The 61493-nt window shown below is 41.0% G+C and overlaps 1 protein-coding gene across 1 annotated transcript; it reads left to right on the top strand.

Moving 5' to 3' along the window:
• Window positions 1-22808: 22808 nt before the first annotated feature.
• On the top strand, window positions 22809-33019 carry GZMK (granzyme K). Its single transcript, XM_055555315.1, has 4 exons — window positions 22809-22948; window positions 29596-29746; window positions 30518-30787; window positions 32630-33019. Exons 1-4 carry the CDS (start codon window positions 22809-22811, stop codon window positions 32789-32791), a joined length of 723 nt encoding a protein of 240 aa, XP_055411290.1. The 3' UTR covers window positions 32792-33019.
• Window positions 33020-61493: the final 28474 nt, after the last annotated feature.

Genomic DNA, 61493 nt, shown 5'->3' with positions numbered 1-61493 from the left:
CCCTCCTCCAGGACAGGAATTGTTCTGACACTGGCACATCAGTTGAGGTGTTGCTTTGTCTCAGAGCCTCTGCAGTCAGGAGGAAAATTATATCGATGTGAATCATCGATGTGAACCGAAGAAGCTCCTTTTAAAATAAATAAATAAGCATTTGGTATTTCCCTTCAATAAACAGCTATGAGATCATTTGGAAGAAAGGGTTATAGTGTGCCTTTTCAATACTGAGAAGAAAGAAAATATTTTGAAAGGGATTTTTTTTTAAAGACACTCTCTTCCTTCCTCCCACCCCTCGTCAAATGTTTTTTCTAAAACAGCTCATATGACATATATCTAAGTTCATCATGGATGTAGTTGTATTTTCTAGTGAAACGTGGAACTGCCGCAGAGAATTTCCTTTCAGATCAATACAAAAACCACAAGAGGTAAGACACTGCTGGCACTGCTTCTGGTTTACTCAATTCTGGAAAAACTTACCAGCTGGACTTCTCCTGAGTCAAGACTCACTGGGGAGAAGGCTCATCCATCACCAAGTCTGCTTGTCCAATGATTGAGCCCACTCGGAGCCCTTCCCCTCACCTCCTGGCATTGATCAGAATCCTCACTAAAAACCACCAAACAAGGCAGCCAGCCCAAGGAAACAAATGAGCCAGCAGGCAAATCGGAATGTGGTCCAGGGAGGCAAGTCACAGAGAAGGGAAAACATAACCCATCAGGGAACAAGGTCTACATGCTATGGAGGGTCACAGTGCTTAGATCCCTCCAGGAAAGACCAAGTAGTCCTCTTAGTACATTAACTGGATCAAGGCCTCATTAAGCAAGGTTTGTGGGACAGGAAAAAACAAAGTGAAAGAGGAGAGAGGAGAGTTCTTGCACCAGCTATGTGTTGGATTCTAAGCTGCATCCACCTATCGAAATAGACAAAATCTCACTGTCGTCTAGTAAATATACCAATAAGGTTGACAGCTCTCGATTCGTCACAATGTAGTGATAGGCAAGCCACAGGGCTCCTCTCAGCCTCTGCCTCCCTTTTGAGAATTGACGGTATGAATCTAGCTGATCGCTTAAGCTTTTGTCCCTTGTAGAAGCTAAGGCTGAGTTCATTGGATGCAACTTGATGATCAGCCTTCGAAAGTGCAGCTTTAGAAGGATGTAGGAGAAGGCAATGGCACCCCACTCCAGTACTCTAGCCTGGAAAACCCCATGGATGGAGGAGCCTGGTGGGCTGCAATCCATGGGGTCGCTAAGAGTCGGACACGACTGAGTTACTTCACTTTCACTTTTCACTTTCATGCATTGGAGAAGGAAATGGCAACCCACTCCAGTGTTCTTGCCTGGAGAATCCCAGGAACGGGGGAGCCTGGTGGGCTGCCGTCTATGGGGTCGCACAGAGTTGGACACGACTGAAGCGACTTAGCAGCAGCAGCAGCAGCAGCAGGAGACAGAAGGTACAGGGAACTGAGAACACGGGAAATGAAAACACGTGACTCAGCTTCCAAATTTCCCAAATTTTTCATGACAATCCAGTTTCAAATATTCTACCTTAATCTCCTAGAACGAAACATAGACTTGGCAAATGGCACACTGATTAATTGTTTTCAATAGTGGGTAACATCCATTGAGTGCATGGTATGTGCCAAACACTGTTCTGAAGCATTTTACATGTATTAATTCACTTGATCCTCACCACAATGTTATGAACTAGGTACCATTTTCATGCCCATTTTATGAGTGAGGAATCTGAGTCAGAAAGACACTGAATAATTTGTCCAAGATCCCTGTAATGTCAGAGGTTGAACTTGAACCATGTCAGTCTAATATCAAACTCATATTGCCAATTACAACATGATCATGCTTCCATGGCCGATGGTCTGATGGCCTTGTTCACAATTGAGGCTGATCCTGAGAAAGGGTTCTTGTTCAAACTTTGCTGAGCTATTTTCAAGAAGAGTGGTTAATCAGGATAGTGGTTATTAATAACACCTAACTATTCTATTGATATAAAGCTTATGATGTATCAGACATCATGCTAAGCTCTTTATGGAAGTTACCACACTTAATTTTCAAAGAAACCTCAAGAGCTAAGTGCTATTCTTAGCACCATCTTAGAGATGTGAAAACTGAGGACTCACGGAGTTACGTAACTTGTCCAAGGTCACACAGTTAGCAAATCATAAAAACAGGACTCCAACCCTAAGGCAGACCATCTCCAGAAACTAGGACAAAGATTGTAAAGTCAAAGACACGTAGATTCCAAACAGGTGACCCAAGTGGGTGAGGTGGTAAGCTACACCAGGTGGCATGTGATACAAGGGAGGGGATTTGCCCACCTGAAAGCACATGCCTCCTCTAAGGGGAGCAGCCACTCCCTAGGGTTGGCTGACAGCTGCCATGTAAGAATATGCATTGTGCCCAATCTTCTGATTTCTTTAAAGAGAAGGTAGAATCCAGACTTTTGAATGTAATCCCCTAATTTTTAAATGTTAGCCAGTATTTCATTCAAATTAGAAAACATCATCTGTGCCTTCATTTCTTTTGGACTGGGTCCAGTCTGCACACTAATTTGGTCTAGCTATAAATTTTGGACTCTGTGAGAGCCGGATCCAAATCTCTACTCTGCCACTCACTCCCTAAATATAATTAGTTTACTGTCTCTAAGCCTCCATTTCTACATGGCACACAATGGGCTAATAATACCTTCTTAATAGGGTCAATGTCAAGACTGATGAGTGATGGAAAGTGTCAGTCAAGTAATATGCATTCAATAAACCATGGCTACTCTTCAATTTAAAAATACAGCCATCACAAAATTGGCACTGAGTTTTAAAAAAAAGTAAGAATCTTCTGATTTTTATAGGAATTTAAAGAAGAAACAATAAAGGCCTTGAATGTCCAAATCCCAAGAGTTGAGGGGAAGAAGAGGAGCTCACAGGAAACCAACCACCTTCTGCATTTCTCAAAATTGGTAATACCTTTAGTAAATGATAACAACACAGAAAGAACATATCAACTGAGGATACCAAATTCACAAATAATAGCAAACTGTAACACAATACACAGAAGAGTAAAGAAAATATGGTCAACAGAGCTCACAGATGGTAAAACCAACTCAACAAGTGGTACCTAACAGCTCATTTTGGGGCTCCTTCAACTCTTTTCAAGACCCCACAAAAACTGTTGGTCCCAGCACAGTCTCTAAGGGATTTTTGTCTAGCTACATTTTTGTCTCTCCCAACCCTGAGCTCAGATCAACCTGTCTTATTAGGAAACTAGCTATGACCATGAAGAGTTAGGAAATCAGAGCATGAGTTAACAAGAAGCCATCTTTAATCTGCAGGGGAGAAAAAAAAGATGAGGGCAAAGCTGGTGATGTTGAGGATAGAAGTCCACCTGGCAGGCTTCCTTTGAGGTACAGCCAGCAAATCTCTAACCTTATTGTGTACATCGGCTGTCAGTGAGGTCAGGAGGAATCACATAAGCTTTCACAGCTCTGAAAATGCAAGTTCAAGCCATGGTGGGTCAAACAGACCACTTCACGATCCAAAGGACAGCATGTGGCCTTCTGCAGTAGGGGCTGGAGACACAATAAAAACCATATAACTATTCAACTCAATACACTTTGTGCATTTAAAATACCATTGTGATTTTTTTCATTTTTTTCATTTAAATTTATTTTTAATTGGAATATAATTGCTTTACAATATTATGTTGGTTTCTGTCATATATCAGCATGAATCAGCCACAGTTATACATATGTTTCCTCCTTCTGGAACCTCCATCCTACCTCCCACCCCATCCCACCCCTCTAGGTTGTCATAGAGCACTGGATTGGAGCTCCCTGCATCATATGTGATATTATGCCAAGTAGAAAAATAGGCCTAGGTAATGTGTACTGGCATTTTGTGTTTGACATTGCACATTATAATTGCTTGTGATTATGTCAAGCATCTTTTCTGGATAGCTAAAGAGAGAAAGGCTCTGAGAATATTCCAAAGCTCATGGTCAATTCAAATTTTACCATGCTTATTATTGTACATGGCACAATAATAATTCCTCACAAACTTCTTTATCAGATAAATTTGATTTAAACTGAGTTACAGGGACTTTCTGGTGGTCCACTGGTTGAGAATCTGCCTTGTAATGCGGGGGACATGGGCTCGATCCCTGGTCGGGGAAGCAAGATCCCACATGCCACTGAGCAACTAAGCCCATGGGCCTCAACTACTGAGCCCACACACCATGACGAAAGAGCCTGCGTGCAGCAACCAAGACCCAAAGCAACCAAATAAATAAACATTTTTTTTCATCTAAATTGAGTTACAGAGATAAACTGGAAGATTAATATTGACATATACACACTACTATATGTAAAATGGGCTTCCCTGGTGGCTCAGTGGTAAAGAACCCACCTGTCAATGCAGGAGATGCAGGTTTGATCCCTGGATCAGGAAGATCCCCTGGAGAAGGAAATGGCAACCCACTCCAGTATTCTTGCCTGGAGAATCCCATGGACAGAGGAGCCTAGTGGGCTACAGTCCATGGGGTTACAAAAGAGTCAAATACAACAACTAAACAACAATATATCAAATAGATAACTAGTAAGGACCTACTGTGTAGCACAAGGAACTCTACTCAATACTCTATAATCGCCTATATGGGAAAAGAATTCAAAAATGAGTGACTATATGTATATGAATAAATGATTCATTTTGCTATACATATGAAACCACACAGCACTGTAAATCAACTATACTCCAATAAAAACTTTTAAATTAAAACAAAATTTTTTTAATAAAAATAGAGTGAATTGCAAAGGTGAAAATTTTGAAGGTGAAAATTTCCAAGGAGCAAGTGGAGGAATGTAAGTGTCTGAGGCTTTTTTCTAGTTTAGTTTTGGTTTTTGTTTTTGGTATCATCTGAAAGTTTTGCTGCTTTGACACCAGCTGATGGCAATTTTGCATGTGGCTGTGGTGAGATCTAGCATATGATTAGAGTTTATACTTAATAAATATGTGAACATAGACAGTTGTTTCCCAGAACCATTTTCAGAGAGCAGTAAGTTAAATATGGCCCCACCATGTTCCCCAGGGGAAGCAAAGTAAGGCCAGGTTCTTGGACAGGGTGGAATGAAGTAGAGATGGCAGAGCAGCTGAGGGTGGAATGGGATCTGAGGCGAGAGGTTGGTCCCATCACGTCAGCTCCAACATAGCTAACCAGCTTTGTCCTCCTGACCTGAAGCCTTGAGTCTGGGAGAACCACATTCTGGAGACAGCTCCATCACTACCAAACTATGTGACTTTAGGCAAGTCACCTTAAACCCTGCATCTCTCCTTTCTACCTCAGTAATGAATTAAGAAGACCAAAAGGAGCATTGTGACTATTATTAAGAAGAGTCTAAATTTCTAAAGATTTGTTTCATTCTTTTAAAACAATCTTATGTCTTGGAGCAAATATTTTCCCAAAAGAAATATCTCTCCAGTTCTCCAATTTTCAATTCTTACTAAAGACAATTTTAATAGCAAGGAGGGATTTGATGTTACAGGCAATTTTCAAAACCTACACCTGCTTAGGGGAGTAAAGAGAAGTGCACTTTTTAAATTTGGCTTCCTGCCTGCAAGGGGCCCTTGGATTGGCCTTAATGAGCAAGCAAGTCAAGGAAGTAGGCAGGTGGGGGACAATCATGGTTGCTCACAGCAAAAAGCCCTGCAGGATCAGCAAGTGTGGGGAAGTTTGAGAAGGTAAGCCCAGGACACCTACAGTTTCTACGGCAAACCTTGACCCTGAATCTTTGGGAACCCCTCAAAGAAACTTGAACACCATATCCAGAGCTCTGATTCCAACGGAGCCCCCTGAGGAAGCAGACACAGAATCAGGTCGTTTTTCTAACCCTGACCAAATCTAGAAACTTTCACTGTGGACTCAAACTGGCAGGATTTCTTTTAAAGTGAGAAAGTCTAGACTCAGGGGCATGTGAGGAGCTCTCACTGCCCAGCTGCCTATGTCTTTGCCCCCCAATTCTGGAAGGTGCTAATATGAGGAGTTGAACAACTAGCCCTTTCTCCAGTCAGGGTTCTGAGTCTATGATCCATCTGTAAGATGTCATACAGTGTCCGTCTGCCTCCAAATATGAACCCACAGCTAGAACCACTGGACACTTCCCAGATACCAGAAGAGAAGCAGTGTGAGTACCAAAAGCAACTCTCCACTTGGAGCCAGGAGATCCCAAGTTTGAGTCTAGCTCCACCATCAGTCCTGGTGCAAGACACCAACCAGCTTTTCCTGATGTCATTTTTTCTCAGCAAAATATAAGGGATAGAAACCCTGTTGTCTATTTCTTAAAGCAATGTGGTAAAAGATCAAAGATAATGTAGATGTGAAAACATATTGTCAACTCTAAGATATCAGTACTGGCATGAAACATTGTTACTTATTTATAAGATAAATCACATACCAGGAAAGAAAATAAGCCTGGGGCTGTCTACCTCAGACCTCACCCCTTCCTCCATTCTCCTCACCTTCTTCAAGGTGGTACCATTTTTCATTCTCTCAGTCTCACAGAATGATGGTTAAACACCCACTTTCTGGCTTAAAAGGAGCCCACCACTTCTCCCTACAGCCTCACCCCATCCGGAGTGGATGACTAAACAGCCCACAAACTGCTCTTTTAGACCTAAAGAAGTTTTTTTTTAATTGCTAGTTTCCTAAATGACTAAAGAAATAGTTTAGGCATTGGAGATCATTTACACATTAGAACTATCTGACATAAGAGAAAGTAGGTTTAAAAAGTCATGTTAGAAGTTATTGCTAAGACATTTGGAATCTTCAGTAGGAATTTTGGAAAGACTAGAATTTCTGATTAATACAAGAGTCATAGGAAATGATTCTGCTACTTTGCTTCTCTAACAGCATGGCACTTCCTTCTTCTGACCTTAAACTGATCCCTTCTATAGGTAATAAAATATTAATAGGACCAGCCTGGCCAGACTCATCAGAATTTATCTCGTGATGAAGAGCCCTAGCTGTTACATGATATATGGGTTGAATAAATAATTGCGTGTTTTATTAACATGTAAAGGTAAGTACTGGAAAGAGAGAAACAAGAAGCATAACTTCCACACCTTTTATTTAGAATTTTGTAAGGAATTAACAATTTCAGACTCTCTTATCTGGTATAGAAATATGTTGGCTCCTTTCTTCCTAGGATGTTCTCAAACCACACAGTGACCTTTTTTTTTAAGTGTCTTGCTTTCTTTTGGCCACTAAGGAGTTCATGAAGTTTTCAAGCCTACAGTCTGAGAGCTTAATGTACACTAAAGATACTTCAGATAGGAGCTGGTGCATCAAAGCACTGTTCCCCAGACCACCTGCATCAGAACATCCAGGTAGCTTGTCAAAATGTCACAGCCAGGGCTTCTAATTTCATTGGTCTGGGGTAAGCCTAGGCATAAAAATTTTTAACAAGTAGGCCATTTGTTTCTGACAAACTGAAAAATTTGAGAAACTTCTAAACTAATGGTTTCTCCTAAATTACATCCCTTCACATTAGCAGAATTAGTCCATAATATTTACTCTGGAGATATCTGACAGGAAAAACCTATCTTTGAGGGCTTGACCTATAATTTTTAACTCTATTATGCACGACAAATATTTTAGCATATTTTACTAAGATATATATCACATATTAACCTGACTGAAGTTGGGATATGGTCTTTTTAATGTAATTGGCATTGCTTACACACGTACATCAGAACTAGCAGAAGGAGTGCCAGTCACTTGGAAGAGATTCTCATAGACAAATAGTGAAGCTAGTTTTTAAGAAATGCTGCATTACTGATCATCTCTGTGACATGTAATTCAAAAGGACAAGATATAAATGTAGAGTCATTTAGGAATATTTTAACCAATTTATTGAATTTATTTTCCCTCTTATGAATGTTCAAAAGTTCTAAATGATAGAAATCTATGTCCACAATTTTACGGTTGTTGTCATGAGCGTGACAATGCTTCCCTCAGGGGCTCAAGAAATGACATAGGCTCTAAAAAGAAATATGCAAACTTTAGAGACAGTCTCACACACACCAACCCAGGGACAGTGACTGAGACAGCCATCCCCACCCCCCAGGTTCCACCCACCCTGCCGAGGTCTCAGGCAGCCGTGGCTGCAGGTATGCTGGTTCGCTTCACCCTCCTCTAAAGTTAAATACTAGAAACAGCTCTGGCATTGCATCATGAGCACACTAGTGGGAGAGAGTTTATAGGATCACTCTCTGCCCTGTGCCTTCTGCCACCTCCATTCCCTCCTGTGCCAAGCCTACTTCTCTGGTGACTCCTCGCTCCACTGTTAGGAATTAAAGGGAGGTGGAAGCAGTAGATTTATTTCACCATATAAAGCAGTGGCTAAAAACATACACTTTGGTGTCAAATCACTTGAATTTGGGCTTCCCTTATAGCTAAGTCAGTAAAGAATACCTATGGCTGATTCATGTTGAGGTTTGACAGAAAACAAAATTCTGTAAAGCAATTATCCTTAAATTAAAAAATATATATATTTTTTTTAAAAGAAAGAAAGAACCTGTCTGCAATGCAGGAGACCTGGGTTCAATCTCTGGGTCTGGAAGATCCCCTGGAGAAGAAAATGGCAAACCACTCCAGTATTCTGGCCTGGAGAATCTCATGGACAGAGGAGCCTGCAGGCTACAGTCCACAGGGTCGTAAGGACATGAGTTAGCGACTAAACCACCACCACTTGAATTTAAATCCTGAGCACACAACTTTTTCACAGTAAAAACTGGAGCATAGCATTTCAATCTCTAAGCCTTGACTTCCCCAGGTGCAAACACACATGAGAATAGCTACTTCCTAGGGTTAAACTGACACACCCAGCCAGCACACAGCAAGCAGGGAGCTCTCAAAATATGTTGAGGCCTTGGGCTGGGCCTCCCCCAGACGGCCCCTCCATGACCCCAAGATTTCTGGTCTCTCTGGAGTATGCAAGAGGATGTAAACAGCGGGAAAAGAAGGGGCAGAGAAGATCTCCAGCAAGTTACAGAAGCTCAGGTTCTGTCTCTACCTACTAAACCCTTTGATTCTCTTTACTTATGGGCGTGGGGGATATGGATGAAGCTTGATTTATACAATAAAAAGTCAATTTAAGCCCAAATTGTTAAAATGGTTTATTTTTATGGACACAATCTCATGCATGTGGAAGGAGTCTTCAGCATTGGTCCAGCGCTCTGGGGGATCTGCAAAATCCACCCTCGAGGCTGAAGGTCAAGACACCCAGGAGTGGGCCTTATTTATAACAGTCCAACAGTTTCCAGGGCAGTGAAACCACAACAAGACTTGGTATACGATGACTCACAGGGACTCACAGGATCAGAGAAGTCACAGAGGATCAAAGAATGGATGAGCCTTCCAGCTCACTGCCCCTCTGAAACCAAATGGTGCATTTTGCAAGGCTCACTATAATCTGTTCCAACTAATTTTCAGGGATTGAGTCTAGAGGAAGAGTTTGCAGGAGATTTTGTTGCTATAGCCACTTGGATCTCTGACAAAGTGGACTTCAGTGGAACAATAAAGAGCTGATTTCTCACAATACCCACCCCCAAACAAAATGAAAGGAAGTTGAAACTGTATTGATGCGGAAGGGATTAAAGACATAACTGAACAACTTGCAAAGTGATCAGAAATAAATATGGACATAACTGAGCAACTTGCAATGCACTGCAAATAAACATTATTAATTTATTCAAGGGCACTTAGGTAATTATTTTGTAAAGAACACATCTGTTTTGCTTTTCTGGTTGAATTCTTTGTCCCATGATGATGCCTGCCCACCAGCCACAGGCGAGGTGTCACAACGTCACACTTCCTAGATGTAGATGAAGTGCGCAACATTCAAGATGAGGCCCACTTTGCAAAACAACATAGATGAGTACTGTACCATCATCTTGGCCTCATGACACGACATGACATGACAAAATTAAAGGAAATTTTGGCTGGAGAGTTGGGGAACTGGGGGAACTCTCCAAATCTCCTGTGGGAATCTTGGTGCCAACCATACCACTCTATTGGTTCCTGCCTCAGTTTCTTGTAAACAAAGACAGCTGGCAAAGCTGTACACACACACCTGATCTGACAGAGCAGAGTTCACTGGGGAGGTGGGAACCGTCTCCCCATGACCCATCCTAGAGCCATGCATGGAGAGTAAAACAGAGTTAGACTTTGGGCCCCATGATTAGGAGGCCCCAGCTCTTTACCTGATGTAATCAGAGACCTGATGCAAGAGTGACATGGTATGTCAATACCTTAGCTCTGTCGCACCAGCTGGGCATTCACACTGGGGGAGAGGCCGGTCTTTTCTGGCATGATGGGGGCTTTGGGCTTTGAAATACCACAAGCTAGCTGCAGAACTCCCCTCCCAGCATTCGTGATTGAGGAAGAACTAGACCATCTCCTAGCACAATTAGCGGCTGACTGGGGCTGACTGACATAAGCACTGGGGCACCAGGTTTCCATGGAGAGAGGCCACCTCTTTCCTAGGGAGGCCAGGCTGCTCATCTCTAACAAATGATCTTTTACCTCTAGCAGGTATACACTACTTTATTCAGCACATGCCTACTATACATGCTACCCACCTGGGCCCTGTCTGTGGCCAAAGAAAGAATTCGGAGTTTCCTATAAGAGCTCAAAGGACTATGTGGCTTTTTCTTCTAAGGAGCAAATGTCTTTTAATTCCATGGCTGCAGTCACCATCTGCAGTGATTTTGGAGCCCCCCCAAAACAAAGTCTCTTACTCTTCCCATTGTTTCCCCATCTATTTGCCAGGAAGTGATGGGACCAGATGCCATGATCTTAGTTTTCTGAATGTTGAGTTTTAAGCCAGCTTTGTCACTCTCCTCTTTCACTTTCATCAAGAGTCTCTTTAGTTCCTCTTTGCTTTTTGCCAAAAGGGTGGTGTCATCTGCATATCTGAGGTTATTGATATTTCTCCAGGCAATCATGATTTCAGCTTGTGCTTCATCCAGCCCAGCATTTCGCATGATGTACTCTGCATAGAAGTTAAATAAGCAGGGTGACAATATACAGCCTTGAGGCACTTCTTTCCCGATTTGGAAACAGTCTGTTGTTCCATGTCTAGTTCAAACTGTTGCTTCTTGACCTGCATCCGGGAGGTTTTTCGGGAGGCAGGTAAGGTGGTCTGGTATTCCCATCTGTTTAAGAATTTTTCACAGTTTGTTGTGGTCCACATAGTCAAAGGCTTTAGCATAGTCAATGAAGCCGAAGTAGATGTTTTTCTGCTTAATGAAATTAAAAGATGCTTGCTCCTTGGAAGAAAAGCCATGACAAATCTAGACAGCCTATTAAAAAGCAGAGACATTACTTTGCTGACAAAGGTTCATCTAGTCAAAGCTATGGTTTTTTGAGCAGTCATGCGTGGATATGAGAGTTGACTGGTGAAGAAAGCTGAGCGCCAAAGAATTGATGCTTTTGAACTGTGGTGTTGGAGAAGACTCTTGAGAGTCCCTTGGACTGCAAGGAGATCAAACCAGTCCATCCTAAAGGAAATCAGTCTTGAATATTTGTTGGAAAGACTGATGCTGAAGCTGAAGCTCCAATTCTTTGGCCACCTGATACAAAAAGCTGACTCATTAGAAAAGACCCTGATGCTGGGAAAGATTGAAGGCAGGAGGAGAAAGGGATGACAGAGGATGAGATGGTTGGATGGCATCACCAACTCAATGGATATGAATTTGAGCAAGCTCTGGGAGTTGGTGATGGACAGAGAAGCCTGGTGTGTTACAGTCTATGGGGTCATAAAGAGTCAGACACAACTGAGTGACTGAACTGATGTGGTTTTTTGGGCATCCCAGGTGGTGCTAGTGGTAAAGAACCTGCTTGCCATTGCAGGAGATGTAAGAACTGTGGGTTCAATCCCTGGGTTGGGAAGATGCCCTGGAGGAGGGCATGGCAACCCAGTCCAGTATTCTTGCCTGGAAAATCCCATAGACAGAGGAGCCTGGTGGGCTACAGTCCATAGGATTGCACAGAATCAGACACAACTGAAGTGACTTAGCATGCACGCATGTGGTTTATTGCCACTTATCCCACCCATGCCAGATTCAATCTCTGCCTTTTTCCTGCTCTTTCCATCACCCTGGCTCCCTTGCCCTTTGACTTCTGGTTGGGTTTGGCCTCCGGGAGACACCTACAGAGGATCACAGCAGGAGAAAGAGGCCATGGCATTTCCTCCCTCTTCCTTTCCTGCTCTGGCCTGCATCTGTGGTGGGGGCATGATGCATCCCGCCGGCAACTGCCCGCATCCCGCCCGCACCCGCCCGCACCCGCCCCCGCATCCACGCCCGCAGTTTCTGTTAGGCCCCCTCTCCAGAGCTCAGCTCTTGTTGGGCTCTTAGGAGCAGCAGCAGCAGCCTGCATGTCCCTGGGGGCCACCAGTCCCTTGACCCTGCCCACGCTTCTGTGATTCATCCCTTCACTGAAGTCTCTTCATTCAATCACCTATGACAGTGTCAATAGTTCAGTCCCATCTGGCACTTTGTGACCCCAAGGACTGTAGCCTGCAAGGCTCCTCTGTCCCTGGAATTGTCCAGGCAAGAATACTGGAGTAGGTAGCCATTCCCTTCTCCCGGGGATCTTCCCCACCCAGGGATCAAACCCGGGTCTCCTGCACTGCAGCAGATTCTTTACCATCCGAGCCACCAGGGAAGACCCATTGAATCACCTGAGTCAGATTCTGTTTCCTGACAGGATGTGATTGAAACCGATATCTTTCAGCAATAACATCCTGTGATTCTAACACTTGTAGCCCAAGAACACACTTTGATGAAACGACATTCTGAAAGGAGTATATTATGGTACCAGAATTATGGCTTCTAACTCAGGTGGGTTTTCTTCTGCCCTGTGAGTAAGTAACCCTGCCTGGCTATCTCTTTACTTCAGGACTTTATAAAAGGATCTGTCTAATTATATCAAGTTTACTAAGCAGTTACCTTTAAACACACACACATATATAAGCATATATAAATACTGAAGTACTATTCCTGGTGACAGTTCAGGTAAAAACTTTGTATTCACTAATGAACTGGATAAAACAGAAAGTTCCCACAGTAGACGTGCCTGAATTGTCCCTTGCCTCTTACTTGCATTGTCCACATGCTGATGACCCTTCTGTGTACATTCTGTGTTGATCTTGTTTTGTGTCCAGGACTTGATTCATGGTCTATAAAGTGAATTTCAGCAGGGACTAATCCTTCATTGCTAAATTGCTATGGAGTCTTGGCTTTGCTCTGACACACTTGGCAAAATACAGGCTGCCTACTTCTCTTATTCCCTGTTTTCCCATTGGAAGAGTAACCTTTATTTAATAAGTTTAAAATATAGTTCAAGATGCCAACTGTTGCCAATGGTTATTATTACTACTTTAAAACTTGAGAATGAAGATATTTTCCCCCAGAAAATTATTATTAAATAAAATACAGGTTTCCCATATGTTGGTTTTTGACCCAGAGATTTTGCATCAATTTTCCTAACCCTTTCCCTCAAGAGGTTTGGCCATTTGGATGCACACAACCTTTCTCATCGCTAATCTCTTTTCTCTCTGAATCTCTTCTGATGCTTTCACAAAATAACATTGCAAGAAAAAACCTGAGGAATGAACAGTGAGGAGTGTTCTTGATGTCTGGGAGGGAAAGCTGACAAGTTCACTAGGAAGGTTTTCCTTCTTCCCTGAACTATAAATTATTGAAAGCTTCTCAGTTGGCACTAGAGGTAAACAATCCTCCCACCCGCCCATGCAGAAGATATAAGAGACACCGGTTCAATCCCTGGGTGGGGAAGATCCCCTGGAGAAAGGAATGGCAACCCACTCCAGATATTCTTGTCTGGAGAACCCCATGGACAGAGGAGCCTCAAGAGCTACAGTCCATGGGGTGGCAAAGAGTCAGACACGACTGAAGCAACTTAGCATGTATCATCTGGAACACCTTGCCCTTTGATTTAGATCCCACAACAAGCAGCCTTGGCTTTGATTTGAGTCTGTCTCCTTGCATGCAGTCCTGGGGCTGCAACTTGCTGGGTTGGATCCTGTCACATTTTTGAGATGTCTAATACCATGAGACTTTATTCCTACAGCAGTTAATGACACAAGGAAAGCATCACTCAGAGAAGGACCTTCTTCCCTAATAGCAGGCTACCCCACTGCCCAGCTTCCTATACCATTAGTCCACAGTACCTGGAAATGGCTTCTGTGTGTGTCTGTGTCTGTATCTGTGTGTGTGTTGCTGCAATCTGTAAACTGGAAGTCCACACTGTTCCTGCAGTCCTTGTCCTTTTTGTGTTCTTTGCTCCTTCATAGGGGTATTTAAGCGAGTAAATCACTCTCTGATTAAAGTCCAAAGTTTAAAATATTTCTCTGTCCACCTCCCACACAACCTAATCAAACACACTAGGCAGAGACACATACGCCCCAGCACCTGTAGTGTGACAGTTTTAAACATCCCCCTGGCAGCAGCAGTTCAGGAATGCCCAGCTTCTCAATTACCCAACAATATGCAAAACATAGCAACAAAAAGACATTCCTAGAGTAGGCAATGCCTATGTGATGTGACAAGGAATATTCTCTACCACCCCTATAGCTCATCATTAGAGATGCTTCCTCTGAATATTTAGAGATTTTTTTTAATTTAAGAAACATTAAAGAAAATGAGAATATACTATAAAGTAGCAACATCTTAAAATATTCTTGAGCTATCAGGTATTTGTGGATATTTGCTGACAATAAATCTTTGCAGATAAAGACTGTTAAGAGAAGTAGGAATTCTGAGAGTGGAAATGAAAGGCTCCCCGTGGTCAATTTTACCTGCTTCAGAATGTGATCTTGGCCAGTTTGGATAATTCTGGGTTTTGTCAAATTTTATAAAGCATAAACAGAACTAAAAAGACATATTTTCAAACTTCATTTTGTTTATTAAGGGAGAAATGGGCAGAAGAGAACTTTGAAACATGTTCTTTCCTGTTGACACATGTTCAAAGAATGTCTGGAGGAAATACTAAATTAAAAGACAGACTGATTCAACTATTGGCATCAAATCACTTACAATGAAATATGGTTGCTATCTTGAATATAAGAGAAAAGAAAAAGAAGCTTCCCAATGTTATAATTTTGTTGATGAAGACAATGAGCCACTGAACAGCAACAAAACAATGAAAATCTTAATTTAGACTCCATTTTATGTAATTTTTATTTTATCATTGTGAGTCCCTTGGACTGCAAGGAAAATCAAACCAGTCAATGCAAAGAGCTGATTCATTGGAAAAGACCCTGATGCTGGGAAAGATTGAAGGCAAAAGGAGAAGGGGGTGGCAGAGGATGAGAAGGGTAATACCATCACCACCTCAGTGGACATGTGTTTGAGCAAACTCCAAGAGATAGTGGAGGACAGAGGAGCCAAGTGTGCTGCAGTCTATGGGGTTGCAAAGAGTTGGACAGGACTTAGCAACTGAACAATAGCAACCAGTTTTTAGGACTCTATGCTTCTTCTGCACGGGGTCATGGGTTCAATCCCTGGTCCGGGAACTAAAATCCCACATGCTACGGGGTGCAACCAAAAACAAACAAAACACAGTTCATCTATCAACTGCAGGTGTCATACGTCCTTAACCTTCTACTGTGGAACTACCCAACCCTACATCTAACTTCATGTTTGCTTGCTCAGAGTCTACTTAAAGAGTTCTGCTGCACAAAATCACAGGACCCTAGTGGGCTAGCCCACCAGCTCCAAGGGTGGAAGAGCCTGGAGGGCAACAGTCAATGGGGCCTCAAAGGCCTCTGAGGCAACTGAGCAACTGAAGACAATGACTATAAAGACCTTTGTCAGCAAAGTGATGTCTCTGTTTTTTAAAACACTGTCTAGGTTTGTCATAGCTTTTTTTTTAAGAGCAAGTGTCTTTTAATTTCACGGCTGCAGTCACCGTGCACAGTGATTTTGGAGCCCAAGAAAATAAAATCTGTCACTTTTTCCACTTTTCCCCCTTCTGTTTGCCATGAAGTGATAAGAACTAATGCCATGATCTCAGTTTTTTGAATGTTGGGTTTTAAGCCAGCCTTTCTACTCTCTTCTTTCACCCTCAAAGAAAGGCTCCTTAGTTCTTCACTTTCTGTCCTTAGAGTGGTATCATCTGCATATCTGAGGTTGTTGATATTTCTCCTGGCAATCTTGACTCTAGCTTATGATTCATCCAGCCTGGTATTTCACATGTTAAATAAGCAGAGTGACAATACACAGCCTTGATGTAATCTTTTCACAATTTTGAACCAGTTGGTTGTTCCATGTCCAGTTCTAACTGTTGCTTCTTGACCTGCATATAGGTTTCTCAGGTAAGGTGGTCTGGTATTCCCATCTCTTGGAGAATTTTCCACAGTTTGTTGTGATCCACACAGTCAAAGGCTTTGGCATAGTCAAGAAAGCAGAAATAGATGTTTTTCTGGAACTCCCTTGCTTTCTCTATGATCCAACGAATGTTGGCAATTTGGTCTCTGGTTCCTGTGCTTTTCTAAACCCAGCTTGTAGATCTGGAAGTTCTCGGTTCACATACTGCTGAATCCTTAAAGCTTAAAGGATTTTGAACATAACCTTACTAGCATGTAAAATGAGCACAATTGTATGAAAACCCCTTTGCCATGACAAGGCTGTGATCCGTGAAAGGCCCTACCACTGGACTGCCAGGGAATACACAATAGGTGGGCCTTGTTAACATGACTATCTTGTTCAGACTGGAAAGAGATCAGACATGTCCAAAAGAAAGCTAGTAGATGTGGCTAAATTACAAGAAGGCCAGTGATTAGAAATTCTGATGAGAATAGGAAGCATGTGTTTTGGACTTTAGAGAAAAGGAGAGCTAAACAAAGGAAGTTGTTCATTCGAAGGAGAGAGGATTGACAAAGTTCAAGATTAAAAGAAGGGGCACAGTCATTACATTGTTGTTAAAACCCATCCACTGACTTGTCAGCCAACAATGAGAATTTAGTTTTAGTAGATTATGCTTTTGCTGATTTATATCTTCTCAGCTTCGTGGTCTTTTTATCAGTACTGGCTATAGTTTTGCCATTAGTACATCAAACTTATTGACTTGCAAAAACATGAAATGTGCTTTATTTTTATTCTGTAATCACCAAGATTTTTTTAAATATTATTTATATGAAAGGTTGTTAGTGAGGAAATGTAACTAAAGCATTATTTTTTTTATACTTACACTGATTTATCCATCATCAAGTTCATTCATTATTACTCTTATCTTCTTTGATGGATCTGTAAGAGCTCTTCATATAGTAAAGATATCATCTTTTGGGGAAATGTTTTGTCATATGCCTTTGGATATTGCCTGTGGTGGTTTTTGCTTTACCAAAGTATTTTACAGACTCTAGTGTATTGGTGATTTATTTTATGCTTTCCTCTCTCAAGTCTTATTTTTAACTTATAATTTCACTTAATGCTCATAATAATTTCATTTTTTTCACAGAAAAATCTCTGATTCACCTGGAATTTATTTGTGATAAAGAATAGGATAGGTATTTAAGTATCAGTGGTTGTGGGGCAGGAGGGATGTGCTAGAGTGTGTGTGTGTGTGTGTGTGTGTGTGTGTGTGTGTTGTTTGGTTAATCATTCATCTTTGGAAAAAGTATTTTTAACACACAACTGTGTGAGTTTCTACTTGAATTCATTGTCAGTGAAAAATTAAGGAATATGGAATCAATTGATTTATTGAGTTTCAGCTTGGCCACAGCATTTATTGTATTAATGAATGAATCCCTTATTAATGAATCTGATCATCTCCACTAAAATACTTACTATTTTACTTGCTTTGACTTTACTTTATGATTTGTTTAAATAACTGAATTGCTTTCAATATGATAAGAGTACTCATTTTAACAGATCTGTTTCTATTATAAAAATATGAGATGTTCGCATCTCATATCACAGCATCTGAGATGTTCAAATATAAATGGAAGTGTTTCATTGTAAGGCTTCCTTTCCTCCATTGAATGCTTCCTTCTTTCCTCTACAATAGTTGTTTATTTCCTTCCTTTCCCTTCCTGCTTTCACATTTCTTCTGGTCTCTGTCATCGAGTTCTTTTCCTGACATCTTTATTTGACTACATATTGACCCATTTTCTCCCTAAAGCTTCACCAGGGTCATCCAAGCCCCCCTTACTTTGTTCAAGACCAGTGTTCCTACAGGTCTGTTGCTGGAAGAGAAATCAGGGCTGCAAACCTTTCTTTGGCAGTCCTCCCTGTTGAAAACTTTCACGTGTGAAAATCTTTTAGGACAAACTTTGCAGACAGTGTGAGTGATCTGCCTAAGGTCCAGTGACATCACAGGATTTTCAACTCAGAGAAAATGAACATCAAAAGCCACCCTGAAGAAGAAAAGGAAAAAAAGAGGTATCACAAAAGGACAGCTTAAGGCCTGGAGAAAAGATTGAGATAAGGACAGTGTCTGACCAGGCAGTCAGCTCCAGGTGCACTGGGAAATCCCCATTTGCCAAATTCTCAAGCTGTTTTCATGTGGTTATTTCTTATGCCAAGATCCTGTACTCACCCACTGTACTTCCTATCCACTGCTGTTATTTCAGAGTTGATTTGGAGAAGAGTAAATGAGAAAGAAGTTAAAGGACTATTATGTTCCTTAACTCAATGGTGACTAGGAAACATATTTAACAAAGGAAGATAATTAGTATGTGACATATTCTGACTAAAGATTAAGGCAGAGAAATATAATACAAATTTACTTCTAGCCTACTTTCATCACCACCATCATTCCACCAAGGGGAGAGAATAGAGCAGTTCTCTAAAGTATTTCAAATGAAGTAGCTTAGGAAAAAGGGCTCCATACGCTCCAACCCAGCTTACCCAGTTTCTCTGCTTTGAGATGAAGACCACGGCTCCAGGTCTGAATCAAGGGATACTTTGTTCTCTTTTGCAATTACTCTCAAGTTCATCCATTTTAAAGAATCTCGTGGGAGGAACGGCTGTAATCTGAAGTAGGATTTATCTTCTTGGGACCTTCGGATATAATGTCATCATACAGCACCCCAAGAGCCCTCCCTACTGCAATTTTCAAAACTGCCATAGTTTCATCATAATTGTTAGCAGATGCATTTATCAGACTAGCTAAATCATTACTGGACAGAAACCAAGGCCCAGGGGTGATGGTCATAAAGGAAGGACCCAGTAGAATTCTGCCAAATCGTGATCTTGAATGCCTGGGGCAGGGGAAAATTGGATAGCCATGGGAGTCTTGGAAACCTTGGTGTTGGAAAACTTTTTGAAGGAGGCCAAAAGGGAAGAGATGGGGAGGGCTTGAAAGAGACTTGCTTTGCAGTTGTGTCTACAGAGCAGTATTCAAACTACCCAGAGGGAAGACCAGGTGTGTTTTGGAATTTTGTTTGATGATTTGTTTGGTTTTCATTTCAATTCATTGTGGACTATACAATAGAAATATGTAGAAAAATTAAAATTTTAAAAGGCATATAAAATGCATGCCCTAGTTTATGATTAGATTGGACAGATATTATATTGCATTTCATGAAATAAAATAAATTAGTATAGTCATGATAAATGGCTGTAACAACTTCTAAACTCTGACTCTCAACTTCTGCCTTCCTCTTGCCTGGGATGGATACTAAACAGGTCACAGACCAGCACAGGTCTGAGGGCCATGCTTTGAGCAACAAAGCTTTAGAGGGAGTGGCTAATGAAGTGATAAAAGCCCATTGGGGAGAACAACATGTGGCCTTTGGAGTTTCTAGACAGCTGTTCTATATGAGTCTCTCAAAACATAGAAGGGTCAAGAGAGAAGAGGGATGGAGGAAAACAAAAACCCCAAGCTCAAAATCAGCATCCCCAAAAGCAGCTAATAAGGACAGCTGAACACAACACAGCGAAGAAGCTCAAGGCCGCCGACCCGTGAGCGAGTCCAGCACAAAGCACTGCCTCGCACTTGCTCAGCCCAGCACAGCTGCTGCAAAATCCATCCAAAGCAAACACGGCTCTCCCCATAGCAGACTCAACAGAACAAAAACCAACACCCAGAAATAAATTAGATCTCAGAGCTCATCATGTTACACAGCCCAGTGTTCTCAAATCCAAGATCCTGAATGGTATAATAAATGATCCCACTGACCCACAAACCAAGTAACTCTTGACTATAAACTGACATGATTCTCAGAATTTTCCTGGTCAGCTACAAGAGTTATGAGACTGTCCTCCCAATTAAATTAAACCTCACCATGTCTAATTGCAGTGTATACAGCTAAATCCTTTTTTCCCTTTGCACAGCCAGCTTGCCTCTTAGAGCATCTAAGCCACAGAACTTCTCAAAGCCCAGCAGGCATGTGGTCAGGTTGAAAGCCACATGCAGCCTGGAGCCAGCACCTAAGGGTTTAAGAACAAACTCTGCCACCTGCTAGCTTGGTACTTTCCATCAAGTCTTTATCAACAAAGCAAGACTAATATCAGCGACTTCCCTGGGAACTGAGTTGAAAATGCCTACCAATTTGTAAAAATGTATGTGATGCTAGTCCTTGCTACACAGAAAATAAGCAGCTGAGAGATGTTTTAACCATGCCCTGCTCCACCAGAAATGAAGGAATAAAGCTTTGCCTTTTGCACAATTCATTTCTTCCTCATAGTTAAATCACTTCCACGTGTCACACATGATTTTGCTTAAGTTCCCAACATCATCGTGATAGAGTTGAGGAGCTGGCATCATCATGTCCACTCCACAGCTTCCAAAAGTGGCAAAAAAATGAGGGCTCCATCGAGGCACACCAACAGTGACAAAGATGACTTCAAAAGTAACAGGAACTTATGGCTGTTTCCTTTATTAAGTTCGTGGCTTTTCTTAATCTGGCTTCTCCTTTTCTCACCAGGTCTATGAGACAGGAAGTCACCACTCTGCATTGGGTTTGTTCATTCTTCTTATTTACTATGCAGGAGAGCTTTACTGTTGCTGCATCCTGATAAAGTACAAACAGGATATTTCTCATATTTTGTGCTCTGGTGGTATATTTATTAACATACAACTTATTTTAGATCAGGCAATTGATTTGACCCAGCGTGTATGCTGTGTAACTTCAGGCAAATTACTTAACCTCTCTGAGTCAATTTCTATAATTGTAACACAGATATAATAGTTTGTCCTACGTTCCACACAGACATAAGACATGAAAACATATAAATGATCATGTAAAGAGAATTTTAGGAAGATTTAAGACATTTGTTAAATTTAATGTAGAATATGCAAGCATAATAATTATTAGTATTATTCCTACTGTCTTGCTAGAAAACAATTCAGTAGGAGTCTTTTGCACTCTGACAAGAATAATAGCTCTGGATTTCAATTTATTTTTGTAAAAAAAATAAAAGATAGGATGCAAATATTTCAGAAGAAAGAAAATAAGATCTGTTAATTAAAGGTTAATTTTGGTCAGTGTTTTTAGAACGTGCTTGGGATCTTGTGCGGTGCCTGATTGGTCTGTCTCTATTCATTTAATAACATCTGCCCTAGTGATCAGCACCCAGCACAGACAGAATCTCATAGAAGCTTAAGGCTAATATCTTTTGTAGTAAAGGAGAAAGTACTATATAAAGGCTGGCAATGCATTTCATCTGTTCCTGGGGAGAGTGACAAAGTGCAGTCCATGATTTTGAAAAGATATTATTATTAAGACCCTGGATAAACACATGGTCATTTTCAATTAAAAATGAGTAAAATAGAGACTCAGAATTTAAAAATATGTTGCCAATGTTCCCCTTTAATAACATTATGAAATCTCCCAAAAATGTAACTAAAATTTAACCAAATTTGGTCACATTTAGAGAAAATGGCATGTCTAGGAATAAGCTTGCTACAAAACATATGGGTTTCTCTGGATGATATTCAGGCTTTAGCTAAGACTTATTGTAAGGCAACCATGATCTGTGCAAGGTTCCATGTCTCTCTATGTAATAAATCTACGTCCAAATGAAAAATAGAAACTAAATATGATAGGCACCATTTTCTGCCAGGAAAAATAGTAAGTATTACTTTAGAGCAATGAACATCTTTGAACTCTGTCTGCAACTTCATTGAGTTCTTATGGTTTGGATAATTTTTATTCTCTCAACATTTATAACATGAGTACTTATACAGATACTGAAAATGGTTAACTCTGGAAATGAGTTCTTTATGGCACACATACCTTGTTTCAAAAAGTCCTAAAAGCATAATTCTGAAACTCCCCAAACTACATACCTTTAATCTTAGGTGTGAAAAACTTTTCACCACCAAAACGCTTGTGGTGAGAAGGCTAAATTTGCAAAATCAAAATTCAACCTTCAGACTCTTCTTCCTTTGCCAATACAGTCAGACTATTTCATCTGGGCTTCTTAAATCTAAGCTACTAACATGACTAAGTTTTCTTCTTTTTTTCTATGTTTCCTACTAGCCGGGACTTATATGACTCCAGAGTGTAAGTATCTCCTATACCTACCACCTGTCAGCATTCAATGAGTTTCTAGTGATTGTGTTATCACATTATAAATGAAAATAATGTTTATATCCATGTAGATCCCAATAAACTATAATGTAGCATGCAATTGTTCATCAGTAAAATTATAATCACTATTAGGTGACTGAAGATTTTTTTTTTTAATCTTAGAAAATGACATAATGACTGTCAAAAGAATTAAGAGAAATAATCCATTTAGATCTCTTCCATTAACTCTTGGTTTTCTTTGGCAGGTTTCAACATGGAGATTATTGGCGGGAGAGAAGTATCCCCTCACTCCAGGCCGTTTATGGCGTCCCTGCAGTATGGCGGCGACCACATCTGCGGGGGAGTGCTGATCCATCCTCAGTGGGTGCTCACAGCAGCCCACTGCCACTTGCGGTGAGTATTACTCGCTGTGTCCCCTCAAGTTGCCTAGAAAAGAAGCTGGCCTCTCCCGGGAGAAAATTCGATCTACCCTTGTGCGTGCTAAGTCACTTCAGTCGCGTCCAACTCTTTGTGATCCCATGGACTGTAGCCCGCCAGGCTTCTCTGACCATGGGATTCTCCAGGCAAGAATACCGGAGTGGGTTGGCATTTCCTCCTCCAGGGGATCTTCCTGACCCAGGGATCAAACCTGCACCTCTTACGTCTCCTGCATTGGCAGGAGGGTTCTTTACCACTAGCACCACCTCGATTTACCCTTAGCTTCTGTGATAACTGACCAATTGGTGGAGCCGATTTTACCGTCTCACACATCCTTGATTCTGCCCAAAGTTCTACCTTTCTGGGAGATCTAGACAACCTAATAGACAAATTCAAATCCTTCATGTAATGCCAAGGAACACAGCAACAGTTATAACTGAAGCAGCAATGTTCCTGACCTTGTTAGGGGAAATTAGACATCCTGACTTTGCACCCTATTTTAAAAATGGGTTATAATAACTGTAGTACATAACTGCTTCATGGGGTTTTGAGGATTAAATATTATCTATTTAAATATTTTAAAATACTTAACAGATAAGCTGCAATAGATTGGCTTTGCTTATAGACTTTTAGACCCTTACCTTAACTCCCCTGCTCAATGCCTACCCCAGAGGCCTGAGTTCACAGTTTAGGAATCACAGCTATAAGGGGCAACAATTTCCCTGCTGCTGCTAAGTCACTTCAGTCATGTCCGACTCTGTGCGACCCCATAGACGGAAGCCTACCAGGCTCCCCCGTCCCTGGGATGCTCCCCCGTCCCTGGGATTCTCCAGGCAAGAACACTGGAGTGGGTTGCCATTTCCTTCTCCAATGCGTGAAAGTGAAAAGTGAAAGGGAAGTCGCTCAGTTGTGTCCAACTCTCAGCGACCCCATGGACTGCAGCCTTCCAGGCTCCTCCGTCCATGGGATTTTCCAGGCAAGAGTACTGGAGTGGGGTGCCATTGCCTTCTCCATAGGTGAAAAAAAAGAAAAAGTCTAGATGATTTACACAGAAAAAGAGGAGATGAGTACTTTTCTGGGATACCTAAAATGAAAGTATTTGTAGAGACAGACTATAAGCTCTCACTCTAGGATTCTCTTGCTGTCGTTCGGTAGCTAAGTCGTGTCCCACTCTTTGCAACCCCATGGAATGCAGCACGCCAGGCTTCTCTGTGCTTCAGAGTTTGCTCAAATTCATATCCATTGAGTCAGTGATGCTGTCTAATCATCACATCCTCCGCTGCCCCTTTCTCCTCTTGCCCTCAAACTTCCCCAGCATCAGGGTCTTTCCAATGAGTCAGGTCTTCGCATCAGGTGGCCAAAGTATTGGGAGCTTCAGCTTCAGCGTCCGTCCCTCCAGTGAATATTCAGGGTTCATTTCCTGTAGAATTGACTGGTTTGATCTCCTTGCAGTCCAAGGGACTGTCCAGAGTCTTCTTACTTCAGCTAAAAATATCCAAAACCCTTCTTGGGATGCTGCAAACATCACCAAAGGAAAAGCAATAGAAAACTACTTTGGTGTTTGTTGCTTTATTTGCTTGTTTTGGTTTGGGGGAGTTGTTTTTTGTTTGTATGTTTCTTCTTTATCATTCTTGCCTGAATAAGCTAAAAAACAAGAATAGATAAGCCTTCACCTTTCCTTACAAACATGACAGCACTACACTTAAGAACCTCTTAGCCATAAGCATTTACTCTCTAGGCATCAGTTATATACCTAAATGAAACAACAGAATTGACCTTGCTTTCATATACTGGGGATTTTGTTTGGTGGCCCCCATTTTAATGAGACTATTTGAAGACAAACAAGAAATTTTGAAGCCTGAAAACTGTATGAACTTCTGTATTATTTCTAAATAGCAAGCCACTAATTTCTGACTTAACATGGCTACTTCATTTAAGCGGGGTTCTCTCTGTCACAGAAATAACACTTGTGTCCACATCACTCTGTCCTTTCTAGGGCATTTGTCCCCTGGGTACCAGTTAGGCAAAGGGTGACCATCGATAAATGTTCATTCAATTTCAAATACACACACTTCAGATATGCTTGTGGTTACACATTCAAATGAATTATACCGTCCCCAGACATGGAGCTTGATTTATTATAAATGCTGAACAAATGCTGGATAGAAAAAAGGGAAATAAATTGGAGAAGAAGGGTTTTTTGGTTTTTCCTAAGCTAAAAGCACATTATGTGACATCCTTTGTAAGCCGTAAAGGGCTACCCAAAGGAGAAAAGTGAGAGTGTTAGTCATTCAGTCATGTTCGACTCTTTGCGATCCCATGAACTGTAGCCCACCAGTCTTCTCTGTCCATGGAATTTTCTATGCAAGAATACTGGAGTGGATAGCCAACTACCCAAAGATAAATAGTATTATTAAGTTGAATTCTAAATTTTGGCAAATGAGCTTGATTCAGTAGAAATACATTCACAAATTGAAAAATGGGGAAAAAAGAATCTTGGAATTAAAGGAAAAAACAAAACAACATTGCTAAATATTGTTTTAAATGGCTGGAGTTTAAAAGAACTCCAGAATATGTGGCTCATATTTCCTCTACAGGACACTTGGGTGTAAAAATGTAGGCATATTGGTGCTTGGAAAAATATTAAACTTTATGAAATCCAAAATATTTATGAAATAGTTCAATGGTGGCTTCCCACAAATGTACTCCCAAGTATCCTGTGGGAATAGCTTAGTAACACTAGACCCTTCTCTCAGCAAAATGATGAAGGAGGCCAAATCTGGGGTGTTCTCTTCTCACTACCCATCCACACTAAGTTCTTCACTTAGGCCCCTTTGTTAGGTGCCATGCTGATTATAAAAGGAAACTGGCAAAAAGAAAAAGGTGTCTTATATAATCTTATTTTCAGCATTTCAATTTATCAGAAGCAAAACTCTAACCAAGTCTTGTCTACTGTCTTCCTGAGTCTCTTCCAATGCCTTCTCCCACTGAACACTTGCCCCATCATGTCACCTGCTTAGTGAAAGTCACTCCGACTCTTTGCAACCCCATGGACCCCACTATAGTCCATGGAATTCTCCAGGCCAGAATACTGGAGTGGGTAGCCTTTCCCTTCTCCAGGGGATCTCCCCAACCCAGAGATCAAACCCAGGCTCCCACATTGTGGGTGGATTCTTTACCAGCTGATCCACAAGGGAAGCCATGTCACCTACTTAGCCAGCAAATATCATAGATAGAACCCCACCTCCACCCCTTCCACATGCCCTCATTCCATTGCAAATCTCTCAAGGCTCCCATAGTAGAATGGTTACAAATTCAGACGTTGGGTTCAAACTAATAGAGCTTTAATCCTACTTTCTCTGCATCCTGGAGCCTCCACTTAGTATCAGTGGGACTTTCTCAAGTTTGTTAATGTATCTGATCGTCAATTTCCTCATCTGCAAAATGGGGATGATCATCATTCCTCCCTCACTGGGCTATGGTGAGGTTTAAATGAGGGAAAATATGTAAAATGCTTAGCACAAAACCTGACACACTAAAATAATTTAATAAATGTTGTCTAATGTTATAATGTTATATTGGACATGAATCTGAGCAAACTCCAGGTGACAGTGGAGGACAGAGGAGCCTGGTGTGCTTCAGTCCATGAGGTTGCAGAGTTGGACATGACTTAGCAACTGAACAACGTTATATTAATATCTGTGTATCTGTATCTTCCATGGCAATCACTCAGGAACAAATTTCATGATCCAGTCATGTTGATGGAATAAACCGTAATAGCCCGTCTCTGACAGCCTGGTCGTTCCCTCCTCTTTTATGCAAAAGACCTCAAAAAATTAGGAAACCTACATTCACTATCACACCCAGAGGAATGGGTCTAGGCAGAAACACTGCTCAGTGCCAAGGCAGACTGGCAGAGGAAGTAAGAGGCTTGAAGGGACTTGGCGTGAGGCTTATAAAGTTGCCATGCAGCCAAACACCTCCAGATGATTCTGAAGCTGGTCTTTGGACCACCCATAGGGAGACACTGTGCTGTGCAAATGAGACGCTGGTGTTGTTGCTTCTCCTCCATGGGAATTCAAACCTGAATTTAGCTAAGGAGGTGGGATTCTGGGACTCAGGTAATTCCAGGTATCCTGTGGGCAGAAAATATTGACCTTTGTAGTACAGATTACAGTTGAACTGTATCTAGCAATGGAAAATTCAAAAAACATTTGTGGTCTGCTTGGGTTGTTTTTGGTATTCACATGTCCCAGTGGAGACAAAAAGTAAACAAAACAAAGTCATTAACGGATCAAGGACATTGATAAAAGATGAAGGAAAACCAGACACTTTCTCTGCACCCTTCCCCTAGTCAGAATTCATCTTCCACATCCCACATTCATATCACCCTGCCTTTCCGTGTTAGTTATTTATGTACATACCTGTCTTTTCTATTTTATCAGTAGCCCCAGGGATTTTATATTATCCTTCCCCTCCACAGCTTTGGATTTAGCAGGTACACTGAATTTGAGTTTGAATCAATCCTAGGAAATCCAATCCACATCTTTTGAGAAATTTAATCCCCATCCTGATTTTGCAACAGGCGAATTTTTCAACAAATAGAGCTGAAATTCCCAAAATAAACCAAAATAAAGTCTTTTGGTAGAAACCCCAAAGTGTTAATTCCCAGCAGTCAGAGCCCTACCATACACAAACGCATTTAAGCACAGTCATGCTCTGGTTCTCCAAACCTGAAACAAACTTTTCTTCCTTTTTCTGTATGTTTCTGTGTTCTTTTTAATTTTTGCTCATCTTTATTCATCTATATATATGTGTTTTGGGCTTCCCTGGTAGCTCAGCTGATAAATAATCTGCCTGCAATGCAGAAGATCTGGGTTCAATTCCTGAGTTGGGAAGATTCCCTGGAAGAGAGCATGGCAACCCACACCAGTATTCTTGCCTGGAGAATCCCCATGGCAGGCTACAGTTCATGGGATTGCAAAGAGTCGGACATGACTGAGCAACTAAGCACAACACAGCACAGCATATATGTGTGTTTTTATTGTAATTTATGACCCTTTTCCATATGACAATGAAATAGTTACATGCAAATAAATATAATTCTTTTTTATTACCTTCCTTGTTCCAAAAAAGGATTCGAAGATGGGTGTTTCCTGAGAACACGCATAAAAATGGGACATTTTTGTAGAATGCAAGTGGTTCCAAAGTGCAGTGAAAGTGTTAGTCACTCCAGTCACGTCTGACTCTTTGCAACCCCATGGATTGTAGGCTGCCAGGCTCCTCTGTCCATGGGATTTCCCAGGCAAGAATACTGAAGTGGATTGCCATTTCCTTCAGGGTATCTTCCCAACCCAGAGATCAAACCCAGGTATCCTGCATTGCAAGCAGACTCTTTACCATCTGAGCCACCAGGGAAGTCTGGAAACAGCTCCAAGGTGTTGTTGAAAGCTCAAAAATAATTTTCTGTTTTCATAATGATGTGAATATAATTTTACTCAACATACAATAAATCAGATCAACTTTTGAAACATTGGCATACTATAATTGTATATGACTGGAGAAGGCAATGGCACCCCACTCCAGTACTCTTGCCTGGAAAATCCCATGGGTGGAGGAGCCTGGGGGGCTGCAGTCCATGGGGTCGCTAAGAGTCAGACACGACTGAGTGACTTCACTTTCACTTTTCACTTTCACGCATTGGGGAAGGAAATGGCAACCCACTCCAGTGTTCTTGCCTGGAGAATACCAGGGACAGGGGAGCCTGGTGGGCTTCCGTCTATGGGGTCGCACAGAGTCGGACATGACTGAAGCGACTTAGCAGCAGCAGCAGCAGCAGGGATTTAAAAAAAAAACAAAGTATTGTTTCCATCATCTGACTCACCAGTTTTATCCTCTAAATCTCCACCATGGAATTATCTATGGCTACTAACTCTAAAGTACCTTAATTTCAGATGATTTTTCACCTAGAGGACAGTTTTCCTTTCTTGTCTGAATCATCTTTCTAATTGAGTAGACAGAACATATGAGAATGGATCTTAATTCTCCCTATTGCCCTGAGATAAGATTTAGACATACCAGATTAGCAAGTGTAGAGTTGACTTTGTTGTTGTTTAGTCACTAAGTCATGTCCAACTCTTTGCAACCCCATGGACTGTAGCCCATCAGGCTTCTCCGTCCATGGGATTCTCCAGGCAAGAATACTGGAGTGGGTTGCCATTTCCTTCTCCAGGAGATCTTCCCCACCAAGGAATCGAATCTGCATTGGAGGCAGATTCTTTACTGCTGAGCCACCAGGGAAGCCCAGAGTTGAGTCTTTTCCTTTTAGTTATTAAAATATTTAATATTTGGAAGGTGAATAAACTTGAATTCGGTCATTTAGGATTCTCCTTCTTTCCCCCCACAGTACAGCGCTAGCTGGGGAATTGGACTTGGATGGATTTGGCCCTTGTTTTCATCCTTTCATTATTGGGCCCATGACCTCTGTCACTCCAGCTAATCCTGCACAGGGTACCTTGAAGTTGGTCCTTATTCCTGTATGTATGTGGCTTCTCCACCATTTCTACTTCCCACTGGAAGATTGGGGAATCATTCTGTGTGTCTATTCTTTTCACTTTTTTTAGGTTTGCCAAAAGCCAGTCTTCCAAAGTGGTTTTAGGAGCACACTCTCTCTCAAAGAATGAGGCCTCCAAGCAAAGATTTGAGATTAAAAAATTCATACGATTCCCAGGATTTGCATTAGCCCCTAAATCAAATGATATTATGCTGGTTAAGGTATGTAGCATTGTGTTCCTTCAATTTCTCCAACATACCTTATAGTTCAGTTGTTAAATCATCTAACAAAGCATTTTGTTAGCGTTCTCCCTCTGTTCAAGGTGATGTATTGTGACATATTCTATTAGGGTTCATTGTACTCCATTTAATGCCTTGAAAGAAAAAAGAATGTATCATAAACACGCCTGGGCTATGTTTATACAAGGAAAAACAGCTCTGATGTTCACATTCGTGGGAGGAGAACATCCCAACAGGCACAAGGATCCACACTGCAAGCTTTTTCTCCCAATGCTTTTCTCATTAGCAAGTGAAAAGTACAAGTCACTTATACAACAGAGCCAAGCAAGTGACTTCAGGGACACAGAAGTGAGTTACAACTTAGTCTAGACCATACTAAGTCCAGTCCAAATCCAGTCTAGACCATACTCAAGGGTCCTATCCAGCAGGAAAGAGCCCAGCCCTCAAAGTCATGACCTATGGATGTTATTCCACAGAAAATCATCCAATGCAGAGCAAAGGCCAGTTGGCTTGAGACTGGGCAAAATTCCTGCTCTATGTAAGCTTCCTCCCTGAGCATCACTGAGCTCTAAAGGGAATGAAGAGTGTGTTCAGAAAAGCAACAACCACAAATGCAGCTGCGGGCTACCACCAAAGTAGATTCAAGAAAAAGGACGCCCTCAGAGAACAGAGGGACCACACATACATCGCTCGGACTAATCACAAAATACTACTGGGGACAAACGATCGTTTATTCTCTTTTCAATCTGTCAGCTTCACACGGCCGCAATACTCAACAAACATGTCCAACTGCTCCACCCAAGAGCTAAAAATGATATTAAAGCTGGAACAAAATGCCAGGTTGTTGGCTGGGGAGCCACTGACCCAGAAGGCTTAAGCCTTTCTGATACCCTGCGAGAAGTGACTGTCACTGTCATAAGTCGGAAAACGTGCAACAGCCGAGATTATTACAACCACAACCCTGTTGTAACTAGAACCATGCTATGTGCAGGAGACGCCAGAGGCCAGAAGGATTCCTGTCAGGTAAGAATCCCTCACTCAAACAGGCATTTCAGGGTGCTGAGCTACAGTCAAGCTCTATCTGCACACTCGCAGCGAGGAGGAGAGGCGTGGCGAACACAGCATCACAACTCCGAAAAGGTGCTCTCCCATCCTGCACAGCCTTCACTGTGCTTTCTCATCTGCCACTCCAAATAAGCCATAGAACTTGTGAAACACACAGTTAGCACTCATTAATGTTTGTTAAGCAGGGTCATGGACTATATCTGGTAACTTTTACAGGCTTCCTCTGAGGGGTACTACCCTCCTTAGAAAACCTACCAACCCTGAGGTCACAAGTGGTGACCTGAAAATAATCTCTCAATCCCTGACCCACCCCGGCTTTAAACTAATCAATATCTGCATTGCACGCTCAGTTGCTTCAGTTGTGTCCTACTCTTTGCCACTCTATAGACTGTAGCCCACCAGGCTCCTCTGTCTATGGCAAGAATACTGGAGTGGGTTACCATGCCCTCCTCCAGGGGATCTTCCAGACCCAAGGATCGAACCCGTGTCTCCTGTATATCCTGCGCTGCAGGCAAATTCTTTACTGCTGAGCCACAGGGTAAGCCCCTAAACTAATTAATAGAGAGGTCTTATAAAATTCAAATGCAAAAAGCTCAAATGTATATTCAATATTCTGTATTTCTTAAATAATGTTGACTGCTAACTGACTAAACAGTCATGTTTTTCAAATTCTTTGTTTCTTGAGGCATTAAAAAAAAAAAAAAAGAACTTCCCTGGTGGCTCAGTAGGTAAAGAATACTTCTGCAATGCAGATCAGGTTTAATCCCTGGGTCGGTAAGATCCCCTGAAGAAGGAAATGGCAAGCCACTCCAGTGTTCTTGCCTGGGAAATCCCATGGACAGAGAAACCTGGTGGGCTATAGTCCATGGGGTCTTAAAGAGTCAGACACAGCTGAGTGGCTAAACCACCACTATGTTAACAGGTGACGAAGACTACCTAGCACAGATGGATTACTTAAAAAAAAAAATTCACATCATACTATATTAAGCATTTTTAAGGGGAGGATCTGATGATCTCAAAGAGCATGTGTGACTGTAATACCCCAAGATTGTCACCCCCAAATCTCTATTTTCATGGCCAACCAAGCACAAAGTACTACAGTTTTCCACCTGCATGGCAGCAGAGGCAAAGGCTGCTCTTTAGATTCAAAACCCAGCTCCGTATCTGAAAGGCTAGGCTTCCTTCTCTATTACCTTGTCACTTTCCTTGACAGAACTTTTGTTACATGTTTTGTTGTCAGAGTGAGTCCTCAAGAATCTGTTCATTGGGCAAGTATTTACAAAGTGTTGGATATGTGCAGAGCCCCATGTTCAATCATATGACAATGGGGGAAAAAAAATAATAGACAAGGCAGAGTGCTCACCACCAAGACATTTACTCTAATACATTGCTTTTTTCTGTCAGCCTCAATAGCAACTTGATTTCAAACCCATGAGCACCAAAATGAAATTCTTAATTTAAAAATGTCTTTTATTTCAGTGGATTATTTCAAACTTCCTTGTCTCCCATTTCTTAATAAATAAAGCTCAACAATCCCAGCGACTGCTAAAATACATATACATATACATAGTCTTCGAGACAGGGACACGGACAAAGAGAGGCAGAGAGACAAATGGACAGAACCATTGTTCTGGATGGAGAGAGAGACACAGAGAACCTGTACAGCTCAGGGGCTGTAGCAGGCACTCTGCAGGACACAAAATGACCCAGATTAATAATCATTTGATGGTTATTAACAGTTGATGGTCCAAAAAGTTCAACATCTTCTTGCCAAATATCTGCCCATTTTCTTCTTTCCAGGGTGACTCAGGGGGCCCCTTGGTCTGCAAAGGTGCCTTTCATGCCTTAGTTTCTGGAGGTCCCAAATGTGGTGATGCCAAGAAACCTGGAATCTACATCCTATTAACCCGGAAATTCCAAGCTTGGATCAAAAGGAACTTGGCCCCATCTCATGCAGACTAAGACTACAGATGATTTTCTTGGCTCTATCAGCTGCTTGTTTTCATTTTTGTTTCATTAATGTGTTCTACAGGCTAACTTATCTGCACAGGTACTTGAATGTAGTTAAAGTGGAGCACAGTCAAGGTCCACTCCTGACCTGTTAGGACTGATTTTGTTGAGGAATCAAGTTCTTTTTCACATGTACCACTGATGTATTTCTTCTATGCTGCTTTTATTCTGAATAAAATTTAGAATAGACAAGTGTCTATTTGTCTTATATGGAAATAAGATACAGAGAACGATATGTCCCCCAACTCAATCTACAACCCCACAAAGTGCAAAAAGATGATTTAAAAAGACAGTTGTGGCATCACCTTCAACCACGTTTATGTTGTTATTTCTGCTGTATCATTCTCAAAGCTGTGTTTTTAAAATTATTGGTGTTGTTCAGTTGCTAAGTCATGTCTGAAGAAACACTAAATTCAAACATCCCAGCTCAAGTGAAGAAAAAAATCATCAAGGTTTATACAAATATTTAAATAGTGCTTATTATTTTTATATCACATTCTCTTCCAAACAGGATTTAAAGCAACATATAAAAATACCTGCAATTTAAAAAATGTGAAATTGTAAACAATTTTCCCTGAAAAAAATAGAAATACCATGTGATCCATCAATTTCACTTTCAAATCTTTGAAGAAAATTAAAACACTACCTCAAAAAGATATATGCACCCCATGTTCATTGCAGTCATCCCTCATGATGCAGAGGTAAAGAATATGCCTGCCAATGCAGGAGACTCAGATCAGGAAGACCCCCTGGAGAAGGAAATGGCAACCTATTCTAGTATTCTTGCCTGGAAAATGCTATAGATTGGCGGATTCCAGTCTATGTGGTTGCAAAGAGACAGACACAACTTAGCAAATAAACAACAACATGTTCATTGCAGAACTATTTACAATAGCCAAGATATGGAAACAACTTAAATAGCTATTGATGGGTGATAAATAAAGGAATTGTGGTTTATACACACACATACATACATACACACATAATGGAATATTCAGTTCAGTTCAGTTCAGTCGGTCAGTCGTGTCCAACTCTTTGTGACCCCATGAATCACAGCACGCCAGGCCTCCCTGTCCATCACCAACTCCCGGAGTTCACTCAGACTCACGTCCATTGAGTCAGTGATGCCATCCAGCCATAAAAAGTAATGAAATCTTGCCATTTTCAAAAACATAGATGGACCTTAAGAGCATTATGCTAAATGACATGTCAGACAGAGAAATACAAATACTAAATGACCTCTCTTATATGTGGAATCTTAAAAAAAGATCATAAATACAGAGAACAGATTAGTGGTTGCCAGAGGTGGAGGGTGAGGAGTAAGTGAAATGAGTGAGGAGGGTCGAAAGGTAAATAAATGCAATTAACTAGCTAATTAATTAAAATAAATTTGGTGAACGAATTGAGACAAGGAGGAAATGAGAGTAAGAAAGAGAAGATGAACATAGGAATGTTGTTAATACTCAGAGTATCAAAATTTCCTCCCTACACTTTTGCTAGACGGAGCCATATTTGGCCTTATGAGTCAATGCAAAGAGATCAACACAATCAGTTATATGAATTACAGTATCCAAGAAATAAAAATACTGTTTTTCCAGAAGTAGAGCCTCTGGTGCTGGAAACAGAACTGTCTTCCGTAATCCCCCAAAGGCATCAGGATAACCTGAGAAGATGTTTTGGAATATAGACTGTTCTGGCTCCTTACCTAGAGATTCAGATTGAACAGGGTTGAGGTGGGCCTGGAAATCTGCATTATTTAAAAGCAATGTAGTTGATTCTAATAAATGCTCAAATCCAAAAGCCACTGATAATGAACATCCTTAATAACATCTTACAAAAAAGAACAATAAGTCTCATGGCTTTTTTTCTTTTTTTTTTTACAAATCCTTCAATATGAATTGACACTTAAAGAGCGAAGTGCAATTCAGTAGGGGCACTTGAGGGTCTCAGCTGTCCTTGATTGTGGTGGTCCAGTGATTACGGTGATAACAATTTCTATTATGATTGGGTGGTAGCAGAGCATGGGAGCATAATTCAGGCTTCTCCTTCAATGGTCAGCAGCCAAAGGATTCATCTCAGCCTTTACATTTAATCTGGGTTTCAGAAGAGAAATAATGTTCTTTTCCATGTGATGTCATCGAGTTTTCTTACATTCATATAGAAATAGATTCTTTTATGCTTGTTTGTTTGTTGTTATGGCTTTTAGAAACATTAACCAGCACTATTTGACTATGAATACTTACAAATGGAAGCACTGTTTTAAAAAACAATCTAATTAAAATTATAGAACTACTTTGAGAAAAAGTAAAAAAAGATTCTTTAAAAATTATATTTTAGTGTCATTTTGATTCATTAAAAGTAAACTGATTATGACCTAGAAATTCAAGACTATATTTCATAAGAGAAAGAGAAGGGGGATTTATAGAAACTCTGGACTCACTGTTAAAAAAATAATGATCTCATCTAAATTTCAAATCCATGGAACATATTGTTGTAAGTCTCTTTAATATAACAAAAGGACTGTTGAGATTTCCTCGGATTGCAGTTGGTGAGTATCCTGATAATTTGTTGCTAAAAATCTGAGAGTTGTGTTTTGATTTTAGACTCCATGCTGTTCACATCCAATAGTCCAACCAGATCAGATTGCCAGAGAGGAAGTTTCTATCAACAGCTATGGAAGGTATGGTGACTCTGAAATTGGAAGATAAACAGTTTATTTTGACCAGCAGCTGATGATGGAGCCCACAATTGAAAAGTATCCCTCATCCTTTCAGGGAAGTAGTATTTTATTAAACATACCAAAACCTTCCCAAAATAGCCTAAAAGAATATGGCATTTTAGTGTGGGGAATTCTGTCTTTGAGGGCTTATTTGATTCCGTCTATGGCCTCAAAAACAAGTTGAGAGTCAAAAAGAGGCATATTTTAAAACTGCTCTTATTTAAATTTTTTTAATTCTTAACTTTAGTTTAAAATTTAAAAATTTGTAAACTGCTCAAGGGTTTTAGGGGAACATATAATGTATTGCCACTCTGAGTTATCCCACCTTCTCCTTTCTTCATGACTATGGACAGAACACATTTGCATTCCTCACAGACACAGGAAAATGCATCATGCTTTATTTTATGTCTATCCAGTTTTAATAAAAAGTGACAGCACCGAAAACAATTAGGTCCAAATATAATCAATATTAATGCAGGTGAGCAATTAAACTGACATAGGACTAGGGAGCAGAGTTAGTCTCTCTCACAGTTTTTGCACAAATAAATTCCAGCTCACCCTGAAATAATCAGAAGAACAGTACTTCAGAGCTTGATTGTTTCAGAAAGTTATCTCATTAAAGGAGAGCTGCTCTCAGTCCGTCGGGCCCCTCTTCCTCTTTGACAAAGCTCTCCATCTGGGAAAGGACTCACATGTGATGAGGGAGAAAACAGACCGTCCAAGGGCAATATACTCAGATCTCTCAAAAAGCCTACAGTTCCACAAGATCACTGAGACACACGTGAAAGCTACCCAGGCGTTGTCTTATGAGTTCTTTGAGTACCAAGTCATTCTGGCTCAACAGTTGTGTTCCTAGAATAGTGGTCAAGATTCAGCCCTGTTTTCAGGTTTTCACACGTTGACTTCCTGTTAACCGTTTCAGTCTTTTTACTGAGTCATACCAGTCAACTCTAGACTGACATACCCTCCTCATCACCTTTTATCCTCCACCACAAGAGGGTTATGTTCATTTTCCGGCTTTAACAGTAAATGTCTATGTAATAGCCTATTAGAGGCAGCATATGGGGCTTTATTGAGGCATCTCCTGAGAACTTAGAAGTAAGTAGAATTAAATTGCCCTCTGAGAGTTAAATTTTAACAGAATTAAAATTGTAAACTCCATACATACTGGGGTAGAGTGGAAATACACAAATCACTCTGAAGAGACAGTGAGGTTCACAAGTCTACAAGATAGGCTGTAATCAGCTTGAAAGTGAACATCTCTCAAGAACATCCCAATCAGAAGGCGAGGAGGATGTCTGGGGATACAGGGAAGACAGGGAGATGAGTCCTTACACCTGCCTTCTGATCCCACAGCAAGCCAATCCTGTCTTTAGCCTAATTCCACTAGGCATTCAGATGATTTATCTGGTCTTTTTCTAATTCCATGCTCACCAAGCAAACTTCTGTGAGCATTTTGCTCCCTAAGACAGTTATTTCTTATTGCAAAATAATAATAAACACTTTGCTTTCCTACATCTATGATTTTTTTTTACCTTTAAGTTAAGGGTATTTGAATTTCTCTTTAAGACTCATATCTACTTTCAGTGTACTTTAAAAAAAAAATCAAGTTTCAATCCCTACAGTAATGAAGATCAACCCTGAATCTTGATAAATTTGCCAACATAATGAATTTTAACTACCCCGTGAGACATTTCAACAGATCTACAGCCTGCCTTTCCCTCAAAGAGTACTCAGGCCATCCCTGCTCTGGCCACAGATACTCACATTTGGAGTATCTCTACATACACATTCCCATTGGTACTCTGATCATCCAATAACCCCCAGAAAGTGTTATGGCTTTTTTTACCTGTGTTTTATCTGGTTTCTTCAGTAGCAGGGCCTGCTGATTTGCTACTCAACAGCCATCTCCTTATTCCCTGGTAACATACCTCAAATTTTATTTGGAGTCACAAATGTACAAACCTAAAGATGGTCTTTTCCAGGCTGTCTCACTGTTAGCAATGGTCCAGGAGATGTAAGTAAAAATCATTGGCTGAGAGCTTCCAGAAAGTTACTTTTTTTTTTCCATTAATTTAATTTTTTTTAATTTAAATTATTGTTGATTTACAATGTGTGTTAGTTTCAAGTGTACAGCAAAGTGATTGAGTTATACATACACACACAAGCGCACATAGAACTTCTTTTTCAGACTCTTGACCATTATAGGTTGTTATAAGACATTGAATATAGGTCCCTATGTTATACAATAGGTTCTAGTTGCTTACTTATTTTATGTGTAGTAGTGTATATATGTTAATCTCAAGCTCCTTTTCTCTTTGATAACCATAAGCCTGCTTTCTATGTCTATGAGTCTATGTCTGGTTTGTAAATAAGTTCATTTGTGTCATTTCCTTTAGGTTTCACATATAAATGATGTCATATGATATTTGTCTTCCTTTTTCTGATTTATTTCACTGAATATAATAATCTCTAGGTCCATCCATGTTGCTGCAAATGGCATTATTTCATTCTTTCTTATGACCAAGTAACATTCCATGACATATATATACACCCGTCCTCTTTATCCATTTAACTGTCAATGAACACTTAGGTTGCATCCATGTCTTGGCTACTGTAAATAGTGCTGCTATGAATGCCGAGGTTCAGATACCTTTCAAATTAGAATTATTGTCTTTTCTGGATATGTGCCCAGGAGTAGAATTGCTCGGTCATATGGTAACTCTCATTTTTTGAGGAAGAGTTCTTTAAAGTGGTTGCACCAATTTACACCCCCACCAATGGTGTAGTAGGGTTCCTTTTTCTGTATACTTTCTCTAGCAGTTATTAATTATAGACTGTTTAATGATGGACATTCTGACTGGTGTGAGGTAATACCTCATTGTAGTTTTGGTTTGCATTCTCTAATAATTAGCAGTATTGAGCATCATGTGCCTGTTGGCCATCTGTATGTCTTCTTTGGAGAAATGTCTGTTTATGTCTTCTGCCCATTTTTTGATTTTTTTTTTTTACATTAAGCTGTATGAGCTGATTGCATATTTTAGAAATTACTCCCTTGCCAGTAGCATCATTTGCAAATATTTTCTCCCATTTCATAGGTTGTCTTTTCCTTTTGTTTTTGGTTTCCTAAGCTTTTTCATCCAAAACTTATGGGACTCAACAAAAGCAGTTCTAAGCGGGAAGTTTATACTGATACAAGCTTACCTCAGGAAACAAGAAAAATCCCAAACAACATTTGAACCCAAGAACCTGTTTCTTTGAAAGGATAAGCAAAACTAATAAACTTTTAGTCAGGAAGTTCCTTTAAAGAAAGCTGAGTCAGCAGGAAGGAGTGCCCTTTTCCCCTTCCTCCTTCCTACTGCCGGGATTGTAGATGTGATGACTAGAACTCCAGCAAAAATCCTGGTGCCATGTGGTAAACTTGAATAGAGAGCAAGTGTTAGTGACAATGGAACAGAGAGGAGCCTCTATACCATTCCTGTACTCTTTACCTGAGAACTTCCTTTACATGAAAGAAAACAAACATTTATATTAATCCACTATTATTTGGAACTTTCTGTTACATACATCTTTATGCGTGCATGCTCAGTCTTGTCCAACTCTTTGTGACCCCATGGACTATAGCCCACAAGTCTCTTCTGTCCATGGGATTTCCCAGGCAAGAATACTGGAGTGCGTTGCCATCTTCTCCTTCAGGGGATCTTCCTGACCCAGAGATCAAACTCATATCTCCTGTGTCTTCTGCATTGGCAGGCAGATTCTTTGCCACTGAGCCACCACGGAAGTCCATTATACATCCTTGACCAATCCTAATAGATAAAATCAGAAATCTAAAATTTCTGTCCCTGGTATATTCTCCAAACAGTGACAAGCATATGTCTTTATGCCCTTATGCCCATATCCTCCAAACTTCCTAATGATTTTAGCCCTATTAAAATAAGAATTGATTCAGAAAAGTAACTTTTAAATGTTATAATCAATAAATCACTTCCTTCTTGTTGTTTCATCCTGTGGCTTAACATGGAAAAAAAAAAATGCCCTGACTTATTTGAAAAGATATTTTTATCTTAACCACATACTGCCGCATGGCAAACATTCTTGCTCCTACTATAAAAATAATACATGGTACTCAGTCTGTAACACTATTTTCTCCTTTTGTGTATATTTTGTAAGTAGATCTTGTAGAATTGCTTTTTAAGTGCGATGAAAATAATTTTCTCTGACATTTGAGATTATTATTTATTTTATTATTTCACAACCATTTGAAATAATATAGCAGCTTTTCCATCCGAACTACAAGAGCAACTCCATGGGAAGAACACTGGATATAGTAATATCATGAATATTAGCCATGTTGTAGAAAACCTAAGCAGGCTCACATGTGGTCATACCAGCCAACAGTGCAGAGTGGCCACGTTAATAACTGATCCAAATACACTTCTGAGTCCTCACTATTGAGCATTCAGAGAGATTCATTCATTCACACAACAAACACTTATCAAGCACCTCTATTAACTGAGCGGGCTTCCCTGATAGATTAGTTGGTAAAGAATCCGCCTGCAATGCAGGAGAACCCAGTTCGATTCCTGGGTCAGGAAGATCCCCTGGAGGAGGGATAGGCTACCCACTCCAGTATTCTGGCCTGGAGAATTCCATGGACTGTATAGTCCACGGACTCGCAAAGAGTCAGACATGACTAAACGACTTTCACTATTAACTGAGCACTGTGCTGATCCCTGGAAATACCAAGAAGAAAAGACAATTCCTGATATGTAGAAACTCAGGGTCTAACAAGCTAATGTGAACATGCAAATAAATATGCTATGTTCCAAAAATTATTATACAAGTGATATGCATAGAGTAGTCATAATGGCAACATGTATCAATATGAAACACCTGTAATACAAAAATTGCTCTAAAGAAAGCTCAGTCAAGTGTGAGTCATTCAGAATCCCTGCAGGACAATTTCCTCTTAACACTCTTGTCCAGTACAGATGAGGCCTGATTCACTAGCAGTTTGTCAACGATTTCCCAAGGTAGAGGGAAGGAAATATCACCAGTTTTGTACTCCCACCTCTGACTAGACAAAAAAAAAAAAAGGCTACAGCAATTGCTGTGGTAAAAATCATGTCATTGAAAATAAAGGTGAACTCATTTGCTCTTTGTGAGAACTCAACTCTCTCAGGACCTAACCCAGCATAGAGATATCTACGACTAAGCCATGTGAGCAAACACATCTCCGGAGGAAATGGTACATTTCTCTCAGCTAGAGATGATTCAGCTTGCTCTATGAGTCAGGAATGATTATTTATCTGCCCTTTTAGAAGCGTCAATGACCAAGGAAGGGAAGAAAAATTTTCGAACCCCAAGTTGTCATAGGAATTCTTAAGATGGAAGCATCATAAATTTTAGCCTTGCATGTAACCTCTGTTCTCATAATTATTTTTTTAAAAAAAACTTAACAGAACAACATTAAAACAGAAGTGAGCTAATATATTGGTTTCCATGAGCCACTGCCTTGCTTTGCCACACTGGCACACCTCATAATGTGATCTAACCACATTAACCTGCACGGAATACAGGTTTGTGTTTGTTGAACTCAGCTGTGTTCAGACAAGGCCTCCATTCTCTTTTCAAATGTTCTTATCTCTAGATCTGTGCAACTAAAAGTATTATACCTGAAATTAACTATCCAAATCTTAATTAGGAAAAGCATATTTCAAAAATTATTTTGGATGAAAACAGTATAAGCAACATAAATCTTATTAGAATTTATGCTGTAGAATTGACTATTCTCCTAGCTCCATGAGAGCTGGGACCCATAACTGTTTTGATCACCACTGTAGAGCCAGAATTTACCATAAAACCTCGCATGTGGTGGTTGCTTAATAAAAATTTGTAAGTATATAGGTGAGTGTGTGGATGAATGGATGGATAAATGGAAAATTTTATTGTAATGATGAATGATTGAAAAAATGAATGACAAATTGATAAAACTCTACTTTTAGAACCTTTTAACAATATAATTATCATATGCTTGAAGTTATTTTTAAAAATGCTTCATAAAGGCGAGGGGTAAGAGGCAGTGAAGTAGGTGACTTAGAAAGTTCAATTATTATTTGATAATTCTTGGAGCACGATGGTAAAAAAAAAACTATATAAACATTGAATATTATTACTTGATTAAAATTTCAATGAGCCAACCTTTATATTAGACTTGGTAAGTTTTGTCATTACTTTGAAGGAAGGAAAAAAAGGTTACAAAAGCACTTAGTATGCCTGGTCTGAAAGAGATTACTTTCACAGTTACTTGTTTTGGCCTTGTCATCATTGTCTAAATACTACTCAGCTTTTAGCAATATTGAACTTTAAGGAGTAAATCATTTCATTAATTTTAATAAGGTGCTTGTTCTTGTCAGTTTATTGCATAAAAGATTTAGAAATGTAATATTTTCCAAATCTGTATAAAATTATACTTTCAAAGGAGCCTGATGAACTTGAGTAATTATTAAAATACTATCAGGGTCAATAAGTCTGAGAATGGATACAACTTGCAAATTTTGTTAATGGTGGTATTGATGCAAGAGATGTCAGACAACTTGCTTCCAGCCCAAATTTGAATTTCCTGATTTTATTTAGGAATTGGTTGTCAAGAAGGTTGAATTCCTGAGTTCTACAGAGAAATGGTTTATTTTGACTTTTCCCCCTTCCCAAGTGTCAGTCTATGTAGCTTGCTTATTTCAGGAGGATTCTGTGATACTGTTAATTCTGAATACCTATTCCTTACCTACCCCAGGGAGATTTCCATAGAAATACTAGTAGCTACATCAGAAAAATAGTCCCTGGGACTTCCCTGGTGGTTCAGTGGTTAAGAAGCTGCCTACAGGGAACATGGTTTTCAAAACAAAGATCCCAAGTGCTGCAGGGCAACTAAGCCCCTGTGTCACAGCTACTGAAGGTGGTGTGCCCTAGAGGCTGTGCTCTGCAACAAGAGGGCCATAATGAGAACGCGCCACACCACAGCTAGAGAGTAGCCCTCACTCACGGCAGCTAGAGAAAGCCCACAGGCAGCAACGAAGACCCAGCACAGCCAAAATTAAATAAAAGAAAAAACAGCCCTTAAATTTTGGGGTTCAAATTGTGGTTGCAGATGTGGAGAATGGGGAGAGGCAGAAGGAACAAGAGGCATGGGGAGCCCCAGCCAAATGCTGGAAGGCTGCTATCCTGCTCTGGACTTCCCCCACAGCAGATCCTTAAGTACAGATTTGAATGTGAGGTATCATGATGTATAAAAAATATATATTTGGTCACTCACATGACCAAAGTATAGTTCTAATATCTATTTGGTCTTCTCCATGGTTTCTGGCTCACAGATCCCCAAAGTCTTGGAATGTCCTTAGTGATAAGAGCAATGGAAGCATCTTTTGTTACAATATTTGGCCTCCTGTCTTCAGGTCCTGGGGCTTCCCTCATAGCTCAACTGGTAAAGAATCCACATGCAGTGCAGGAGACCTGGGTTCCATCCCTGGGTTGGGAAGATCCCCTGGAGAAATGAAAGGCTACCCATTCCAGTATTCTGGCCTGGAGAATTCCATGGACTGTTAAGTCCATGGGGTCATAACGAGTTGGATACTACTGAGTGACTTTCACTTTCACTTCAGGTCCTGAAATTGCTTGGGAGCCACAAAGATGAAATGGGCGTGTGTCATACTATTCATAACAAGCACCTTTCCTCCATAATGGAGTTTACATTAATAAGATGACTTTTGGAAAGTACCTAAGGATTGGGAGCTGGTTTTCAGGGGAACCTACCATGGGACTTTCAGTTCTGGCCCCTGATTTCTGTAGAGGTAAGAGGAGTTGAAAGTTGAATCAGTCACCATAGCCAATGATTTAATCAATCATGCTTGTGTAATGAAGCCTCCATAAAAACCTGAAAGGAGGCGGTTCAAAGAGCTTCCAGGCTGGTGAAACAGAGCCCTTCCACATGCCACTGTACCAGCCCCAAATTCCACAGGAACAGAAGCTTCTTTGTTCAGAACCTCTCCTTATTGTATCTCTTCATCTGACTATGAATTCATATCCTTTAGTATTCTTTGTAATAAAGCGACAATTCAGTGAGTAAACATGTTTCCTGAATCCAAGAGCCACTCTCAGATATTAATCAAGGGAGTCATAGAAACTTCTGATTTATAGCAAGTCAGTCAAAAACACAAATAACAACCTGGAATTTCAATTGGCATCCAAAGCAAGGGCAGTCTTATGGGACTGAGCCCTTAACCTGTGGAACCTGATGCTCTCTCTGATAGATAGATACCATCAGAATTGAGTTAAATTGTAGGACACCCCAGCTGGCATCAGAGCATTTCTTGGTGACATAAAAGTGAAAAAGAAAGTGAAAGTTGCTCAGTCGTGTCCAGCTCTTTGCAACTCCATGGACTGTAGGCTGCCAGTCTCCTCTGTTCATGGAATTCTCCAGGCCAGAATACTGGAGTGGGTAGCCCTTCCCTTCTCCAGGGGATCTTCCCAACCCAGGGATCAAACCCAGGTCTCCCGCATTGCAGGCAGATTCCTTACCATCTGAGCCACCAGTGAGGGAGCCCTCTCCATACACACACACGGAAACTGATACCAGAATTTCGGTGTGCAGGTAACCTAGTTATGAGACACACCAGGAAACCACCAGGATAGTAGAGGAATGAGAATAAACAGGTAATAAAGGGTACTTTTTTGTGCTGATTACTAGTATGGGCAAGGGAACTCAATTCCATGGAGGAACTGGGGGACAGTGCAGAACACACCTCAGAGTTATTCCAAATGCGGGGCTGGAAGCTGGGGTATTAGCCACCAACTCACCCACTGTCATTGGAGATGTTGGAGAGTTACTCCAGGGTCATTAATGTTCCTGCACTTCCAGACTGCCCTGCTCATGGGCTGAATGTACTTCCAGAGCTACAGAATAAAGCACCCTGAGACAGGGTTCAAGGTTCCTGAGAAAGCAGCCCTCGGAATACGGAAGTGACAGCCAGGGGATATGGGCACTAATAGTGTCTATTATAACTGCCTTGGAGGTGTTCATCAGGTTCTTGTCAACTACAAATTGTCACTCACCAAGAGCATTTGCCAGCGACTGAACAACAACCACAAGGGCATTTGCCATCTGCCTGTGCTGCCGCAGCTGCCAACCTTCAACACTCCCTGAAGGGAATTCAGGGTGGAAGGTAAGGCACTCTGTGCTCCAGGGAAACTGGTGGAGCAGGTTTTTAGATAGTTAGATATTTTCAGGAACTGATTTCGTGGTTCCAATCTTGCATCTCCTCATACCTAGAAAAGCACTAAATCCCTTCATGTGACATCAGCTCCTCAGGACTAATAGAAAACTTTTTATAAAGTAAGTGCTTGATTGCATTGAACCCCTCCCTTCACCAGAATCTTATATATTGACCTTCCCCTACTGCTGCTTTGGAACAGTTCCTCAGAGCTATCTGAGGTGCTATTTCCCAGGCTGCAGTCTTCATTTTGCCCCAAATAAAACTTAACTAGCAACTATCACATAGTGCCAGAGAAGGCAATGGCACCCCACTCCAGTACTCTTGCCTGGAAAACCCCATGGGCAGAGGAGCCTGGTAGGCTGCAGTCCATGGGGTCACTAAGAGTCAGACACGACTGAGCGACTTCACTTTCACTTTTCACTTTCATGCATTGGAGAAGGAAATGGCAACCCACTCCAGTATTCTTGCCTGGAAAATCCCATGGATGGAAGAGTCTGGTAGGCTGCAGTCCATGGGGTCACTAAGAGTCAGACACAAATGAGCGACTTCACTTTCACTTTTCACTTTCATGCATTGGAGAAGGAAATGGCAACCCACTCCAGTGTTCTTGCCCGGAGAATCCCAGGGATGGGGGAGCCTGGTGGGCTGCTGTCTATGGGGTCGCACAGAGTCGGACACGACTGAAGCGACTTAGCAGCAGCAGCATCACATTGTGCATCTTTTTAGTTGACATTCCTCAATATTGTTCTTGACTGTGCTTCCTATCATAAAGGCTTGGCTAACTGACTAGCTCTCCCTTGGATGATGAGTGAATTGACAATGAGGTGTATGATGTCTTATATGATTACACTTACTACTTCTAGATAACAATTAATCATAAAACAGTCTTTAACTTCATTAACCAGGGCTGAGACTTTCAGGCACTGTATCAGCTCTAGATTGAAGAAGACTTTTAATATCCTAAGAAATAGTTAACATACTCCAAGGTAGTTTAAGCAAGCAGGCTCTATTTGAAATTACCAAGTGCCTAATGATCTTCTGTGCTGTTCTGTGCTTAGTCATTCAGTCGAGTCTGACTCTGCGACTCCATGGACTGTAGCCCACCAGGCTCCTCTGTCCATGGGGAATCTCCAGGTAAGAATATTGAAGTGGGTTGCCATGCCATCCTCCAGGGTAACTTCCCAACCCAGAGATTGAACTGAGATCGAACCATTGCAGGCAGATTCTTCACCCACTGAGCCACCAGGGAAGCCTAATGATCTTCTACCTAAGTCCTGTTGGTCATGCCCAATGACTGCTACTTGCATGCAGTCTTAGGTCACAGCCAAGAGAGACTGAACGGTGCCAGGCCTTGGTCTAAGAGGTTCACTTATACTGATTCATTGAGTTTTTACAATGACACCACGATGTAGGTGCTATAATTATCCTCATTTTATAGATGTTATACAGACATTGATAATTTGTATAAGGTCACACAGCTGGAAAGCAGTAGAACATGGATTCAGTCTCAGATTATCTGACACCAGAGACCACTTACTGTATAAACTCCTTCCTAGAATCTGGCGAGCAAACTCACACTCTGATATGCAGCTTTCTTCACTACCAAGCACAAGTCACAACTTCCCCTAAGAAGTTTCCTTCAGCCAATCATGTTAACTATTTTAAAGTCATGCACTCCCCTCCCCACCAACGCACACATTACTGGAAGAGCTGAGGATTCCACATTGCAGTAGAACATTGTGCTTCCCAGGTGGCTCAGTGGTAAAGAATCCGCCTGCCGATGCAGGAGACACAGGTTCTATCTCTGGGCGGGAAGACCCCTTAGAGAAGGAAATGCAACCTACTCCAGTATTCTTGCCTGGGAAATCCCATGGACAGAGGAGCCTGGCAGGCTACAATCTCATGGAGTCACAAAAGAGTCAGACACAGCCTAGCAACTAAACAACAGCAACAATAGAACATGACTCCAGAGAATTAGTGGTACTTACCATACGGAGTTCAAACTAAGACCAAAGAAACACATCAAGGTATCATCCACTCCAGATGTAGTCTGGAGGAAAGGGCACAGAACTCTGGAAACCAGCAAAATGTGAGCTCTGACTCCAGCTCTGCCAGGAGCTCTGCAACCTTGACCAAGTCACTTCATCTCTCTGGGCTTTCATTTTTTTTCATCTGCCACAAATGATTTGGACTAGAAAAGCTATAAGGTTCCTAAGAACCCTAAAAACCCATGACCCAAGTTTCAAAAATGTTTCTCAATTACTAATGCTACATGGAAACAATATTTTATGTTCTTCTTTATTGAGCAGTTGACACAGGCCTACTGTTGGAGTTCCCTCCCTTTCAGATGCCACATCATTTCCAAGCCACAGCCGCAGATGGCTGTTGGGTATCAGTATCAGGGACCAAATGGAAGAAGCAGAACCCTAAACAGCAAGTCAGCAACCACACTAGGCTCCTCACCCCAGTTTCAGTTTCACAGGTTTGGCAGCCCCCGATTTCTCTTACATTAGGGGAGCACACGGAAAAAGTATCTCAGCAAATTCATTTTTCTTTTCATAATAATATTTGTTAGTATCTAAGGAAATGGGAGCCAGATGACAAGTCCTAAACATGGTCAGACCAAGCCTTAATGAACTCAGAAAGTAAACCTTGTATTAAGTAGGTTGTCTCTTTTTTGTTATTAACATTTTAGCATGAATATTTTTGCACATTTGCAAAAGCAGAGAGAGTGCTATAGGGAGTCCTTGTTAATCCATTATCCAACTTCAACAATTCTCAGTTTATGGTAAATGTTGTTTCATATCTGTCCCATTCAGTTCCCGCACCTCTGAAATATTTTGAAGTAAATCCCTGTCTATGTCATGCCACCTATAAATATTGCAATATGTATCTTCAGAAGACAAAGTCTCTCTTTAAAAGCATAACTATTATTGTGGTTTTTAAAACTTTTTAATTTGAACATTTTAAAATTTAACATTAATTCATTAATTTCAAATTACATCCAGTCAATGTTCAAGTGTCACCAATTGTCTAGTTTTTAAAGCAAGCAACTTAGTCAAGTTAATATCTAAATAGCGTTCATATATTGAAATTGATTAATATGCCTCTTTGGTCTCTTTGCTAAGTCGCTTCAGTCATGTCTAACTCTTTGTGACCCCATGGACCGTAGCCCCCCGGCTCCTCAATCCATAGGATTCTCCAGACAAGAATACTGGAGTGGGTTGCCATTTTCTCCTCCAGGGAATCTTTCCGACCCAGGGATAGAACCAGTGTCCCTTACATCTCCTGCATTGGCAGGCAGGTTCTTTTCCACTAGCGCCACCTGGTCTCTTTAAACACACAGTTTTCCTGCCATTATTTTTTCCCCTTGTAATTTAATTGTTGAAGAAACTGGGCCATTTTTCTGGTACAGCTTACCAGAGTGTCTCTTGATTATTACATCTACACAGACGATCCCCTGGAGGAGAAACTGGCAACCCACTCCAGTATTCTTGCTGGAGAACCCCAAGGACAGAGGAGCCTGGGGGGCTACAGTGCATAGGGTCTCAAAGAGTGAAGCAGCTGAAGCAACTCAGCACATACAGCGTCATTTAGCACGCTCCTCTCTCTCCATTCTATTTTCTGTGAATTCGTAATAAGATTAGAGGCTTGAGCAGATCAAGGTTCAGTTTTTATTTCTGTTAGGAACAAAAAGTACCTGTCTTTCTTGTGGTGTTAGCAGTTATTAACTATTGTCTAGATCCATTAATTCACTAGAGTGCTCCTGGCTAGTGGATCAGTCATCATTTCTAGGCCTTTTCTGTAGACATAGATAAGAAGGGAATTTGTATGTTTGCTTTAAAACACACAACCAGTTAACACCAGTACTTACTATGTGAACTTAGGTACACAGGATATGTACTTAAATTCTTGGATTCATAGCTCCTTTTTCTCATCCTGAAATCTCAGTTCTCAATGATACTAAAGGACATTCACTGGCTCTTTCACAAAATATACACATAATCTGTATTTCACAAAAATATACACATAATGACAATACACCAAAAATATCATTGCTAAAAACAGTTTAAGGGTTTTTTGGCTTTGTTCTGAAATGGTTTGTTTATTTTGCAGAGCTTTTTTTCCTAGGGTATATCTCACTAAGAATTCACTGACAAAATCCTGCATTATACAGACAGTTAAAAGAGTTTTTATTTGTGTGGTTATGCAACCAACTTGATACACGGGTATATTTGTTTCTTATTGCTTTCAATTATTAGAAATTGGTTTTTTAATTGAATTTTATTTTTAATTATATTGAACATTTATATAGTTTCAAAGTCAAATCTGCAAAACAAATATTCAGAGAAGTGTAGCTTTGATCACAGTCTTATTCCTTTCCTTTCTAATAGATAATATTAGATAATATTCTTATGAAAACTTGTTGTTTATTTATCCTTCTATTTTTATATGATAGCATACTTTGCACATTTCATCCCCCTTGCTTTTTGTGAAGTGAACACAGTATTTCAAAGATTACATCCTAGCATTATACTGAGATAGTCCTCATTTCTTTTACAGCTACATGGTACACCATTGTACAGATATACCAATATTTATTCAATCAGTCCTCTACTGATGGACACTTGGACTATTTCCAGTCTTTTCCAATTCCAAATAACTCCATAATAAGTAGGATGTCTCTTCTTTCTGTTTTTTTTTTTCTTATAAGATTCATACAGAGAGTTGAGGGAGAAATTCTCCCTGCATCTATTCTCAACACTTTGTATCGTCTTCATCTTTATGTCCCTAAAACCTGGTACAGAGTCTGACACATAGTAAATGCTCAATAAACTTTTGCTAAGTAAAAAGCACAATCATTCATGTGTAAAATCTATAAATATACCAGTTAAGTTCATGAATGAAAACTGGGAAATGTTGTTGAGGTAAGTATAAATCCTATACGTTAGTGAATACTTTATGTATTCAAAGACTTCTTATCTATTGATGAACTGTGAATTTAAAAACTTCTCCTAGCTAATTTATCATGAGGATCCATTTTTAAAAAGATACTCTCAGTGAATCAGAGAATCTCGTGTTTGCTTTCTGGAATGGTTTTTGATCAAGAGGTTGGAAGTGTTGATAACCAGTGTGAAAGAGAAGAGTCTGGCTTCTGGGTGGTTGTACATGTATACAGTAAGTACCACCAAAGGGTTAATGATGATATGGTTTTCTTATTATACTATTATTAATACTTCTTAATTTTATTATGCTATAATATATTTGTTTCTGTGAAGTCTGTGTTCCCTACCAGAATGTAAGTTCTTTGTCGGCAGAGATCACATCCATGTCTGTCTTGTTCTGAGTTCTATCCTCAATGCCATGCACTAACCCTAACACATGGTAGATATTCAATTAACATTTCATGAGTAAATAAATGAATCCAAGGTTTTAACAGGAAATACCTCTCTTTGGTGCAAACCAAAAAGATCCTGGGTAGCAAATCTGAGTTTAACCTTTAGTTTTAGCTGTCTTCCTCTGACACGGCTCCAATGAGAAAAGAAAGGCTGCCACCTCATTCCTGGCAAGTGGAGGTGGAGTCCAGGTTTCCCACTTAGGCTTCACTGATGCCTGAGCAAGGGACCCCTTCATTACACTGGGCTGGGGAGCCAGTTCTGGCTTCCCACGAGATCCCCACTGAAACGTGCCTGCCGTAGAGGGTTAGGACTGCTCATTATTGATCCCCACATGCCCTCTACTGACACCTGATGGGCACGGGCCACTCACTACCTATCAGTGGGAATGAAGTCCCAGCTCCCTGTTCAGTTTTCTCTGTCACCACTCCAGGTAGGAGGAACTTGAGAAAACTCATTATAGACTGGGTACAAGTCTAAGATTCCCACCTGGTTTCTGCTGGCATGGCAAGGGACCCAGAGTTTTTTTGTGGAGGTTGACTTGAGTAGTTTTTCGCCCCCCCCCCAAGTTTTCCATCTTTCTAGGTTGCTCCTTTCCTGGCCCTTTGACTAGAGAGAGCAAGCTTTTGTTGGGGCCTTTTTTTGTCCACACACACGGGTGTTTCCAGGTTGCCAGCTCACTCAGCTACCAGTCTGGGATAATAAGGGCAGAAAGAAAACCTGAAGAACTCACCACTGAGTTCTTTGGATCTCCAGGTCCTAAGCAGTCTGTCTTCTTCTCTCCAACTTTCAGAGTCTCCTTATGCTTGTTTCTTATATAATATCCAAGAAGGAATAGGATAAAGTACTTTTACTATGTCTTCCCAGAAGTGGAGTTCTGGCATTGCACTCCTTTTTTCTAACACTGATGTGTTAGGCAGTATTTTATCACTATGACATTGCACATATCCTCATCTATTTATTTGCTAGATCGATGAGAATTTATTGAACTCTTACCACATGTTCAACACTGAATCAGTCTCTGAAGTTAAAAGGAAGAACAAGATCACATTTTCTCAGTCCACTGGAAGAGATAATATAAAATGAAGCAGACTATTTTCCAGTAGTCACATGTGGATGTAAGAATTGGACCATAAAGAAGGCTGAGCACTGAAGAATTTATACTTTTGAACTGTGGTGTTAGAGAAGAGTCCCTTGGACTGCAAGGAGATCAAACCAATCTTAAAGGAAATCAAGCCTGAATATTCATTGGAAGGACTGATGCTGAAGCTGAAGCTCCAATACTTTGGCCACCTGATGCGAATAGCTGACTCATTAGAAAAGACCCTGATGCTGGGAAAGATTGAAGGCAGAAGGAGAAGGGGATGACAGAAGAGATGAGATGGTTGGATAGCATCACTGACTCAATAGACGTGAGTTTGAGCAAGCTCCAGGAGATGGTGAAGGATAGGGAAGCCTGGCTTGCCACAGTCCATGTGAGTCTCAAAGAGTCAGACAGGACTGAGTGACTGAACAACAATAACAGCGATCTATACCAGTCCAAGTTCAATGCATGAAATAGGGCACTCAAAGCCAGTGCACTGGAACAACCCTGAGGGGTGGGATGGGGAGGGAGGTGAGAGGGGGGTTCAGGATGGGGGACACATGTACACGCATGGCTGATTCATGTCAATGTATGGCAAAACCCACTACAATATCATAAAGTAATTCAGTTCAGTTCAGTCGCTCAGTCGTGTCCAACTCTTTGCAACCCCATGAATCTCAGGAAGCCAGGCCTCCATGTCCATCACCAACTCCCGCAGTTTACCCAGACTCATGTACATTGAGTCAGTGATGCCATCCAGCCATCTCATCCTCTGTCGTCCCCTTCTCCTCCTACCCCCAATCCCTCCCTGAATCAGAATCTTTTCCAATGAGTCAGCTCTTCCCATGAGGTGGCCAAAGTATTGGAGTTTCAGCTTCAGCATCCGTCCTTCCAATGAACACCCAGGACTGATCTCCTTTAGGATGGACTGGTTGGATCTCCTTGCAGTCCAAGGGACTCTCAAGAGTCTTCTCCAACACCACAGTTCAAAAGCATTAATTCTTCGGTGCTCAGATTTCTTCACAGTCCAACTCTCACATCCATACATGACCACTGGAAAAACCATAGCCTTGACTAGACAGATTTTTGTTGGCAACGTAATATCTCTGCTTTTGAATATGCTATCTAGGTTGGTCATAACTTTCCTTTCAAGGAGTAAGTGTCTTTTAATTTCATGGCTGCAGTCACCATCTGCTGTGATTTTGGAGCCCAGAAAATATGCTACTTGGAGGCAAACCATTCAATAAAGTAATTAGCCTCTAATTAAAATAAATAAATTAAATAATAATAATAATAGTGCTATACAAAGTGCTACAGGAGACCCAGGAGAAGTCAATTAATTGGAATGGGGTAGAGATGAAGGTGGAGTAGGTTCGATGAAGGTGGAGTAGGTTCAGGGAAGGCTCCATAGAGGAAGAAGCTATTGAATTAGATTAAAGAATGAGTAGGAGCTTTCCAGGTAGATAAGAGGAAAAAGTTGTTACAGGCAAAATTAACAGCATGAACAAAGGCACAGAGGCAGAAAGTGGGGAACAAGTAGCTCCTTGAAGGAGGAGCATGGGATAGAAGAAAAAAAGTGATGAGTGGAAAATAGATGGGAGAAAGATCATATATCATGTCACAAAAGGCCAGAGCCACAGTTTTTCTCAAGCAAAACTCATGCAGGCTGTACTACATGGATGGCAAAATATACTTCCTGTTCAGATGTGGCAGAACTGAGTCTCCTTCCATGCTTGGTTGTTATGAATTACCCTCTTTATCCAGCCAAAGCACATTTCTGTCAGCAGTTTGTCAGTTCCAGGTTCCCCAGGCATTGCCACAATCATATCCCAAAGAGAGAGGAGCGCTGTGTGTCTCTCAGCCAATTAGTGGTCCACTTGCGCCTGCCAGCAATTTGAAGCCTCAGAAACATTTTCCCATGAAGTTTATTTATGTCACTGCTGCCCTAAAAACTAAAATGATAGAACAAAAGATCAAGAAAGAAAATAACAATATTAAGTGGAAGGAAGACCTTAAACAAAGGCTCCAGACTTAATCTTATTCCTAATGGGAGGCCTGCATCTAAAGGAAGTGGGACTGAAATTGACGGGCTTTGGCTGGAAGAGCATGTTCGTCTGACAGGCTACAGGAGCGGCAGCTGTAATCGACTGGAGGATTTGGCCCTTTGATGACAATCAACAATTCTGCTGGGGACTCTCATGGACAGGCTGTCCCCTATTGTGGTGTGTTTCATGATCCTTTGACCTTAAGCTTTAGTCGCTCCGTTGTGTCCAACTCTTTGTGACCCCATGTGCTGTATCCCAGCAGGCTCCTCTGTCTCTGGGATTCTCCAGGCAAGAATACTGGAGTGGGTTGCCATTTCCTTCTCCAGGGGATCTTCCCCAACCTAGAGATTGAACCCAGGTCTCTTGCATTGCTAGCAGATTCTTTACCATCTGAGCCACCAGGGAAACCCAGAGTGAAGATATAAGTTAAGACTTATGGTGACCTTAAGGATCACAAACTTCACTCCTATTAAATTAAGTTTACTACCCATGCTATGGGGGGGGGCAGAAAACAGAACTTACAGAATGTTTTCCCAGAGCTTTTAGCTAAACTTCTAACTTATGACAATAGGTATATAATATATGTAGTTGAGTGTCCAAGTTCATAGTTTAGAAGATGCAAGATAAGGAAAGTATTTATCCCTATTTTTGTATTTATCCTTATTTTTGCTTGAGCTGTTCTTTCTTCCATCTTGGTGTTCCAGGATTCCTTCTTTTTATCATTTCCTTTCTGTTGAGACATCTTCCTCTAAGAACAAACTGTCTTAGTTTTCCTTCATCTGAAAATGTCTCGATTTCTTCTTTATTCATGAAAGATATTTTCACTGGATATAAGGTTCTGGGTTGACAATTTTTCTTTTTTTCAGCATTTGAAAAATGTTGTGCTGCCTCCTTCTGGCCTCCATGTTTTCTGATGAGAAATCTTGAGTCATTTGAATTGTTTTTTTCCCCTAAAGGTAAGATGTCATTTCTCTTACACTGTTTTCAAGACTTTTGCTTTGTCTGTAGTTTTAGAAGTCTGACTATGATATGTCTCGATGTAGATTTATTTGGATTTACCATGTTTAGGATTGACTCAGATTTAGATTTATATCTTTCAGCAGATTTGAGAAGTATTCAGTCATTTTTTCTTTGAAGATTTTTTTCAGGCCCGCTTTCTTTCTCCTTTTTCCAGAACTCCTATGACATGAATACTAGATCTTTTTGGTTCCACAGGTTCCTCAAGTTCTGTTCCTTTTCTTTTTTTCCCAGTCTATTTTCTCTCTACTGTTCATATTAGGACATTTCTGTTGTTCTATGCTTCAGCTGACTAGTTCTTCCTTTGTCCCAGGTGTGGGGAGGGAAACACTGCCCCTTCTCTAGGGCACCAGCTTGGGCTCTAGGTGGAAACCAAGGCAGAAGATCCTGGGCCTGTGAGTCCCAAGGGCAGCCACACTCAGTAGCCAGCTGACAATCACTCTTCATGTTATAATTCTTTTCTTACCTTTGAATCATCCGTTATATCTTTTTAAAGGATACAGCCTGGCCCAGCAGTTCTATGAAAAATTAAATGAAAGGATATGTCCACATGTGGCCCAGTGAAATAAAAGAGCAGCAATACGAGGATTTGGGGAAGGGGCATCCAGAACTACATGCACAGTAGCCAGAGGCTAAGCAAAGAGGCACCCAGGTGACTGCAAAGACACAGATGCCGCGGGATGGGGCTTGATGAAGTCACAGCCACCAGTCCATCCCCCAGAATCCTGAAAAGAGGAAGTGGAGGTCCTGCTCTCACTAAGTGGGGATATGTGAATGTGAATTCACATAGAGGCAGGCTTCCCTGGTGGCTCAGATGCTAAAGAATCTGCCTGAAATGCATGAGACCTGGGTTCAATCCCTGGGTCGGGAAGATCTCCTGGAGAAGAGAATGGCCACCCACTCCAGTATTCTTGCCTGGAGAATTCCATGGACAGAGGAGTCTGCCAGGCTACAGGGTTGCAAAGAGTCAAACAGGACTGAGCAACTGAGCACATATACTCAAATGAGTGAGACAAGAGAGTTATTCAGTCCACACCCATTATATAGACAAGTAAACTCAGACTGAAGTGTGATAACAGCAGTAACAGCCTTAGCAGAGCTGGCATTTGCACCGTGTTGGACTGACCTCAAAATTTATATTGTGTTTACTAAAGGAGAAGGGGTGAATTCTGGGGAGATGTGTGGTGAACTTGGCAGATTAAGTTAGACTCCAAGAATAGAATGAGAGGAAACTTTATGAAGTGGACACTCCAGTCGTGCTATCTGTGAAGAAGATGCTAAAAGCCTGCAAGTGGAGACCCAGAGGCTTGGGAAGAGGCAGAAATATCTTTGGCCAGAGAGAGCTAAGTCATGTGATCACTGAATGTCGGCAGTCATATGTGTCACTTCAAAAATGATCGTAGTACATTAGGCAGCATCCATTGAATGTACTCCAAGTTCACAACTCTATAGCGAAACTGAGAAAGTAAAAAAGCACACTGTTCAGCAAGATTGCTGCTTGGCAAGTGCACCCACAAGAGTTTTTATGGCCATGTCTCTGCCTAACCTAAAACTAGCCATGAACCATAGCTTCAGTGTAGACAGAAAATTTATTTGAGCCACTTAGTGCCCATTAGACTGTGCCAGCATCCCAGATACACCACTTCCTCTGTGCCTCAGTGTACTGGTCTGCCAGCAGAAGAGGAAAGCAACCCCACCAAATGCTGGGGTGATGCCTCAGTCTTTGCGATTATCCCAGATCTCACAAGTATGGTGTAAGTGCGGCTGCTGCTGCTGCTAACTAGCTTCAGTCGTGTCCGACTCTGTGCAACCCTATAGACAGCAGCCCACCAGGCTCCCCCGTCCCTGGGATTCTCCAGGCAAGAACACTGGAGTGGGTTGCCATTTCCTTCTCCAATGCATGGAAGTGAAAAGTGAAAGTGAAGTCACTCAGTCGTGTCTGATTCCTAGCGACCCCATGGACTGCAGCATACCAGGCTCCTCCGTCCATGGGATTTTCCAGGCAAGAGTACTGGAGTGGGGTGCCATTGCCTTCTCAGATGGCATAAGTGCAATGCCCCTGAAAGCAGAGTCAGTGGTATATTTGTAAATGGTTAGCAACAGGCTGACCCTTGGGGGAGAAACCCTAATTTATAGTGTATGCCAATTTCAGCTGCTTTCAAACAACCAGTATGATATCACCAAACATGAAGTTGGGAAGAGATGCAGAGTAGCCTATCATTATACGGCACAAATATGATTGAAATAAAACACCTCAAAAGTACAAAATTAATCAGTTCAGTTCAGTCGCTCAGTCATGTCGGACTCTGCAACCCCATGAATTGCAGCACACCAGGCCTTCCTGTCTATCACCAACTCCCAGAGTTTACCCAAACTCATGTCCATCGAGTCAGTGATGCCATCCAGCCATCTCATCCTCTGTCATCCCCTTCTCGTCCTGCCCCCAATCCCTCCCAGCATCAGAGTCTTTTCCAATGAGTCAGCTCTTCCCATGAGGTGGCCAAAGTATTGGAGTTTCAGCTTTAGCATCATTCCTTCCAAAGAACACCCAGGGCTGATCTCCTTTAGAATGGACTGGTTGGATCTCCTTGCAGTCCAAGGGACTTTCAAGAGTCTTCTCCAACACCACAGTTCAAAAGCATCAATTCTTCGGCGCTCAGCTTTCTTGACAGTCCAACTCTCACATCCATATATGACCACTGGAAAAACCATAGCTTTGATAGACGGATCTTTGTTGGCAAAGGAATGTCTCTGCTTTTTAATATGCTATCTAGGTTGGTCATAACTTTCCTTCCAAGGAGTAAGTGTCTTTTAATTTCATGGCTGCAATAACCATCTGCAGTGATTTTCGAGCCCCACCCCCAAAAAAGTCTGACACTGTTTCCACTGTTTCCCCATCGATTTCCCATGAAGTGATGGGACTAGATGCCATGATCTTCATTTTCTGAATGTTGAGCTTTAAGCCAACTTTTTTACTCTCCTCTTTCACTTTCATCAAGAGGCTCTTTAGTTTTTCCTCACTTTCTGCCATTAGGGTGGTATCATCTGCATATCTGAGGTTATTGATATTTCTCCCGGCAATCTTGATTCCAGCTTGTGCTTCTTCCAGCCCAGCGTTTCTCATGATGAACTCTGCATAGAAGTTAAATAAGCAGGGTGACAATATACAGCCTTGACATGCTCCTTTTCCTCTTTGGAACCAGTCTGTTGTTCCATGTCCAGTTCTAACTGTTGCTTCCTGACCTTCATACAAGTTCCTCAAGAGGCAGGTCAGGTGATCTGGTATTCCCATCTCTTTCAGAATCTTCCACAGTTTATTGTGATCCACACAGTCAAAGGCTTTGGCATAGTCAATAAAGCAGAAATAGATGTTTTTCTGGAACTCTCTTGCTTTTTCCATGATCCAGCGAATGTTGGCAATTTGATCTCTGGCTCCTCTGCCTTTTCTAAAACCAGCTTGAACATCAGGAAGTTCACGGTTCACATATTGCTGAAGCCTGGCTTGGAGAATTTTGAGCATTACTTTACTAGCGCGTGAGATGAGTGCAATTGTGCAGTAGTTTGAGCATTCTTTGGCATTGCCTTTCTTTGGGATTGGAATGAAAACGGACCTTTTCCAGTCCTGTGGCCACTGCTGAGTTTTCCAAATTTGCTGGCATATTGAGTGCAGCACTTTCACAGTGTCATCTTTCAGGATTTGAAATAGCTCCACTGGAATTCCATCACCTCCACTAGCTTTGTTTGTAGTGATGCTTTCTAAGGCCCACTTGACTTCACATTCCAGGATGTCTGGCTCTAGTTGAGTGATCACACCATTGTGATTATCTGGGTCGTGAAGATCTTTTTTGTACACTTCTTCTATGTAGTCTTGCCACCTCTTCTTAATATCATCTGCTTCTGTTAGGTCCATACCATTTCTGTCCTTTATTGAGCCCATCTTTGCATGAAATGTTCCCTTGGTGTCTCTAATTTTCTTGACGAGATCTCTAGTCTTTCCCATTCTGTTGTTTTCCTCTATTTCTTTGCATTGATTGCTGAAGAAGGCTTTCTTATCTCCCCTTGCTATTCTTTGGAACTCTGCATTCAGATGCTTATATCTTTCCTTTTCTGCTTTGCTTTTCGCTTCTCTTCTTTTCACAGCTATTTGTAAGGCCTCCCCAGACAGCCATTTTGCTTTTTGCATTTCTTTTCCACGGGGATGGTCTTGAACATCATAAAATGATTAAGATGTGATAGATTTAGAGTATTAATTATCCTTATTTTATATAATTTGTTTAATTGCAAGTTTATCTAATTTAATTTTTAATATTGACTGTGTTTAACAACTGGCTTACAAATTTCCTGAAAATTTAACAGTTGGCTCTTGTGAGTTGGTATAAGCTAGAACCAGTATCGTACTGAGCCAATGTTTCCTTTTATGGATAAGTATTGAGTGAAAGGTGAACTTGTAAAAGGATGGGCTTTTACATAGGGGTAAATTATCCATGAGGTAACACACACACAAAAAGAAGCTGTGAAGCAGTCTTAGGGGTTTTGTTTTTACTTTTTACTTATTCTATGTCAGAATAGTTTTGCTCTATCATTTTACTTAATGATTTGTCAAACCATGACTTCTCTATTGAGCCCTCTGTGGAATATATCAAAGGCCTTCCACATTTCCATCATAATAAAATATAATGGGTACCATCTTTATAGTTTATCTGTCTCACAGACAACATGAATGGGGGACAGAGGATGGATGGGGGAAGATTGTAGTTGAATAAGATGAACTGGTGGTTTAGCACCACTTCACTGCCAACAAACCCTATATTAAATTTAATGTGGCTCTCAAAGATAAAAGAGGCAGACGGGACACATGTAGAAATCAGCAGGATGTGTTAGAGCAATTAAAGATCAAAGATATGGCTAATCCCTGCCCCTGAGGATTTTGTGCATGGATGTGTCCCCGGTGCCCAACGCACTGCCAAGCAGACGCAGAGTGGTACCTGAGACTCTCTCACTGGCTGTCGGTTCTCCATCCTTCAGGAGCAAGCTCAGCACCCCCGATGCAAAGAGAGCTGTCTAAAGAAGAAACTGCCAGGCAAAATGAACTTACCCTCTGGAAATTCAGCACCCTGTTGCATTATTCAGAGTTCTAAGGGAGACCTTCTTGCTACTGCTAAGTCACTTCAGTCGTGTCCGACTCTGTGCGACCCCATAGACGGCAGCCCACCAGGCGCCCCCGTCCCTGGGATTCTCCAGGCAAGAACACTGGAGTGGGTTGCCATTTCCTTCTCCAATGCATGAAAGTGAAAAGTGAAAGTGAAGTCACTCAGTCGTATCTGACTATTCACGACCCCATGGACTGCAGCCTACAAGGCTCCACCATCCATGGGATTTTCCAGGCAAGAGTACTGGAGTGGGGTACCATTGCCTTCTCCGACCCCCTTAGGAATATATATATTGTTGGAAGAGTTACAGAGTTTATAAATTGTAGACCTCCAAACCTCCATGAGTTATTAAAGAAAAGCAACTCACTACCACTTATTTTGCAACAACCAAATATCAAACTCAGGTCAGTTTCTCCTTAACTTGATAATGGCCTCACCCATGATGGATTAAGTTTCTCTGGGAAAATCTTCACCTAGGTATATAGGATTGAGTATATTGAAAGTGAAAGTGTTAGTCACTCAGTCATGTCCAGCTCTTTGCAACCCCATGGACTGTAGCCCACCAGGCTCCTCTGTCCACAGAATTCTCCAGACAAGAATACTGGAGTGGGTAGCTATTCCCTTCTCCAAGAGATCTTCCTGAGCCAGGAATCGAACTCAGTTCTGCTTTACTCTGCAGATTCTTTATTGTCTGAGCCACCAGGGAAGCCCTTACAGGATTGCTGGCCAACAACTAAATCTAGCCATCATCGGGCCCCAAAGCTTCAGAGGAAATAGTATTTCTTATCAGAAGTTACCTCCTCATAGTCTGCCTTTTCCCCCTGGACAGCATCCCCTTCCTTGAGCTCCTGCCTATAAATTTCATCTGATTTTCAAAACTTTAGTGAGTCTGCTGTGAAACATTTAGACTTCCAATAACACTCAAAAATTAAAAATAACTCCTTGACCACATACTTTTCATGTTCCACAATAAATCCTCACGTAAGACATACAGAATATGCAATTTATGGCAAATCACATTGTCACATAACTAAACCTAATTTGCCCAGGAATCCTTAAATCCTCTTCCTTCTAGACACTCATGAAACTAACATTTGGAAATAAGAAAGTCAAAGAATGGCCTATCAAACAAAATTTAAAATATTTCCCATTAGAAAGGTATACAAAATATTTCCCATAGAAAGGGTGAAATTTCACAAATGAGACTCTCAGCACAAAAGGAAAAGGCAGTAAATATTTTTCTACATATGTAAAGCAAGGAGAATAGAATTTCAAGTCTCACTTAGCTTTTAAGCTGATGCATAGCTGAAGACAATAATATACCCAGGAGCCAGCATGAAGCCATCTTTCCAAGGTGGGACATTGTAGGAATCTGAAACATTAAGCGTAACCTAAGGCATCTGTGAAAGACAAAGCTGTTCTTGGGATAATAGAGACAAGACATTTTCAAATACTGAATATAGCAAGATGACCAAAACCTTGAAATGTTCAAGGAAATTCATTTTTATTACATAATGTAAATAGCTTCATAAGGGAAACACACATAGAATACTTTCAGCAGGAAAAGAAAACTTTTTATATAAATTATAAGCAGTTATGAAGCTTATTTTCACAGAAGCATAATTTTAATCTAGTTACAGTCTTTTCATGTGTCATTATTTTATAAACTCTTCACCATGCAACAACAAAGTCAACCTAGTCATCATTGTAATGACTGTCGTAGGCTGGCTTCCTCCAGAACAGATGCTGAGACAGACATGAATGCAAATAGCTTCTTTAGGAGGTGATTCCAAGAAGCAGTCAGAAAACTGAGCAAGTGATACAAGGAAAGATGCCCAGGAGCAGGCTATCACCCCGGGCAACCAGGGCTCAATCACTGGTTCGAGGGCTGTTCCCAGTGGGTGTTAACTCCCCAACACTTAGAGGCTGCCCTGTTCAAAGTGAGAAGACCTCAACAGCTGGAGGAAGCTC

This window comes from Bubalus kerabau, chromosome 18 (genome assembly GCF_029407905.1).
Source record: "Bubalus kerabau isolate K-KA32 ecotype Philippines breed swamp buffalo chromosome 18, PCC_UOA_SB_1v2, whole genome shotgun sequence".
Taxonomy (NCBI): domain Eukaryota; kingdom Metazoa; phylum Chordata; class Mammalia; order Artiodactyla; family Bovidae; genus Bubalus; species Bubalus kerabau.
This window is presented reverse-complemented; position numbering and strand designations above follow the sequence as displayed.

Coding starts and splice junctions, on each gene's coding strand:
- GZMK (XM_055555315.1), top strand. CDS start 22,809: ATGGAGATTATTGGCGGGAGAGAAGTATCCCCTCACTCCAGGCCGTTT. Junction 22,949..29,595: donor GCAGCCCACTGCCACTTGCG/GTGAGTATTACT, acceptor CACTTTTTTTAG/GTTTGCCAAAAGCCAGTCTT. Junction 30,788..32,629: donor GCCAGAAGGATTCCTGTCAG/GTAAGAATCCCT, acceptor TCTTCTTTCCAG/GGTGACTCAGGGGGCCCCTT.